General features: G+C 40.0%; 1 protein-coding gene across 5 annotated transcripts; it reads left to right on the top strand.

Annotated features, from left to right (window-relative positions):
• The first annotated feature begins 17,696 nt into the window (after window positions 1-17,696).
• On the top strand, window positions 17,697-44,532 carry CGA (glycoprotein hormones, alpha polypeptide). 5 transcript variants are annotated; one of them, XM_073893483.1, is made up of 4 exons: window positions 17,697-18,078; window positions 42,276-42,382; window positions 43,569-43,753; window positions 44,195-44,532. In XM_073893483.1, exons 1-4 carry the CDS (start codon window positions 18,008-18,010, stop codon window positions 44,270-44,272), a joined length of 441 nt encoding a protein of 146 aa, XP_073749584.1. In that variant the 5' UTR covers window positions 17,697-18,007; the 3' UTR covers window positions 44,273-44,532. The 5 variants fall into 5 exon arrangements, with proteins under 5 accessions (XP_073749584.1, XP_073749585.1, XP_025715833.1 ...); XM_073893484.1 differs by lacking the exon at window positions 17,697-18,078 and adding an exon at window positions 20,428-20,572; XM_025860048.2 differs by lacking the exon at window positions 17,697-18,078 and adding an exon at window positions 27,168-27,286.
• The last annotated feature ends 27,557 nt before the right edge of the window (window positions 44,533-72,089 follow it).

Raw genomic sequence — 72,089 nt, 5'->3', positions numbered from 1 at the left:
CTCAAACTAGAGAGTGCATAGTGGCTTATGTGAAGAACCAAGCACTATAGTTTGGGGGATTTTCTCAGATGCCACAAAGCTTAGCTTCTGCATAACTATTCCATGGTTCACTCAGAAGAGTTATTATGAAGTTGCTGTAGGCAGAATGGTGTCCCTCCCCCCACCCCCATGAGTGGTTAAGCCCTAACCCCCAATGTCATGGTGTTTGGAGATGGGGCTTTGGGGCGGTTATGGGGTTTAGACAAGGTCATCAGGGTGGGGCCCTTGTGATGGGTTTAGTGCCCCTTTAGGGAGAGATGCCAGAGCCTGCTCTTTCTCTCTGCCATGTGAGGACACCGTGCAAAGGCGCTTGTCTACAAGCCAGAAGGATTCTCACCAGAACTGACCAGGCTGGCACCCCGATCTCGGACTTCCAGCTTCCAGAACTGGGAGAAAATAAATTTCTGTTGTTTAAACCCAGTCAAGTATTTTGTTATGGCAGCCTGAACAGACTGAGGCCGAAGAATTGGGTTTGCCGGCCTGAGGACGCTTTCTGAATGTCAAGTGGTTCTTGACTTTTAGTCTCTAGGAATGCATTAGGATGCACATAAACCACTGCTTCTTACCACTTACATGTCATCACGTCCATCCGTGCCAGAGCTGGGTCTGGTCATAAAATGGCAGTGGCAAAGACACTTTGCCAGTGGCAAAGACATACCAATTGTTACTTATTTAAGAGAAGATCACTTAGAGAACAAAGTACGCAAAAGTGACAGAGAAGCCCTTCGTGTTGTCTCAGGGATTAGGAAGTCTCACATCTTCCTCTGTTCAGGCCATGCTGTTCCAGTTTGTACAGCTTACAGACTTTCTCTGGGAGTCTTATGGAGAAGTAATCCTGTGCTGCTAAATATTGTTGCATACACAGAGCTCAAGATTTTTTGCTTGATGTGTTCTTCTAGTTTAACAAGTAGAAACCTAAAAGCAAAGTTGACTACTGAAGATTGGAACCATCTACCAGAGAAAATGCCCGACTCTGTAGCAATGTCTTCTTGGAAAAGTGTGGTGTAGAGAATCTTCGGGATAATCAGACTGAATGATTAAACTAATCCCAGATTGGTAACGGCTTGCATTGCCTGTGAAGGCATGTGCAGGAAGAAACTGCTTGAGTTATTTAAGCCACTCATATGCCAGGAACAAGAATTATCAGTCTTGCCTTTGGGGGGAAGTCACATTATTCCATAAATTATTATGACTATGCTGCAAATACAGAATCAGGGCTGTCTGCGTGAAAGTGATGTCTAGAAATTATATCTGAAGTCTTGTAAGGTCAGCAACCCTTCCCTAGGTGCAAGTTCCTTCTATACAAAATTCTAGCGTACCTACTTTTATTTCTATGTGCATTTTGATAATCATGAAAATTTTATTTCCAAAATAGGTGCACAATTATTTTGGGAGCAATAAAGGAAAGAGAGAGTTGAAAACAGAAAAGAAGAAAATGACAAAAGTGTTGATGGCAGATGAGGAGAGCAGAATTTTAGAAATCTCGAGTAGATAAAGGTGGAAAAAAATAAGCCAAATGTTGGAACCAGCCTGCTACCTCTGTTAGAACAAAGGATACTGGGATGCCTCTGAAGGAGCGGGTGAATTGGGGCCTTCCTTCAGGCTATATTGGGATTCTGGGGACAACAGTACACGTCCTGGGTGATAAAAGCAGAAGAAAGGCCTTAGCATTTGGGTGAAGAAGGAGGAGCACAAAAAGGATAACTTTTAGGATGTGTACCATCTCCAGCGAAGCAGAGCCGGTTTCCCAGCATTGCCATGAGACTGCAAGTGAAGGGGATTTGGAAAACTTTCTAGTCAGCAGGAAATGGTAAATGAAAATTAATTGTATGGTGCCCATTAGTACTCATTTAAAATGTTTTTAGACCCAGCCTCAATCAACCCCAGTTCCTATCTAATAGGTCAAACACAGGGCAAAAGGAAGGTTGTACTTGGCAGGTGTTTTCATATCTGTTCAGGTTCATAATTCCATGTCTGCAACCCTTGGGGATAGATGTGTTTCAGAATTCACAGACGTTTTTAAAAAAGTGTTGATTTTAGAAAAAGTATATATATATATGTTTTACTATATATATATATGTTTTGCTAAGAAATATTGGGGTGCTTGATTACTTGATTACAAGTTACTTTCCCCAGCTCTACCAGAGGCTATAGACATCGATTTGGATATATAGAGAGAATATAACACTATATGGTATCTCTCTTTAGTACAGTTTGGGAAAGTAACTCAAAACAAGTGTACCAACATTTCTCAGCAAAACATAAATATTCCCACAAAGTAAAATAAAGATTATAAATGGTCTCCTCAGTTCAGGCCAGGATTTACTGCCAAATGAATCTAAGTTGGGTCAGGTTTTACTGCCAACAGAGTTATGAATAAAATTTCAGTTTTAAGAGATTTTTAGATTTCAGACATAGAGCTGTGGACTTATGAACTTACATGACTTTTTTTTTTTTTAAAGCCAAAACTCGGTTTTGGCTAAGAACTATGGAGTTATGTATGCCAAGTTATACTTTTTCCATGATAACTGAGGTCACTGAATCTGGGTTGGACAAAGTATAGAGCAGATGGGCTGATACGGAGTCCCCCATGGGAGAGGACTATGAAGGCATTTCCTCATAGAGACCAGGTGTACACAGAACCTCTGGAATAGTCTTGCTTTGTGATGCTGGTCAGAAGGACATGTTCAAATGTTCCACAACTTTATCAAATGTCTTTGATGAGGTTGGGGAGGGTAGGCAATCTTATTAGCACCTGTTTGGGCCTCACAGATGGTCAGGAGTCCAGGGTCTTTCAATTCTGGGCTGCTTCGCTTATTCATCCCAGAATGCCGACTCATGCCATCAAACTCCAGTTTGCCCCCAAACAGTGACGAACACATTCTGCTCAGCTTTTATGATAAAGTGTGTATTTTGTTGCTCACCAGTAGCATTCTTTCTTCATCAACAAGATCCCAATTATGCTGCTAAAAAAGATGCTGCATGGACTATTACTAGAAGCCAGATCTTTATGTCTTTATGGCTTCAAAAGCTGCAGCCTGACCTGTAATTGTTTTAGCCTGCGTCTTTAACAAAGCAAAAGAAACAAATACCAACACTAAACCCTGGTAAACCCAGTCGTGAAAATCAGGAACATTTTGGGAAAAGTGAATAGAGTGAACAAAGCTGAGAAGCAGAAGATAGGAAATACAAGGAATGTGAGGAAAGTAGATAAGAGCCTTGCAGGGCAACTCCATCTTGGATTGTAACTGAAAAGAAAGCGAGAAAAGCAGTGTGGGACTAGGCAGGGACTGATATGCATGTGCTAAAGTGTTTCCATTATTAATCTTTGTAACCCTTGTGCCAAGTGTAGGGGATAATAATAATAATAAATTTGTATAGAACTTCTTTTATGTGCCAGGCATTGTCTAAGTGCTTTATGTGTACTAGCCTTTTTTTTTTTTTTTTTTTTTTTTTTTTAGAGAGGGAGAGAGAGGGTCAGGGGAGGAGCAGAGAGAGAGGAAGAGAGAGAATCTTAAGCAGGCTCCATGCCCAGCACAGAGCCCAAGGTGGGCTCCATCTCACGACCCTGAGATCATGACCTGAGCCTAAATCAAGAGTCAGATGCTTCACTGACTGAGCCACCCAAGTACCCCTGAATTAGCTTATTTACTTCTCACAGCAACTGCATGAAAAAGATACTATATCCACATCTTATAGATGAAGAGACTAACAAAAAGAGCAGTGAAGAAAACTTGTGCAAATTTACGGAGCTAGGAAAGAGTAGAGGTGGTATTTAAGCCTGCACAGCCTTCACTCTGAGTGAATGAGTATAGGGATCAAAGAAGAGGAGAAGTCGAAAACAATCCCCCAAAAAGTGGTGATACTATTAGCAAGATGGAGAATGAGGTTGGAATGGAAGTGAGGTTGTAGGGTGAACAATGGAGTTGTGGCCTGGCATCTAAACTCCCTTGTAGTTACTCATAGCCCTCAAGTTTTGTTTTGGAATCTCTCCTCTCAGAGTCGCAGTCCGTGTAGCTCTCATGTATTGGACTCCATCAGGCCCTGAAACGTGGAGGCCGGTGATTCAGGTGATTCCATCCTGGAGAGGCCTTCAGTTCCCTTGGCCCTAGTCATCTAGGGGTGGCCAATCCCCAAGGAGCCCATAAGACAGTAGGAGTCTTTCTTGAGGAGAAAGGCAGATACTCTTGACTGCTGAGTAAGAACTCTAGAGCTGCTATAGCCAGCTGGGTCATGTGGCACCTGTGACTAATGCCCACACAGTGGAAGGGAGAATCAGTCTATGGAGGGATCCGGAGCTCCAAAGACAAGGTTTGAGCCCTGAAGCCAGTCCAACTATCCCTTTTAATGGAAGCTTCAGTTATATGAGCCAGTACATTCCCTTCTAAAATGAGCCCCATTTGTATTAGTTTTCTTGTAACTTAAAAATACACATACCAACAAAAATAGAATAAGAATTTGGAAGAGAAATAAGTTTGGTTTGAACAAGTTGTGCATGAGGTTGTTAGAACAGTAACTGGAGATGTTCCACAGACATTTGGAAGTATAAACTAAAATGCAAATGTGTGGAGATGTCTGCTCAGAGAATCTCCCTTTAACAGTTAAAGTTGATGATAAGGGCTCCTGGGTGGCTCAGTTGGTTAAGCGTCTGCCTTCAGCTCAGGTCATGATCCCAGGGTCCTGGGATCGAGCCCCGCATCGGGCTTCCTGATCTGGGGGAAGCCTGCTTCTCCCTCTCCCACTGCTCCTGCTTGTGTTCCCTCTCTCGCTGTGTCTCTCTCTCTGTCAAATAAATAAATAAAATCTTTAAAAAAAATAAGTGAAAATAAAGTTGATGATAGGGAGGCTAATTGAACAATGAGTGTGACTAAGCAGGTGATATAGAGTAAGTGGAAAATCAAAGACAGAGCTCCAGTCTTCATAATATTTTCATTATATATGTGCCCAGTCAATACATTTTTTAGGTTCTAAAAAATTTCCATTATAAGTTTAAGTAGTTGCAAAGTGTGTAATTTCCTGCATATTCTAAGCTTGACATTTTAAATTAAAATGGTTATATCACTCTTTTAAATGTATCACATGTAATGCAAATGTTATACCAATTTGATATCTATTATAAGCCATTTAAAAAATATACATGAACTCTTCTTTAGTAAAGGAGTTTTACATTGTCGCCTTTTCTTTTCAAACTCATTTCTACTGCATTTCCCACATAATTTTATCCCAATGAAATATATTTCAATATTCAAAAATCTTTAGTAGATAATCCTAACACCGTTCTGTGCCACAAAAAATATTTTTAGTGCCAATTTACCAAAGCAACATACATATATTATGATTTGATAAGTATTGACAAAAAACATTTGGGCAATGTGTGTAGAGATGGCTGTGATTCACAATTGTCCACTCTATGCCAAGCATAAGGGCGATGATGATCATGATGATCATGGTAATAGTCACAGCTCATGTGTCTTGTCATTCATTTTGTGCCACACATTGTCTAAGTCCTTTTCATTTTAGTTTATTTACTTTTTACACCAATTGTATGGTGTGGGATGCTTACCACTCACATTTTAGGTGCATCTATGGGTAACTGTTATCACTACAGGATGGGATTTTCAGCATCTATTTTCTATTTTTGTTTATTTTAATAAGGTAAGCTCTGAGAAATCTTTATTCCCATAAATAATGGAATGGAAGAAGTTTTATTGTGGCAATATTACTCAATTTTAAAAATGTCCTTCAAGTTATATGCTAAAAATAATACAAATGACAACTTGATTAGGAGCTCCTTCAATTTTGTTGAGAGCACAGAATTAGAAACCACCTAACTTACAAAATATTTGTTACTCAGTCATTAGAGATCTTTGATTTCTTGGAAGTCTCCCAAAGAGTCTTCACTAAGAATTATCAAATGAGTATTAGTTACTCTGACTCATGCACTTACAGGCATCTCAATATATTCAGAAAGGGTTGGGAAAATTGAGAAACTATTGATGTCAATTCATTTTTGCAAATATATTCTATCTCGTGGTTTCCTTTTTTTTTTTTTTTTTTGGAGAGGGGGTAAAATCCTTGGAGTTTCAGGTTATTTCATTCAATCTATGAAAAATGTCCAACATGTAAAATGGCCACACCAGCCCTTTTGTCTAACCAATGAGCCAAATCACACTTACTTTCCATCAGAAGAAATCTGATTTCTTTTTTGAATCAAATGTGTGAGTTAATATGCCTCCTATCAACTATCACTGTCCTTCCTAATTCTAATGCAAGGGGTAAGTGTTTAGATTAAGTCATAGGGCTTTGCTAGGAGTTTGTTACTGAAAGAAAGAAAAGACTGTTACTTTGCTTTACTAAGATTCTTTTGTTTTGCTCTCAGCAGAGTCTATCTTCAGGGGCAATGCACTTTGTAATACTATGTAGATGATCCAGGTAATAAGGTCTTTGAGCAAAAATTGCCATCACTTCTGCTGCCCCACTGTATTATTGATCCAAAATTGAAACATCTCAGGGTGCTTGACTGGCTCAGGCTGTATAGTATGGGACTCTTGATCTCGGGGTTGTGAGTTTGAGCCCCACCTTATGTATAGAGATTACTTAAAACAATAAAATTGAAACATCTCAACAAAGATTTCTAGCCCCTTCCTTCACGCTTAATGGAAATAGATTTAAGACAGATAAAGGTGCTAAGGTATACTGTGGGCTTACAGTATCTCGATTAAAGTTGGTTCCTCAATACAGATATTTTGAATTCTCCCTATTTTTCACTCTGTGGTTTTTACTCTCAGGGCAATACAATATGGCAAGTTCTGGGCTGCATGAGAGACATGATTTTATTCTGTAATGTGAGACATACAATTATGAAAAGAAAGGGAAATTGGGAAAGGAGAACCGGCATGTCTTGACTGTGATGTGTTCTCAGGCAGATCAAGTTTAGAAAAGAATGCCTATGGAATTTGAGGATTTGGCAATTGATGGTCCTAAAGCTATTCATGTCCCTTTACCCTTTGAAAAGTCTGAGAGTACTCCCAGGGTCATGCAGACCCCATTTAGAGACTGTGCTTTTCTTTTAGGGAGTTTGGGGAAGAGGAATCTTTTGAATTACATATCAAGGAAATCCTGCAGAGAATGGGTTCTAAAGCTGGGACTTGAGGATGGGCTTTAGTGTAGTGCATAAGCCCCCTAAAACTGTGCTAAATTTTTTTGTGTTTTTGTGAATTTTGGAGGGAGGGAGAATTTCCATAGCTTTCATCAATAAGTAACTGCTACTAAAAATGTTTAAAAATCATACTATGGAGAGGATGTACTAAGTCAAATTTCCTGTAATTCATGTATTCTTTGTTATTAGTGAAATTTGAAAGATTATTTTATACCTTGCCTGGTTCCAAAAAGTTTTCAAAAGCTTACAAAACTATATATAATAAAACAAAATAAAATATTACTTCAGATATGTGAGGGGACCAGAGTGGATAGGGTAAGAAGGTAGGGTAGGAAAGTAATGTAAAGTAAATAGTAAGAGTAGAGCACAAAATGCTTATTGAGAGGGTCTTTGTTCCCTTGTCAGGTCAGGTCATGGATGTGGTTATATACTTTCTACCAGCCAACACAGGAAGGACACAATCATCTAACTAACAATGTCTAGGAGATGGATCACCTACTCCTTTCACTGAGACCAAATAGAAATCCTTTCACAGTATTTTGTGAAGAGCTTTCTGAGGAGTATAGTGGACAATGTCCTCAATAATGCCTTTACATTTTCTATAACAGTGCTCTTTACAGGATTGCTCCTTATAGTAGCCTTCAGTGAAATGATTACACTTCCTGAGAACTACCATGTGAGAAACACTTGACTAAGGTATTTATTTACATCCGTTATGTCAACTAATCTTCACAAAAACATTATGATATGGAGTAGAACCAGGCCAAAGTGATGGCACGGGACTTGGAGATAGGTCATAAAAGGGGCAATGCACTTTGTAATACTATGTAGATGATCATATAGTGTGGCTTCCTCCCTCACTCTGTCTTTCTCTTGGCTCACTCACTCGGGGGGAAGCACTGCAAACCGCCCCCCCCCCCCGGTTGAGATGATCAGGCAGGTTATATAGAGACCCACTTAAGTGAGCAACTAAGGTCTCTAGCCAATAGCCAGTAAGGAACTGAGGCCTTCTGCCAACAGCTATGTGAGAGAGCTTGGAGGTAGATTTTCCAGCCACAGTTGACCTTCACAGGACTACAACCCTGGTCAGCAGCTTGACTGCACCCTCACAAGAGATCCTGAGTCAAAGTATCCAGCCAAGCCATTTTCAGATTCCTGACCCATAGAAACTGAGATAATAAATGTTATTTTAAACCACTGAATTTGGGAGTAATTTGTTATGCAGCAATAAATAACTAATAGAAGTGGTTAAGGTATAAACCTCTGATTCTTTAGTCAAGACCAAAGAATAATTTAGAAAATATTTTGAAAATCTACAGGTAGGGGCACCTGGGTGGCTCAGTCATTAAGCATCTGCCTTTGGCTCAGGTCATGATCCCAGGGTCCTGGGATCGAGCCCTGCATCGGGCTCCCTGCTTAGTGGGAAGCCTGCTTCTCCCTCTCCCACTCCCCCTGCTTGTGTTCCCTCTCTTGCTGTGTCTCTCTCTGTCAAATAAATAAATAAAATCTTAAAAAAAAAAGAAAATCTACAGATAGAGGCCTTAGCCTTAAGTGAATATGTTTGAAGCAAAACCTTTCAAAAATTTGATGATGGTCATGGAGTCTCTCCCCAGAAAATGTACAAATACACAACACGTAAGTATAATTTCAAGGGATTTAGAGTGGTTTAGAGTAGTGCTTCTTGAATGTTACTGGACATTCAAGACAACAAGACAATAAGACAACAAGACAAATCTTGTTAAAAATTCAGATTCTGATTTACTGAGTTAGGGCCCCAGTTTCTGCAAATCTAACAAACTCTCTGGTGATGCAAATGCATAGAGACACAGGCTTTCGTATTTAACAGTATAGTGGTTGCAAGTATAATGTAGGGGTCTGATAAGGCAGCCACCTCACCTCTGCACAAAGATAGCTATGGCAGCATCTTTAGGTAGGGCAAAATTCTTCTCCAAAAGTGGTATTTGGTGAGCTCTAAAACATAGACAAATGCAGTCTCAGAAGGTCAAAGTACTTCACCCTGATCATGTCCACAGTTATTTCATCCTAGAAAAACTTTAGAGCAGCTGTAACTAGACACTGGCCTTGGCCATAGAACTATCTTAGTGAAGGATCCAGAGGATGTATACTCTTAAGAAATATAATTTCCTGGTGAACCTATTAAGTTAAACTGATTGTGAAATATCGCTAAGTAGATTTATGGAGTTTTAAATTATGAACCCATTTAATGTTGGGTGATTTTGAACAAAAATAATGCCCTTAATTCTAGAATACTTGGTTTCTACCCTTTTTTGGGGAACTGATGGTTATTCTTTCCTGAAGCCAATCTTGGAACGTTTGACTAGAGCTATATCATCTAGATAAGAGAGTGTTTAACTTTCTTTTCTTCATAGTTGGGTCGTGTATCCAGATCATGGAAAAGTGTCAAATCACAAGGGCAAAAAAATATCAAAGGGGGAGGCCATTGCAGATTCCCATTTTGCCTCATTGGAAATTATTAGCTAACACATCAAGAAACCACTTATTCTCAATCAACTTCTAATATATACAGATTTTAAATGAGCATAAAACAGAATTTAAAACAGATTTCTATTTGAGTTCATGTAACCTGACCAATAATTTATTCTATTCTCAAAGGACCGAATGGATGAATGAAAGACAAGAAAGCTATTATTTGTGGCAGAGACAGTAATGCTCACTAAATGTTCCTTTTGAACTCCTGCATTTATCAGTCTCCTTATAGTTTGTAAGCCCATGTGACTAGTTTTGGCCAATGAAATGGGAACAAAAGTGATCTTCAGACTGAGGCAGTGAAAAGTCTATGTATGATTTTCCAGTCCCTCTTTTCTTCTGATCAACAATGTCATGTGTTCCATACAGAGCATCTTGCACAATGGTGGGGCCTTAGCTTGGGTCCCTGAGTGGCGTAGAAACTCCTGCTGGCCTGTGATGGGATGTGTAGTACGAGCAAGAAATAAATCTGCATTATGTTAAGCCATTGAGAAATCAGGATTAATTTGTAACCACAGTGTAATGCCATACATTTCAACTAATACTTTTTTAAAAAAATATGTAGGTGATAGAGTATATTAGAGGGTGGTGATGGCTGCTTGGGAAGAAACAAAAGAGGAGAGGAGGTAGGAGGTGCAAGGAGATGTGATGTTAAATGTAATGCTCAGGGAAGACTCACTGGGAAGTTGACACCTGAGCAGATGTGAAGTGGGGGAGAGGATGAGCTGTGTCTGAGGAAAGTGTGTTCGGGGCAGAAGGCATAGCCCTGAAGTGGAAAATTGCCTGCTATCTCTAGAATTAGCAAGAAGGACATGGCTGGAGCAGACAACAATGGAGAGAGTAGAAGCTCAGGTAACAAAGAAGGACAGAGTTAGGCCAGTGTGAGAAGGTTTGGATGGATGGTCTCACTCCATCCCTGAAAGGGAAGGATGGGTGGTGGGAATGACAAGCAAAATGCAAGCTAAGGTTTAGCAGGGTAGCGCATGCAAAGGGAAGAGAGACACTGGCATGTTCCAAGAACAGGTACACAAAGTGAAGGCTGAAGAGGTGAGCCTAAGTCAGGCAGACCCCTCAAGGCTCAGGGGACCATGGGAGGAGGCTGAGACATTACCCAGTTGGTGAGGACAGCGATGAAAGGATTGTAAGTTGGGGAGTGGATGGGGCTGTGCTTTAAAAGCATTGGCACTGCTGAAGAACAGACTGGTAGGGTTTTGTGGGGGTGAGGGTGGGGGGGGGAGAGACACACACAGGTGAACAAATTTGCCCAATCTGGAGGCTGAATCAATAGGAATTGCTGTTGGACCTAATGGGGGGGGGGTGGAAATGATACCTTACCTATTGGCTTTCAACTAATACATCTTTTCTTCCTCCCCTCCCCCACTAATACATTTTTGTAATAGATTTCTCCACAAGATAATTGGAGAGCTTAATAATGTTAATAGGGAAATAGCTTTCTCTAAAGAATGCCTGCTCTTCACAGCAAACATTGGTTTGGGAAAGCCAGCATTAGTTTAAAAAACACAGAATTGGCATACACATTGGATGGAAGATGTAGTAAGTTATCAGGTTAAAGAATTGCCCTTTGAAAAATGGGATTAAAGTACTATGTGTAGAGTTATTGAAGGTAAACAAAGCAGCATGCATTCCAAAACAATGCTTCAGGCTTGACAATTTACAAAATCTTGTGCTCCTACTCTTTTATTCATTTAGGTTGAGCTTTTAAAGTCAATATGCAACAGATGAAAACAATACTGAATCTTAATTGGAGAGATCCTAGGATGTGGGAAGCCAGGGTTTGAGTTCAAATGTTGGCTCTACTGCTTTCTAGTTTTCTAAGTGTCTTTTGCTCATTTGTAAAGGGGATAATATTTCCTATCTCTCAGGGTTGTTCCTTTCGTTCAGAATTGTTATGACCGTATTATGGTAATGTGATGTATATCAACTGCTTAGTGTGGGTTTTAACCCTCAGAAATCACTTTTAACTGTGATGATAATGATGAGGGTTTCACCAACCAAGATCTGAGTTTCCACAATTTAACTCACAAATTTATACCTTGAACAACTTGGCTCCAGAACTTTCCCTCATTATACGACCTGATCTGATAGTTAAACTCAGATCCTGTTGTAATCCAAGATGAGTTTGTATGTGTGTGTTATTTCTTTCCTCCTTAAAAAAAAAAAAAGAGAACTAAGGAAATTAATCATTTTTAGGGAATAATAAGCCAATAGCATCTTCCAATGTGTTTCAGATGTCTTGTTACTATTTATGGCTTTTTGACTCCTGCAATCTTTATCAAGCTGCTTGCTGGGAGAGTCCAGTTTGTTGGGGGAATATGGCCTGTATGCAAGTAGCAAACCATAGATAAGAACGCAGAGGAGCAAACTTGCTCTTAAAGCAGCAATGCTGAATTTTAGAAGACACTGTATAGCAAGAACCCACTGAGAAGAGTCTTGATCCTTTAACCTTTCCAGGGCCTTAAATTTTACCATCCAATCCCTAGAGTAAATAGCTTCTAGGTGAACTATGTAAAGGAATGGAAAAGGAGAAAAATAATCACTTCATCTTCAGCCAAATATTCAATTTGAAAGAAAGCAGGGGGAAATAAACATGATATCATCTGTAACTATATCCAAGGTGGAGATACAGCCAAAACTTTTTCTGTATTTATCTTAAATTTGCTACCTTTCAGCACACCCAAATTCTGTGCTTAAATACATTTAGAGAGAATTTTTCCTTTTGGATAAATACGTCTGAATCTTAGGGAGTGGCTCACTAGAAAGCTTAAGATAGGGCTCCCCAGGAAGTCACCACCAATCTTTCATGGGCTATTTAGAAAAAAAAAAAAAAAGGAGAGAGAACATAAAAGAGAAGCTATACATCCAAAATTCAGGGTCCAAAATTCCCTTTATTAGGGAAATATGAGTGTTAAATTATCTAAGGATGAATGAGGGAAATGTGGCTAATTCATCTTTCTTTCTGATGGATTTTTTTTTAATCTGAAGAGAAAAACTCTAAAAGTTCTCTGACCTGTTTCCCAGCTAAATTTTGTTTCCTTTAAATTTTGTTTCACATTTTGTCTCCTTTTTTCCTTCAGAACATTATTACAATTTGTAAGTATATACTTATTTGTGCTTATTTAGTATTTATTACCCCTATACAGCCATAAGCACTGGGAAGGCAGGGATCATACATATTTTGTTCATGTACAAATTTCCATCATCGGTGTCTGGATGAACAGTGTCTGGTACATGGGAGACATTCAATGAAAGTTACTGAATATAGAGTTACATCTTATAATGTTATATTTTTACATATGTGATAAAGTTAAGTTCTTTTTAGAATATACACATATATATTTTCTATCTATAGAATATATATATCCCAGAAAGCCAACATATTAGAATCCTTGCCTTTAATTTATCAACTGGTCATATTATGATAAAGAAATCTTAGCTGTTGAGGGTACTCAAGGGAGTTTAATAGCTTAATCAAGTCAAAACAACTTCACAGCTGTTCAGTCCCTAATGTTGTCTGGAACATAGACATGCTACATGGATGGTATGCTTCAGCCTGTGTCAGGCACTGTGCTACATAAAGAATGTGCAATAGAAGATTGTCTTTACCCCAAAGGAGTCAAAAGTTCAATGGGAAGCAGAGCAGTAAATCCTCACCATGTATGATGAGGACTATGGCAGGGGTTGGACAACACGGTAGGAGCACTCTTGGGGATGCTTCCCTCAGGAGAGGGCAGGCCGGGGATGATTACCAGAAGGGCGATGCTAGGGCTGAATCTTAGAGGATAATAGGAGTTTTTGGACAGTCAAGGAAAGGCTATTGCAGGCAAAGTCATGAGACTTGGAAGAGCATGGTAGGTTCAGTGCACCATGATCACTGTGATATTAAAAGGACAAAAAGTTGGAGCACATGGGTGGCTCAGTTGGTTGAGCATGGGACTCTTGGTTTCAGCTCAGGTCATGATTTCAGGGTCGTAAGATCGAGTGCTGCATGGGCTCCACTCTCAGTGGGGAGTCTGCTTGGGATTCTCTCCCTCTTCCTCTGTGCCCCTCCCCAGCTTGTGCATTCGCGCTCTCTCTCCCTCTCTCTCTCTCTCTCTCAAATCACTAAATAATTTTTTTTTTAAAGAACAAAAATAAAAGAACAAATAGTTGTTGTAGGAGAGTGATGACAGCAAAGTTAGGGAGCTTGACAAGGCAAAATTGGAAAGGTTTCAAGGGTCATGCTAGGTAGTTAAGATTCTGTTTCCAAAAGCAATTGCACAGTACCTGGCATAAAATATTGACCATCACATTGCTGATGTTTCTGATGTAGAGGCTGCTCACAATCAATCCAGAAATCAAAAGGCATGGTCGCAGAATTGATGTTTGGCATTGAGACTGTTACACTGACATATTTGCTTTGGGAGAGAAACATCAACGTTGAAACACTTAATTTTCTGCATTTTTAAAATCCAAAGATCACAGGCATGAACATGACAGAGCAGCTGTATATGAAGGAATGATGAATACAGTTGGAAAGCTTGGAATAATACACATTTGATACTTGTTCAGAGCCCCTCTACATTTCTAATACATTCATTACTAATAGCAGGGATCTGAGCTGGGAATCTATTGATGAGCTTCTTGAGGTTCTTAAGACGTTTTGAAACTTTAGGCAAAAATTTGAGCACATATGCATTTATTTTCCAAGGGAGAGGGTTTTGAATTTTTATCAGGTTCAAAAAAGTCCTTGACTCCAAAAAGGTTAGGATCCACAGGCTTCTATCATAGGCAACTAATACAAAAGGACATGAAACAACATTGTTTGGACATTGCATTGTGAATTATAGTGGTAGTGGGAATTTTTTTTCAAGGCAATGTAGATTTAGTAGGGAGGCCAACACCCAGTGGTCTAATAAACAATCTCCCAAAACCCAGGGACTTATCATAATTGCAATTTAATTCTGGCTCACTTCACAAATCAATGCAGTCAGTAATGGGAGGTGGGGAGGTATGGGGCTGTGCATCACATTGTGGGGGAGGGTCTCCTGTATACAGACCTTTAAAGATTAGGCTCCTTCCATGCTGTGGCTCTGCCAGCTTCAATGTGTTACTTCAAAGGCCCTGGCATCATCCAGGTGGTACAAAGGGGAAAAGAGAGAGCCCATGGGGAAGGCATGCCCCTCTTAACTTCCATGATGGGGCAGTAACACATCCCTTCTCACATTTCATTCCAAAGAGTGATCGTATGGTCCCACTTCTAGGTGCAAGGAAGTCGGGAAAATGTAGTTTATTTGGGTGCACAGGAAGGGGAAAGACATTTGGTGAATATCTAGCTAGTCTCTGCCATGGGGTGTTTTACAAAACTATTTGGGAGCGCCTGGCTGGCTCAGTTGGTAGAGCATGCGACTCTTGATCTTGGGGGTTGTAAGTCTGAGCCCCACGTTGGGCTTAGAGATTACTTAAAAATAAAATTTAACGGCTAGGTGATAGACATTGGGGAGGGTATGTGCTATGGTGAGCGCTGTGAATTGTGCAAGACTGTTGAATCACAGATCTGTACTTCTGAAACAAATAATGCAATATATGTTAAGAAAAAAAAAGAAGAAGAAGATAGCAGGAGGGGAAGAATGAAGGGGAGTAAGTCGGAGGGGGAGATGAACCATGAGAGACGATGGACTCTGAAAAACAAACTGAGGGTTCTAGAGGGGAGGGGGGTGGGGGATGGGTTAGCCTGGTGATGGGTATTAAAGAGGGCATGTACTGCATGGAGCACTGGGTGTTATACGGAAACAATGAATCATGGAACACTACATCAAAAACTAATGATGTAATGTATGGTGATTAACATAACAATAAAAATTTAAAAAAATTTAAAAAATAAATAAAAATAAATGACTACTTGGATTTTTATCTACTCCTTATGGTTTTGGTCTAGTTCTAAATGAAAAAGAGGGGTTGAACTACATATCCTTTCTCAAAGACCTTCTTATGGTTGTGTATAAGGGTTTTTTAAAAGTGTGTCCTTTATTTTTTTTAAAGACTTTATTTATTTATTGGACAGAGAGAGACAGCGAGAGAGGGAACACAAGCAGGGAGAGGGAGAAGCAGGTTTCCCGCGGAGCAGGGAGCCCGATGCGGGGCTCGATCCCAGGACCCTGGGATCATGATCTGAGCCGAAGGCAGATGCTTAACGACTGAGCCAACCAGGGGCCCCAAAGTGTGTCCTTTAAAACATGTTTTAGATCAGGGGCACAACCTGAAGAATTCTCTGATTCATTAATGCCCTCAAAGGTAGTCACCCACTCAGTGTCTCAGAGGAAATGTAGGCTAGGAGTCTAAGACTTGAATATGGAAAAAAGTTATCTCCCTATAATTCTTTATTTACTAGAGATATCTAACAGTTTTTGAAGGCCTAGTGTATTTTATTGTCAAATAAGATTCGCTTTCTGCTCTCATTCTGATAGGCTCCTTTTATTTATTTTTTAATTTTTAAAAAAGTTTTTATTTATTCATTTGAGAGAGAGAGAAACGGAGAGAGCGCAAGCAGGGGGAGAGGCAAAAGGAGAAACAGACTTCCCGCTGAGCTGGGAGCCCGATGTGGGGCTCGATCCCAGGACCTGGAGATCATGACCTGAGCTGAAGACAGATGCTTAACCATCCGAGCCACCCAGGCGCCCCTGAAAAGCTCCTTTTAGAATCATTAGTCCAGGAGCCCCTTAACTCAGACTGCAGAGCAAGTCAATTCCAGAGGAGAAACGAAGATCCAGTGATACAGGTCATCTAAGAACTAAAGCATATTAAAATGCTTTGCTTTGAAAGACATTTTCAAGGGACTACTTTAATCATATAGAATTTTGCTAATTAAACAGCCAATTTAAGTGCCAGCTCTACTAACTGGATTTTGAGTTACATTTAATCTTAATTGTTTCTGTTCTCTAAAAATATACATAAGAACTTTTAAATTTTAATTTCACTTTTTACACAGCAGTTAACTCTCCCACACAGTCAGCTCCAGCAGTCGCAAAAGCAGAAATAAGTGCTTGCTGAGTTTCCCAGTTTTAAGCTTTTAAAAAATTCATCTGTTGAAGTGTTTACTTATTTATTTATTTTTGAAAGATTTTATTTTTAAGTAATCTCTACACCCAACATGGGGTTTGAACTCATAACCCTGAGATCAAGAGGTGCATGCTCCACTGACTGAGCCAGCCAGGTGCCCCGTGTTGAAGTGTTAAGATTAAATTCTGCCCTTTATCTTACCAGTCTCACAAAAGCTGAGCAGACAGTATGGTCAGTTTGAATGTTATCATGGTCAAATTTTGACTTTACATGGTCTTTTTTGGATTTTAAATAGTTTCTTCTCCATTAAAAACAGTTCTGCCTCTTTGGATATATTGGGTTAAATAGAATATATTATTAAAAACTTAAAAAAACAAACAAACAAGTCTTGCTTCTTCCTCTTGATTGCCAAGTCAATATTCTGGCTCTGTCTTCATTTAAAAAAATATATTAAAAATTTTGGGGTCACCTGGGTGGCTCAATCGGTTAAGCGTCTGACTCTTGGTTTTGGCTCAGGTCGTCATCGCACGGTCATGGGATTGAGCCCCGAGTCTGGCTCTGAGCTCAGAGTGTAGTTTGCTTCAGATTATCTCCATTTCCCTCCTGCTCACTCTCTCAAATAAATAAACAAAATCTTAAATATATATATATAAATTTTTCTACTTAGCCATGTGACCATGGGCAATTCACTGTGCATTATGGAACTGTAGCTTCTTTATCTCTGAGACAGGAATTGTCCCATAGGTTTATTGAGAAGACCTCAAACAGGATGATGAATAGGAAGGGGTTTTGAAACCTTTCAAGGGCTGTAGACATACACACTACCATTATCAATCTAACCCGAAAACCCCAAATGGGTGGAGCAAGAAGCGCTGCAGTTCAGAGAAGGAGGAAAGTGTGACTTGAAGAATCTCTTTGAAAGTGAGCAGTGAGAGTGGGGAGGCAGGATTTGTGCTGGGTCATGGCGGACAGGGGGGAGTTAAATATGTGGAGAGGAGAGGAGTTGGCACCTGGGCAGAACTGGAAGATCTGAAAATGTACACTGGTGGGAATGAACGCTCAAGCTGGCTGGCTCTGAAGCAGGTTGTTGACTTAGGCGTATTGAGGAATCAACTTAAAAAGCAGATTGGGATCAATTGGAGAGGGTCTTTTCATTGACAAGGACCTTGCATTTTTGATTAGGACATAGTGGGATGAGGTTGGTATCTTTAGAAGCCTCATCTGGCAAGAAGGGAGAGTGACCAGATGCACCAAGACCAGTCAGAGGGCTGCCTGGTGAGAAGAAATAAAAGCCTGAACTGTATCACCGCGGTGAGGTAAGAAAGAATGGTATATGAGGGAAATGGAAAATCACTACTGAAGGGCAGGGGTTGGGGGGGGGATGGCGTAACCGGGTGATGGGCATGAAGGAGGCACGTGATGTGATGAGCACTGGGTGTTATACGCAACTGATGAATCATTGAACACTACATCAAAAACTAATGATGTACTGTATGTTGGGTAATTGAATTTAAATTTAAAAAAAAGAAAATCACTACTGTCATCATTGCACAACTGCTGCCCCCATAAATACCACAAAAACATGGCATTGCAAGAGAGTAGCATGGATTTGGTAAAACAGGTAAAGGAAGTAGTCAAGAATGATTCTGAGCTTTAGAGGTTCAGTGACTAGGAAGATGACATCATCAACAGGCAAGATGGTGCTCTTCTGGGGAGAGAGGGAAGCAGGCTGCAGTGCTGGATATATTGACTTTGAGGTGGAAGCTGGAGATGCATGTGAAAAGGTCAGGATTTCACGGCCTGCAACCCCTTGCTTTGAATGTTATGTCCTCGTGATGTTGAGTGTTGTAATATTGTCGCTTTCTTGCTCACACCATACTGTCATACTTCCATACCTTTTCTCTTGTGTTACCTCTGAAGAAATGTCCTTCCTACCTTTATGTTTATTATTTTTTAAAGTCAGGTTTAGTGATGTATAATCTACATACAATAAAATCCCATCTTTTCTAAGATGTCTGATTTGAGTATCTACAAAGATGTACAGTCATGTAAACACCACTAGACTCACGATATAGAAATTTTTGTGTGTCTTTGGAGTCAATCCCTTCACTCCATCCCCCAAATGCTAATCTGATGTCTGTCCCTATAGTTTTGCCTTTTCCAGAATGTCCTATAAATGGAATCATACTTTGTATAGCCTTTTGTGTCTGGCTTCTTTCCTTCGCAAAATGATTTTGAGTTTCACTCATGTGTTGCATGTATCAGTAGTTCATGTCTTCTTATTGCTTAATAGCTTCCCTATTTATGGGTGTGCCATACTTTATCTATACATTCACTACTTGAAGAACAACTGAATTATTTTTAGTTTTTGGCTATTATGCTTAAAGCGACTATAAATTTTCACATACAGGTCTTTGCATGGACATATGTTTTAATTTCTCTTAAATAAATACCTAGGAGAGAGATTGCTGGATCATATATAAATATATGTTATGTATTTAACTTCATAAGAAACTGTCGCTAAACTGTTTTCTAAAGTGATCATACCATTTGCATTCCCACTAACAATGTATGAGAGTTCCAATTACTCTGTATCCCCACAGGCTGTGACTGTTTTGGGTGTCTTCTTTTTTTCTCTCTCTCTTTCTCTGTCTCTCTCGGGAAAGCCAGCTACCCTTTGTCAGCAGCCCCAAGGAGACATCTACGTGGTAATGGTAACCACCCCGTCCCTGCCCAGCAGCCATTGAGGAATGGAGGCTTGCCAGCAGCCACATGAATGAGTTTACAAGTGGATTCTTTCCCCCTGTCTAAGCCTTGAGATGACTGAACCTTGCGATGATTGTAGCCCCATCTGATAGCTTGGCTGTAATCTCATGAAAGACCCTGATTCAAAACCATCCACCTAAGAGGCTCCCAGAATTCTGACCCCGAGAAACTACATAAGATAATATATGTTTTAAGCTGCTAAGTTTGGGGTGATTGGTTACACAGCAATATATAGTACACTGAAATAAGACACTGGCATGAAGCTCAACAATGAGGCCAAGTGTGGAATAGAGATTTCATGGCAAATCATGAGAGAAGACTAGTTCTGTATGGATTTTGCTTGAGGTCAGAGCTTCCAACCCTAGTTCTGGGACTATATCCAGACTATATCGCGAAGGATACAAGTAAATTTCAAAATAAAATTAATTTTATTTAATTTAAAAAAATTTATTTATTTATTTGAGAGAGAGAGAAAGTGAGAGAGAGCACGAGCGGGGTGGGGACGGGCACAGGGAGAGGGAGAGAGAAAGAAGCAGACTCCCCGCTGAGCCGGGAGCCCGATGCGGGGCTCGATCCCAGGACCCTGAGATCATGACCTGAGCCGAAGGCAGATGCTTAACGGGCTGAGCCACCCAGGTGCCCCCCAACAAAATTTATTAAAAAAAATACAGTATTTTGGGGGTTAAGGAGAGGGGGCCACGTAGTCAGATAAAGATTGTGTTGTCTCAGTTCTTTGAATTCTAGGTGTCAATCTCCACGCTGGTTTTTTCCATCCCTTTATCAACAGTTCTAATGCTCTATTTTATGGCATTCTATTCTTTTGACAATTTTCAGGTATATACAAATTCTTTACGTCCCACTCCCCCTTCTTCTCTTTATTCTTTTTCCCCTTGGAATCCAGCTCTAGTGTTTCAGAGAGTGACCCAAGTTAAAACAGCTCCCACGGAACCTGATCAGGTATAGAGAAGGATGAAGTGGGGGAAATCTTTACCTCTATTTCCCAACTGGTCCGCAAATCCCAGAGAGTACATTTATCCTGAAGATGTGAGTATGGGAAACATATGGGTGTGGAGAAGGGCTGGTGGGTTATGGCTGATGCATAATGTCTCAACAAGGCTGGCAAAATAGGGGGGCACCTTTGTGGGAGGCAGAATCCCCTAGTGAATGATGACTGGGACTCACATCAGCCCAAATGAGTGTGTGACAGCAATTAGAGGCTGAGAGTAGACAGAATCCTTCCATCCTCCAATTCAGTTTGAGCTCCAAGGTGGTTGAGTATGTGGGGAGAGGGATATCAAGGTAATGTTTGTGACAGGATCTCTTTTTTCCTTAAATGTATTTTTTTTTTTTTTTTTTGAACAGCAGCCAAGATTTTAGGCCAGGACAAGCAGCTCTGCTGGTTCCTCCTTGTTGTAGGAACAATGGGATTTCTGTTACCCACACAAAAACCTTGTCTAAAGGAAATCTCCTTTACTTAATAAAAGTGGCTCCGATTCCCTCCCACCAGGTTCTTCACTGGCTCTAAAGCTGCACAGGGCTGTTTATACAGCCACGGAAGGAATACAGACAGGTTTCTAAACGTAGCACCCTTATTTCTCATGGCAAAGTAGCTAAGCCCTTTAGGACAGGGATGCCTTAGGCAGACCCACATGACATCTAATTACCCAAGCTGTCCCCTGCAAAATTGGGGTAGGAAGTTCTGTTCTGTTGGGCTTCATTTGTCCCTCCCATGCTGCACTATAAATATAACTGAACTCTCTATCAGTACCATTGGTTTGGGGCAAAACTCACTTCTGTGAAGCTTTTCGCTGAGAGCCCATCCTTGAAAGCTTTCTGTGATGGGAGTGGGAGGAGATCTGTGCAAAGCGAAAGAAATGGGAAAATGTTAAACAAATTACTTTTCACCTGTGAGATTGTCCTCCCTTTTCTCCACAGCCTTATTTGCCTAGTCTATTGACATTTCAGACTAGAGGAAGATTACGCATAATTGTACCCGCCGTTTCTTTATCTTTCGGAGGGTTCAAGTGACAGAGGTTGTTAGCCTGAGAAACAGGATGTTTGCATTATTGATTAGGCTATGCTGTTTTGACTGAAATAGTAGAGAATATTCTTGGCTGCTTTGCATGTGTCAAGTCGGTCTGCTTCTTGTCCATCAATTCTGGGGAGATTTCGTGGCTGCCGCATGTGTTAGACATCACGTCTCACGTTATTCTTTCAGCCTGTCAGTCACCCTACCTGCTGTGCTGATTAAAAACCTTATCTCAACCCAAAAACTGTCTGGTGCTGTTTTTGTGTCTGTGACCATGGGGTAGTTGTTAGGCGCTTTGGGTGATCTTTCTCGTAGATTCCCACTGCTGCGTGTCTCAGCTGTTTGTATAGAGTGGAGGCTCACATATGACTTTACCATTTTCAAATGATTTTACCATTTTCATTTTAGTTGTACTATAGGGGCAGCTGAAGATGAAAACAAACCATTTTGTTCCTTGACTACATTTCTGGCTTATGAAACCAGGCTGTAAAGTCATGGTTTTCAAGCTTTGGTACACAAAATGCAAATTTCTCGGTTCAACTGACGGAGATTTGGATGCAGTAGGTCTCAGATGGGACCCAGGAATCAGATCTTAAACAGCCTGAAAATTCTGGTTATCAATGAAAAATGGGACATACGGCAAGAAATGTAGCCCCATAGCATCAAAGAGTCGAATGGAGGTTAGGAAATCAAGATTCTGTCTTAGTAGCTTCATGACAAGTCGATGAGGATGTTGAGGGAAAATCCCAATACCTCAATTTATAGCAAGCAGATTGTTAGCAACTTAAGGATATGACTTACATCTAGTTTCTCTTTGGTTGTTAATGTACTCTGTACACTTGGTAGATAGTCACTAAATAATGAGATCTACTACTCAATTACCTTAACAAATTTAAGACATCTATTATCATTTACAGAACAATTTTTATTGATATGAGTCACAATAGAGAACTCAAAACTAGACCCCAAATATTTGAGAATTCAGTAGCATTTCAAATTAGTCCAGAAAAATAAAGGATTGGTTATTTCCTACATGGTATTAGAACAACTGATTTGGCATTTAGATTTAAAAAGAAGCTGGATTTCTACTTCACTCTTTAGTCCCAAAAAAGTTATAGGTGAATTAAAGATCTAAACTGAAAATAAATAATGCAGTACACATTCTAGAGTAAAAAACGAAGGCTTCTTTTTAGTATCTTGGCATTACATAAAACCAACAAGTCTAAATGTTTAAGATAGATATCTTTGCCTACATAAACTATTGTATGATAAAAATATCATCGGGGCGCCTGGGTGGCTCAGTCGGTTAAGTGGCTGCCTTCGGCTCAGGTCATGATCCCGGGGTCTTGGGATCGAGCCCCGCATCGGGCTCCCTGAGCAGCCAGGAGCCTGCTTCTCCCTCTCCCTCTGCCTGCTGCTCCCCCTGCTTGTGCTCTCTCTCTCTCACTCTCTCTCTCTCTGTGTCAAATAAATAAATAAAATCTTTAAAAAATATCATAAAGGAGTCAAAACTCAAGCTTAAAATTAAAGATGGAATTAGCAACTTGAGAAAGATTTTTGAACAGGCAGTTTTCATAGAAAAATAACCCATAAATAAACTGTAATTTATGAAATGACGTTTAACCCTGCTCAAAATTACATAGATGCAAATGAAAATAAGATTATTTTTCATCTATTTCATAAAAACTAACATATTTTATAACATTGGCTTTGAGGAACGGTGAAGAGCACTTGAGCAACCTCTATACAAGTTTAAAACACTCATATTCTTTGATCCAATTGCACTTCTAAAAATGTATTCTAGAACTATAATTGTACATGCAACCAGAACAAGGATGATATTTATAGCATTGTTTGTAATAGTTAAAAACTGGAAATGATGCAAATGATCATTAACAGAGGGCTGGTTAAATAATTTATAGTCCATAATACTTTGTGCTATTTAAAAAGTATGGTTAGATCTGCATATCTGGATGTGGAAAAAAACCACCAAAATACATCATTAAGTTTAAAAAGAAGAAAGGGGTTCCTGGCTGGCTCTGTCCGAAGAGCATGTGACTCATGATCTTTAGGGTTATGAGTTTGAGCCCCACATTGGGTGTAGAGATTACTTAAAATAAATAAGTTAAGTAAAGAAACTTTAAAAAAATAGAAATAAGTCAGGGTACTAAACAATGTGTATATTTCTATATAGTTGAAGGGGTTCAAGTATAGGCCCCCTGTAGAATGTGCCACTTTGGCATGGGGATTATTTTGAGCTAAAGACACTTGAGACCCTGTGGGCTCAAGAGAAACTTTGTCCCTCCCTTAACCACATAGAAGAATCTAAATTGGGAGTCTTTCCCAGAATAAGGGTTATTCACAGAGACAAATTTTACCTGAGTGGCCCATCTATATGGTAGGGCAAACATCTAATTACTAAATATCTGCTCTTCTTATCACCCCGTAAAGTGCATTCCTCTCCTCTCAAGACCCAGGCCCCTCTCTCTGAAGTCCCAGACCACTATCGCCCAGACCCCTTTAATCTCCTTTTCCTTAGTTCAGAATGACATATATACTTCATTTTGCCTGTCTTTGGAGTTTCCATGTCTATGTGGATTCCCTGTATGTATGCCTATTTAATTTGATTTTCTCCCGTTAATCTGTCTCATGTTAATTTGGTTCTTAGTCCAGCTAAAAGAATCTTTGAAGGACAGGAATTCTTGTTCCCTGACACAGTAAAACCTCAGAAAATGTGTCTATATATGTAGAAAATGTCGGAAAACATTAAGAAATTGTTAAAAATGGATTAACTTTGGGAATGGGAGGGAAGATTTTGGGGTAGAAGGAAGACTTATTTTTCATTATACATACTCTTGGATTGCTTGAAAATTTAAAATCTTGTCATGTATTATTAAAATTACTGAAGAATAAACTACTCGAGAAAGCAAGCGTTTAACATGCCTCAGCTGTTCTGATTATAGCATAATGTTTGTGATAATCATACTCAATTAGAAAGATCAAATTATGTTTAATAAAACAAATCAATTAAGCATATGAAACATTTACAAAGGTGGTTATTTAAAAAATATTCAGTGTGTTGGGGTGCCTGGGTGGCTCAGTGGGTTAAGCGGCTGCCTTCGGCTCAGGTCATGATCCCAGAGTCCCGGGATCGAGTCCCGCATCGGGCTCCCTGCTTGGCAGGGAGTCTGCCTCTCCCTCTGACCTACCCCCGTCTTGTGCTCGCTCTCTCACTCTCAAATAAAAAAATAAAATAAAATCTAAAAAAAAATAAAAATAAAAAAAATTCAGTGTGTAGATGATGAAACTTCATTAGGAAAAATTCATTCATTTAACCTAGCATGTATGAAATTCACTGTGTCATACTGCTGGGCAAAGATGTTCCTGACACACTCTCCATAGCATGATATGCTCTCAGGACCTTGCCTAGGAAAAGTGACTAGTGGGCCTGTCATCCCAGGGTCTTCAGCCAGTCTACCTTCTTGGAAAGGGGCACTCCAAATTTTAGCATCTGAGGAGTAACTATACATGAATGAGGAGTGGTTTGACTCTCTCACCCACCAGCCCTACCAGTTATCCAAGAGGAGAATGGCCGGGTATGGGACAGAACTGTTAATAATACAGGAAAGCAACTACATAAAACAATGAGACTTAAAAACATATTTTCGCTACCGGTACTTTACCTGGTTGTAATTGAAGATTGTTATTTCTCCATTAACTAAAAATTCATTTCCCCAGTTATAATTAAAAGTAATATATGCTCCAAAAAAAGTAATATATGCTCATTTTTGAAAGTATGGAGAACCATAGTTTATACTGTATTAACAGGAAGAAATGCCTCTAAATGGTGAGCACAAATTCAGTTTCCTCCAACTTTTGCGTTCTGTTTATCATGTTAAAGAGAATTTGGATGGGGAATGGGAATTATGTATAATTTACTTATATATACATAGGATAAATTCAGAAACATAAAAACTAAAAATATCACTCCTTTCTTTTTTTTTTGTTTCAAGCTTTTATTTAATTCTAGTTAGTTAACATATAACGTAGTACTGGTTTCAGGTGCAGAATGTAGTGATTCAAATGTCACTCCTGAATAGGGAAATCGGGAGTCTGGGGAGAAGGAGAGGTCACAGGCAGAAGGGACTGTTTCGACAACTCCTCTGTCTAATTTATTTATTTTGCCACATCATGTTTAAAAAAAAAATACAAAAGCACTGTAAACTTTAAAAATACTATAAGAACTTTCATATGAATCCCTAATATTCCTCATTCTTATACAGAAACACGAAATAAAAATGAAATCTGTTACTAAATCATAAACCAAATGAAAATAATTTAATAAGAGAACACAAGAAGCATCATATCTACTTACTCACGCAGATAAAAAAGAAAGAAGAATCAAAAGAAGGCACAAAGGAAAAGGGAGAGAATAGAGCAAAATGTCTGAATGGAGGGAAAGGAGGCCATGCAGGAGGCTAGAGAGACTTCCTTCCCCTGAAGCTATAAAGGCTCAAGATTTCCACAGGAAGTCTGCTACTTTGAAAATGTACTGTGAATCCTTCGAGATGTAAATGATAGAAATTCATGAATAACGGTGACAACAATTGTCGCCAGAAAAAGGTGAATGGATAGAGTGGATCCTAAGAGAAACCACTGGAAGGAGATAATGGAAATCTGAAAGGTGTAAGAACTGAAACAAATCAACTTATCACAGATAATAAATCACAGAACAACTTTGTTTTCTTTGGTCTGTGTCTTTATGTGAAGCAAGAGTTGCTTTTTGTATCGTACAGATCTTCTAGGCCCTCCCCTGGGGAGGTCCTTGCTAGTGTATTTCATAACCAATTCCTACAGAAATGGCACTGAGCAGAGTAGATGGAGAGAGGAACCTTGGAAGGATCACAATCTCTCGATAAAAGCCAGAGCTGAATCCTGAGGAGCTGGGTAGTTTTAGAGAGAGACATGGATTGGGAATATTGGAGTTAAGTATCCAATAGCTGGCAAGTTGTAACATGTATTCTGTTGTTGTTGTTTAGGAGGAAACTGAGCTTTACCAATGTGAAATTAAAAAAAGGAAGAAAGGCACAATATTGAGAACTAATCAGTCCTCAGAACCATCTCATACTTTCTCTATGCATCCTTATCACAAATCCAAATACATAGTAATGGGTTAGAAAAATCTAAATAGGTATGTGTTTTATTTTTCTGTTTCCCACTAGAATAATGTAAGTCTGGTAATGTTCTGTATCTATTATCTGAAATTTACAGTTCCTCTCCTGTTTTAAGTAAACATCAGGTACTTAGCTAATTAAATGTAATGCTCATAGAGTCTTGTTTATAGGAAAGTGTCAACTTTCAGGATGTTGTGTGTAAGTCTTGATAAAATTAAAATGAGTGTACTCTCTTTCCATAGGCTGACCTTGCAGTCACCACCGCCTGAAAATGGCTCAAAACAAAAAATGATCTAAGGGTTGAAACAAGATAAGATCAAATTGATGTCATGGTAATTACATGAAGGACCATTCAATCATTGGGTGGAATTTACTGTTGATCCCTGGGCTTAGATGCAGGTGGGAACACGCAGTTTTTATTACTCTGCTGGTATAAAAGACAAGTGAGGACTTTATTAACTGTAGTTACTGAGAAAACACAAGGCAAAGCTAAAATCCCTCTTCAGATCCACAATCAACTGCCCTGACCACATCCTGCAAAAAGTCCGGAGGCAGGTAATATGAATGAAACAATTTCTGGGATTTTAATTGAGTGAGGAGTAAAATATTCTCTAGTAGAGGTCAGCTAGGCGTATGCCTTAATGAGGAGAGAGAACAGACATTTACACATTCTCTTTTCAGCACTCATGACTGAATTGGGTGGAAGTCTGCAAAACTGTGGTCTGTGATCACAGGCTAAGATGTTATCTAATGGAAACCAGAAACCAAATGTCTCCTGCTGAGATCTGCAAGTGCCTGTCAGTATCTAAAAATTTTCTTCAAGAAATACTGGGTGTCATTTGAAAGATATTAGTTTGAGTGGCTTACAGGGGTCAGGTGGAAGGAGGATAGACATTATATAAGTTGCTGCTATTATTTTACCATCAGTTTTTATTTATTTGTTTATTTATTTAAAGATTTTTAAATTTATTTTAGAGAGAGGGAGAGAGCATGACCTAGCGTGTGAGTGGGGGTAGGGCCAGGAGAAGGAGAGAAAGAATCTCAAGCAGACTCCCAGCTGAGTGGGGAGCCAGACTCTCCACCGCTGGATCCAAGGACCCTGAGATCATGACCTGAGCTGAAATCGAGAGTCGAACGCTTAACCGACTGAGCCACCCAGGGGCCCCAAATCAGTTTTTAAATGATGTATTGCTGTATCTTCAATCTGGCCAGTGATAAAGCAGCTCACTTGTTTAGCTGAATGACCATAGCTTCTGGTATCTTTTTTTTTTTTTTTTTAAGATTTTATTTATCCAACAGTGAGAGACACAGCGAGAGAGGGAACACAAGCAGGGGGAGTGGGAGAGGGAGAAGCAGGCTTCCGGCCAAGCAGGGAGCCCGATGCGGGGCTCGATCCCAGCACTCTGGGATCATGACCTGAGCTCAAGGCAGACGCTTAACAACTGGTCTTTTGAATAGATGTTCTCCTGTAGACTTGAATACAGTAACACTGACAATTTTCAGACAACCTTGTTTCCATTTTCTTGTTTCATAAAACACTACAAAAATAAGAGTCAGTGCTATTTTTCCAGTTATTACTGATGACTTTGTAATTTTGGACTCCCTTGACCAAATCTAGTTGAGTGTGTTCCAATGAGAGTTTCTGGAAACTTTTGCTAACCTTAGTTATATTTACATGAGCTCGAGTTGAAATGGCAGCTTACTGGGAAACTGAGACTGAAAATAAAAGTGCTCTCTTTTCCCTCTTTATCAGTGTTGAGGAACAGGATTTGGGCATATGGAAGAATTATGGGTCCCTTGGGAATACAGAAACTCCATTTAAACTTCACAGGAACTTTTATTTCCTAAGCACTTACAATCCTTTTCCCACTCAAAAATAAGATTTTTTTATGTTAGATCAGAGGAATCTTTTTAATTTTCTGACGATGTCTTTTAAATAATTACTTGACCTAACACCAAATCAATTATTTAAAATATTAGTCATCCAAATTACATTGTAATACTTTGCTACAGTCTTGAAATATTTAAAAAAAGATAAGAACAGTTACCATTTATGGAAAGCTCATGTGCTTTCCTTTCAATTTTAACTTTGGTTTTGGTTTAAGTTTCTTTTCTCTCTCTTTTTTTCTTTTTCTTCTTTTTGCAGTAATAGAGTTTATGAAATTTTGAGTCATATTTCTTACCATTTCCTGCTGAAAAGGGTAGCATGTGAACAATGCTACAAAAGCAATTGATTATGTTCCAGAACAGATTCTCGGTTTCATTGTACATTTCTTATAAATGTGGGACTCAAATTTACATGAAAACTCAAAGTAAGAGCTGAAAATAGAAATAGCAAAATTAGAAGGTAATGTGAATCTTGTTCAAAAAAAGATCAAGATAATCTGCTTTCACAAAGAGAAAATGTACAGGAATCAATTAATATTTCCATTGAGAACAGTACGACCCATAGCACCAAACTTTTATTTTTACAGATTGTGAATCCTAGAGTAGTTTGGTATCAATTTATGATCTTTGCAAATTCTGGTTTTGGTGTATAACATTTCAGCATTACCTATTGTAATGTTGCACAAAGTAATCTGGCAATTTCTTGGTTCATCAGACTCAGAGATAACATTATAAAAATGCTCTAGCATCCTTAATCTGCTGGGGTCTAAGACAAAGAGAGTGTTTAGAGGGGGCTTAGGCTGAACTGAGTGTGGAATCAGGGGCAATATTGGGAATCAAATTAGAAAAGACAATTTTTTTTTTTTAAAGATTTATTTATTTATTTGACAGAGAGAATGAGATAGAGAGAGAGAGAGCATGAGAGGGGGGAGGGTCAGAGGGAGAAGCAGACTCCCCGCTGAGCAGGAAGCCCGATGATGCGGGACTCGATCCCGGGACTCCAGGATCATGACCTGAGCCGAAGGCAGTCGCTTAACCAACTGAGCCACCCAGGCGCCCGAAAAGACCATTGTTAACAACATGATCTATATGTAAATCAATGTCCTAAAGGTAGTAATGGATTAACTAAGTACTTCTGGGCCATAGGGGTGGTACAGGTGGAAAAAGTATGATCTTAGGATCAGATTACTTTCCAAGTGCTCTTGGCAGATCCCTTTAATTTTCTGAAGTATAGTTTTCCAGTCTATGAAATAGGTGCCATAATAATGCTTTCCTCATGGAGGTGTAAAGAGAATCAAACAAAGGAATGTACGTGAAAACCAGTGTTTTCCCCCTTTCTCCCCCACTCAGACACTAGTCCTCATACTTGATCAGGTATAAAATGAACTTTTTATCCAAATGAAATAGCTTTCTTAAGGCTGTTGCGAAGAAGGTAAAGTCAGATAAATATGTAAAATAAAAAAATTACATGGACAAGTTATATTTAAGCTGACACAACATAATGTTGCTCTAAACAAAAAATGTCAGCATCTTATTTAGGGATATACCATCTGAAAAAATCATTTAAGAACTTCATTGTAAAATATAAAGATTTGAAGGCAGTATAGTGAAGTGTGGTTCAGAGCCTGGAGTTAGAATTGTAAAGAGATATTCTAAAATCTTGGCTCCATGAGCAACAAATTTTGTGACTTTGTCTGGGTTACTTTGCCTCAAGAATTTCTTTATCTGCCAAAATGAGAAGACTGCTTCACAAGACTGTCATGAGTATTGAATATATTTATGTGTTCAAGGTGCCCAAAAGAACATCTAGCACACGCAAGTGCTCCGTTAAATGTAGGAATTATTTTTAAAGCAGAGAGTTATTATTATTCCCGAAATCAGTGTTGCAGATACTGTGTAGAATGCTAACTCCAAATTTTTTTTTCACACGTTGCTACATTTCCCAAATAGAGTAACTGAATACGTGTTACATACATAACCTCCCACAGAGGAAAAGTAAGGAGAAAATAGAGAAAGGAGAGAAAGCAGAAAGGCAAGATTGGGGTCCTATATTTCAGACCCTGGAGGAAAAATTTTTGTTATGAGAGAGCAATAGATAATTGTTCCAGTGATCTATTGCTGTGCATCAAGCTACCCCAAAACTTAGTTGGTACAACAAGTTATTGTTCTGTCATGGTTCTGTAGGTGGCCCCGGGCTCACCTGGGCAGTTTTTAACTCGAGTTTCTCATGTATTTGCGATCAGATAGTGGCTGGGGTTGGAGTCCTCTGGAGGCTCGACTGGACTGGTCATCTAGGATGGCTTCTTCATTTCTTACTTCTTGGACTTCTTTTCTCTCTCCATGTGGCTTGGCTTCTTATCGTAGGGTGGTCTCAAAGTAGTAGCACTTTCTATATGGCAACTGTCTTCTAGGACACAGGAAGCAAGAACTGCCAGGAGAGGGCCGGGATACAGCCAACAACTGGCCCAATGTTGCTCCTGCCATATTCTATTGGTTTCAGTGGTCAGAGGGCCTACCTCACTCAAATGGGGTACAAAAATAGACACACTGTGGGGTTCTTTTTTTTTAAGATTTATTTATTTATTTGAGAGAGAGATAGAGAGCATGAGCGGGGAGCAGCAGGCAGAGGGAGAGGGAGAAGCAGATTCCCCGCTGAGCAGGGAGCCTGATGCGGGACTCGATCCCAGGATCCTGAGATCATGACCTGAGCCAAAGGCAGATGCTCAACTGACTGAGCCACCCAGGCGCCCCTAGATACACTGTGTTTTGACGTGGAAATGGCAAAGTCATAGTACAGAAGGAATGTAGGCTGAGAGATATTTTTGTTGCCATCTTTGGGAAGTACAACCTGCCATAGAAATGAAACCTTAGGGGAAATGAACAACAAAGGAGCTTCTCTTTGAAGCTCTTCTGCTGTTTTTATCACAGAAAAACAAATCCTTATAAAATAAGGTGCCAGGGAAGAGAAATCAATAATCCTGGCCTCTCTATTGTATTATTGAAAAACTTCAAGGCAAATGAAATATGTTTTTATGCTTTAATGCTTTTAAATGGGAATGATGCTTGGTGTGTCAAAAGATTGCATAAAAATAGCTCAGATAAACATAACAAAATACAATGCACAAATCTTAAAAGTTACAAGAAACATTCTTATATTACTATAATAATGCTCCATATAAAACTTTTCTAGCTTTTAGGTATTTTACTTTTCTGAGTGCTAAATTGATACTACCCAATGTTTTATTCCTGCCAGCATTTATTACTCCAGTAATGTTAATTTTAAAAATTGGGTATCTTAAAACAACAAACATTTGACATTCTCATTTAGAACAATATTTTATGGTGCATAGAGTCTGTCTTATCAAAATTTCTAATTGATTTAGTATGCAGACAATTTAAAAAATGCTGATGTGCTAGGAAAACCAGAGGGTAATGGAAAAACCAAGATTTTGATTCCATAATTAAGTTAACATTGTAAAGTGCTTTTAAGTAACAATTAAAGTAGAAAGTATGCATCTTATTATAAGCCCCCTTAAATTTATTCAATTAATAAAAGAAACTTCTTAAAATATAGTTAAAAGAATGGTCATAAAGGGATTAAAATCATTTTCATAAATCCATAAGCCCTTCAGTTTTCTTCTAATTACTGCTTGCTTTTTCCCTTTCTTTTTAAAATAAATATTTTTTAAGATAGCTATCTTAAGGTCATCTTTTGTTTGGTGCTTCTTTATGGAAACCTCTGTTTTTTGTAAAGCATAAATTGTACAAGTTGTGCTGTATATTTCTCTTGTCCATGGGACCCCTTTTTTCCATTTTCTTTCTCCCCATTTCATCTGGAAAACAAGTTGGCTCCCTTTAAAGATTTTGTGAAAGCACTGTTGTTGTTGTTTTTGTAAAGCACTTTTTGGCATTTAATAAACCTTCTCCCTCCACAAGGCTTCCAGCTACCAGGACACAACCCACTCCCCCCCACCGCCCATTTCTTCTCCTCAGCTCTTCTACTGAAGAATTTGGCCTTCACCATGACAGGCTGTTCTGGGAGCTTTCCCTTTCCCAAAACTTCACAGTAGCCAGATCGCACCACATCAATGATAGGAGCAGCTCCAGTCCTGTTTCTGGCTGCATGTCCCCCGAGTCTGCTGACGGACTTGGTTCCACAGTTTGTCAAGGTTGACAGCTGGGCAGAAGCTCTGGTTCCTCGTTAAGTGGTCAGGCCTCATACCAATTTTTCCAAAGTAACCCGGGTATTATTTGTCGAAATTGATCCTGTGCCGCTGATGGAAGCACCAGCATGACCCTGGACGCTGGGTGCTTCCAGTGCTTGTCCAGGCGGCCTTGGCCGTGGCTCACGTGCCCCCAAAGTTTCCGGGTCTTCCTCAGTCTGGATGGCAGGTGGGCAGCCTCAGCGAAAGAGGCACAAAATGCTCTTAAGTGGCTGATGGATGGAAATCCCATCCCAAATATTGCCACTGAGCTGTGTGACTCCACTTGGCTTATTTTCCTCTGGATCCTGGGGCGCTCTGAGGCACACTGTTTGCCCACCTGTAGCTGCTTCATAAATTGTGGGGACTACTGAATCCATGAAACTCCTGCACAAATATCAAAACACTAAAATATGTATTTACTGCTGGAGAGATTCTCTTTCGGTCAAGTAGATGTTCTTTATTCTCATTTGCTTGTTGTCTCTTCTTTTTCATGTCCTCCACCCAGCAAATGCCTCAGTGTCGACAAATACTTTCATGACAGCATTCTTCACTCTCATGGTTACTTGCTTTTGTATCTGGGTCAGATAGCAAGAATCTTATTCAAGTTTGTGTCATCCGTGCTTGGCACGGTGCCTGACATGTAGCAGGTGCTTATTCAAAGTCTTCAAACCTTTCAAGTGTTCAACTTGGACCTTAAATTTTGCACTTAACAGCACTGAGCTCCCGTCAAAGTATCCCCAACTCGTCTATTTATTTACGTATTTTTATTCTATTTTAAAATTATTTTTTAAAGATTTCATTTATTTATTTGTGAGAGATAGCACGAGAGAGAGAGCAAGCACGATTTGGGGGGGGGGCCCTGAGGGAGAGGGAGAAGGAGACTCCTACAGAGCAGGGAGCTCCACGGGAGGCGAAATCCCAGGACCCTGGGATCATGACCTGAGCCAAAGGCACTTAACTGACTGAGCCACTCAGGTGCCCCCCAACTCATCTTTTTATAAGACAGAGAAAATAGTAATTATCTATATCAAAGAGTGGATGAGATGATTGGGGACAGATTGTGGGAGCATTAACCAGTCTCTCCTTGTCCCCCCAATTGCTCAGCCATCCACAGCACCACCTTTGGAAAAACTATCCGTGAATGTGTTAATGGGTCTGAAGGTCTCTGTGGTGCCTGGAAGCAATGTTTGAATGTCTAGTTGGAAGAACTGGGAACCTGGAGGATTATTGAGGCTAAGGGCTGGAGCATGGGATCATGCACGACACTCATGCTGGACCTGCGGTGCAGAACACATTACGAGAACAAGGTTGAAACCCACTTACTGCAACTAGAGTGCAGTAGTTGCCAGGGTCACTCGAAGCCCAGTTTCCTTACTACTGGCCCCAAGCTCTTTAAATTCATCCACCTGGAAACAGAGGTGGTCACTCAGCTGGTGACTCAGAGGTGAGCCTACTCTGTGGAAGTTGTGGGATGATGGATTCCAAACATTCTATTTCCCTTGTGACTTTCTTCCTTCAGATCTTTCCTCAAGGTGAGCTATGGCTAGCTTCTCTCACCAGGCAAGACGCAAAACCAACAGGCCTATCCTCTGTTTAATAAACAGTTATTGAATACCTATCTCATGCCAGGCAACGTGCCGGGGATTAAAGACTTTACTCTAAAGGTTCCCTTTCCTTAGTTACTGTTCACTGAAGGCAGCTGACTTTTCCTCTCCTTGGTAGTTAGCTGGGTTAGATGGGCTAATGAGGTGAAACCTTAGGTTAACTAACTCTCTAGAAGTCAGTTAGATTTCTACCATTTTGTTAACAAAGAACAGTGCCTCTAGTCTTAGCCAGTCATCTCAAAAGTGCGCTATGAGTCAGATGGGCTTCTGGGTGTGGAGAGTATGGATGAGTCACCCCTGCCATCACCACCTTGAGAAAACCTGAAACCCTTACTCTCTGGCGGGGGGGGGGGGGCAGGGGAGCAACGGCAGCATCCTTGCAAGTGAAGGACGGGATGTCACATTGTACCAAACACTTGTAATCTTCTTGGAGCAACCTTTTGTGTATATGTACGTTTCCGCGTATGTGTGCATACATGTGTGTACAGATCTGTACAACACTCATCTACCCATATATAAGTGTATAAAAACATATTTAATTAGCCTTGAGGTCTTTCCATACTCTGGCAGGCAGGCCAGGATTGTCGATAGACAGGCACCTAACTTTATAAGGATTTTTTTTTTAGATTTTATTTATTTATTTGAGAGAGAGAGAGAGAGAGAGAGAGAGAGCATGAGAGGGGGGAGGGTCAGAGGGAGAAGCAGACTCCCTGCTGAGCAGGAAGCCTGACATAGGACTCGATCCCAGGACCCTGGGATCATGACCTGAGCCGAAGGCAGATGTCTAACCCACTGAGCCACCCAGGCGCCCCAGGGATTTTTTCCTGTGATAAAAACAGAGCAGAGGAGCTGCAAAGAGAAGCCCCCTGGTTATTCATTGCCCCTAACTTTTAATGTGATAGCGGGCTGTATTTCCAAAGAATGCCACAAAAGTATCTTAGACTAAATTCCCTCTGTAGCATGAGAGTATGTGTGCCACATCCACATCAAAAAGTGGGGTGTCCATTTTTGTACCCCATTTGACATACAGGGTGTGTGTGTGTGTATGTATAGGATACTTGGTCTATTTGGCTAGCTAGCTTGTGTGTACTGGGAGAGAGTTTACCTATTTCGTAAATCATTAAATATATTCATTATATATAATCACAATAGATAATATTATGAAAACATGAAATAATAATATTAAATTCTGGCAATAATATTCTTTTATACTTTCAAGAATGCTCTCTTTTCCTCAGTCTTATCAAGAATTTAAATTTGTGCCCACATATAGTTTGATGTAAACTCAGAGATGAGACACCCAATTTAAACCTTGAAGCTCTTACGTAAGCTTAATGCTTTCTTTTTTTTTTTTAACATTTTATTTATTTATTTTGATGGAGAGAAAGAGATAGAGAGAGACAGCGAGAGAGGGAACACAAGCAGGAGGAGTGGGAGAGGGAGAAGCAGGCTTCCTGCTGAGCAGGGAGCCTGATGCGGGGCTCGATCCCAGGAGCTGGGACCATGACCTGAGCCGAAGGCAGACGCTTAACCACTGAGCCACCCAGGCGCCCCGGATGCTTTCTTTTAATTCTTATGACTTTTATATCTTAGCATAGAATGGCTTCTATCTGTGGCATATTTAACACTTATAGTTTCACATATTAGCCAGCTACAAATTAGGGAATTCTGTGAGAACATATGGTCTCTAATGAATTTATTATTTGAAATTATCATTTATTCTAAGTCCCCATTCAAGAGTTATCTTGTTCCTTCATGACAGTTCTACATTAGCAACTTTGGGTCGATACTATTATTGCTGTTCTAAAGTCCCAGTGCAACATAATGGCATCTACTCTGTGTAAGACTCTAGGCCGGGGATGGTGGTGGATCAGAGGGGCAGTTTCTACCCGTAGGAGGTTTTTGCAGAAATGGAGAGACCAACATGTCCATAACTGGCTAGAGTTAGGGCGATTGCGGAACTTAATCTAAGAATTCTAAGCAAAGCAGTAGGTGGATGCAATGGAGAGAATTATGTATTCTGGCTTTGGGGTTGTTTGAAATCTTCACGGGGAAGCTGGCGGCTGGGCAGCTCCTTAAAGGACTGAGGTGGATGGACTGAGATGGAGGAGAGAGGCTTTCCCGGCCAAGTTGAGAAAACATACATTCCCTCAGACTCCCACCGTTCTGATGTGGCTGGTGGAGGGAGGTCAGAGCATGTTGAGGGCACCCTGGAGATGCACCGTGGGGTCAGATGTACAGAGTCTGTGATGTCTGCAAGGCACTCACTCGGAAGGCCAAGAGAGGCTGAGGTGAGGAACTCTGGTTTAGATTGAGCATATTGTGCAAAATAGCATAAATCCCAGCTGAATGTAATTATTTTTCCTGTCCTGATATTTTTCTCCCAAATTCCAAAACAGAAGGACCTAAAGGTGATCAGAATGATAAAAATATTTATTAAAATGTTTTCAAGATTTGAAGGTTAATCCTTTTCTGCTTGATTAATCCCATTTCTTTTAAAAATAAAGATAAATTCACTTCTGTTACTGAAAGCTACAGCAATGGTGACTTCGGTTCTGCTTTTTCAATCTTCTCTTCATTTTCTCATAAAGCAGATTCTGAAATGTGCGTTGACTTCATACTCTCACATTCTGCAATCTTGTTATAAATGTTTCTCTCTGAATTAATTCTGATATAATTGTTCGCTGCATAATGCTGAATTTTCATAATATATGAGCTGCAATATCAAAGCACAAAAATGATACTGGTTTAAAAAAGGAAACCAGTTTCAATTCTGAAAATTTCCTTATGGCTTTGTATATCACTTAAGCAGTGATTCTCGGACTTTTTGGTCTCAGAAACTGTTTATGTTCTTAAAAATTGTTGAAGAGTCCAAAGAATTTTTTATGGAGTTATATTTCTCAATATTTACTGATTTAGAAATGTTAGAAAAAGTTTTAACATATGTATTCATTTTAAAACAGTAAGAATTAACCCATCACATGTTAACACAAATATACATTTATAAAAAAACGACAACTTCCAAAACAAAAAAATTAGTAAGAAAGGTGGCATGGTTTTATCTTTCTATAATTTTTTTTTGAAAAACTGGCCTAATAGAACATAGCTAGATTCCCATGTGCATCTTTACTCCATCTGTTGCAATTGCACGTCACGTAGCCTCTAGAAAATTTCTCTGAAGACTCATGAGAGACTGAGAACGAAAAAGGTGAATGGTATCTTAGAATTACTATGAAAATCATTTTTACCTCACAAACTCGCTGAAAAGTGTTGAGAGTCCCCAGATCACACCTTGAGAACCACCAACTTAGAACAATGTTTGTTCGGTGCTAATTAGGTGTGGAGATAAATAAAACCTATAATTACTTATGTATAGGTATATACGTCAGGGAGAGATAATAACATACCTTTGTTTTAGCCTTACCTATATTTATATGGTTTGTTTTTCTATATTATAAACTGTTAGTTCTGCTGACAATTTATTTCTTAAAAGATGTATAGGTTGATATAAACCTTTGGCAAAAATATGGCCTCATTCTGTCAATCTGCATGAAAAATAACCACAAATTTTGACTCATGCAATTTTAAATCTTATTTTAGAATGCCTTTTTTTAAAATAAACTTTTTGTTTTGAAAAATTATCGATTTAGAAGTTGCAAAATTATGTACAGAGAAGTCCTGGGTATACTTTAGCTAGTTTCTCCCAAAGATAATACTGTGCCTGGCTGTAGTAGGATGTGAAAACCAGGAAATTGACTTTGGTACAACCCACAGAGCTTAGTCAGATTTCACTGGTATTGTGTGTGTGTGCGTGTACGTGTGTGTGAATGTATGTGTAGTTCCATGCAATTTTATCCCATGTGTACAATAGCGTGACAAATATCACAATCAAGATTCAGAACTGTTCCATCACCATGTGGCTCTCTTTATAGCCACACTTATTCCCGCCTCAACTCCCTCCCCAGCACTAACTCCTTAAAACTGCTGATTTATTTGGCATCTCTCTAATTTTATTTTATTATATGGAGTGTTATATAAGTGTGGGATCATGCAGCATGCAACCTTCACTCAACACAATATCCTTGAGATCCATCTGCCTTGCATATGTATCAATAATGTGTTCTTTTTGTTGCCACATAGTATTCGCTGGTGTGGATGTACTATTGCTTCTATAGCTATTTATCTATTGAAAGCAGTTTGGACTGTTTCCAGTTTTTGCCTATTATAAATAAAGCTGCTCTGAACCTTTGTATACAAGGTTTGTATGGACATAATTTTCATTTCTTTGAGATAAATGACTGAGTACAACTGTTGGGTTATATGGTAAGTTTTATAAGAAACCCCCAAATGGGGTGCCTGGGTGGTTCAGTCGTTAAGTGTCTGCCTTCTGCTCGGGTCATGATCCCAGGGTCCTGGGATCCGAGTCCCACATCGGGCTCCCTGCTCAGCGGGGAGCCTGCTTCTCTCCCTCTCCCTCTCCCTCTGCCTTCTGCTTCCACTGCTTGTGCGCTCTCTCCCTCTCTCTGACAAATAAATAAATAAAAATCTTAAAAAAAAAAAGAAAGAAACTCCCAAATGATTTTTCATTTTATCTTCCCCCAACAATGTTTGAATTATCCTGTTTCTCTGCATCCATACCAGCATTTGGTATTATTATTATGTTTTGTTTTAGTTATTCTGATGGATATATACTATTTCGCTGTAGTTTTAATTTGCATGTTACTAATGGCTGATGATGTTAAATGCTTTCCTTGTACATATTTGCCATCTAGGTATCCTTTCTGCTGCAAAATACATTTTCGTCTTCTCTCTCTTTCTCTTTTTTAAAGATTTTATTTATTTATTTGAGAGAGAGAGAGAGAGAGTAGGGGGAAGGGTAGATGAGATGGAGAGAGAAAATCTCAAGCAGATTCCCTGCTGAGTGCAAAGACTGATGCGGAGCTCAATGTCATGACCCTGAGGCCATGACCTGAGTGGAAACCAAGAGTCAGTCACCTAACAGACTGAGCCACCCAAGTGCCCCTGCAACACCCATTTTCTAATTGGATTTTTTTCTGTTGAGTTTTGAGAGCTTATTGTCTATTCTAGATACTAGCCCTTTGCTGGATATGCGGCTTGCAAATATTTTCTTCAAGCCTGTGCCTTGTATTTTTATCTTCTTAACAAAGGATTAACCCATAATTTGGATGAGGTCCAATTTATTAATTTTTCTTTTATGGGTCATATTTCTGTTGTTAACTCTAAAAACTCTTAACCTAGTCCTTGGTCCCCCAATTTTTTAATAAAATTTTATAGTTTCACATTTTACATTTGTCTATAATTCATTTTCAATGATTTTCATACAAGGTATGAGGTTTACGTTCAATTTTTGTTTGTTTGCCTGTGGGTGTCCTGTTGTACTGGCAGCCATCGTTGAAAAGGTTGAATTCCTGCTAAATTGTTTTGGCATCTTTGTCAAAAGCCAGCTGGCCATATTTGTGTGGGTCTATTTCTGGGTTCTCTGTTTTGTTCTACGGGTCTATGTATCTATCCCTCTGCCAATATCACTCAGGTTTGATTACTGTTGCTGTATACTAAGTCCTAACACTGGGAATAGTGAGTCCTCCCACTTTCTTTCTTAAATTGTTTTAGCTATTCTAGATCTTTTGCCTTTCAACAATAACCTTGTTTATGTCTACAAAAGCTGTTCAGGGGTTTGGATAGGCATTTCATTCAATAAAAAGATCACGTTGTAAATAATTGACATCTTTACCATGTTGAGTCTTCCAATTCATAAACCTGATATCTCTCTCCATTTATTTAGGTTTTCTTTAATTTATTTCATAATTTTCAGCATACAAGTCCTATATATATTTTGGTAGATTTAAACTTAAGTATTTTCTCTCCTTTTTTTTTTTTTTAAAGATTTTATTTATTTATTTGACAGAGAGAGAGAGACAGCGATAGAGGGAACACAAGCAGGGGGAGTGGGAGAGGGAGAAGCAGGCTCCCCGCCGAGCAGGGAGCCCGATGCGGGGCTCGATCCCAGGACCGTGGGATCATGACCTGAGCCAAAGGCAGATGCTTAACGACTGCACCACCCAGGTGCCCCAGTATTTTATTTTCTTTGGAGCAATTGTAAATGGTATTATGTTTTAAATTTGTTTTCACATTATTGTTTTTAGTATGAGGAAATGCAATTCATTTTTGTGTGTTGATCTTATGTCATGCAATCTTGTTGAACTCACTAATTAGTTCCAGGACCTTTTCTATAGGTTCCTTTTTTTTTTTTTTTAACATATACAGATAATTTTATTTCTTCCCTTTCAATTTGTGTGCCTTTAATTTCTTTTTCTTGCCATATTGCACTGGCTAGAACTTCCAGTAGTATACTGAATAACAGGTGAGAGTGGACATCCTTGCCATGTTGCTGATCTTGGGGGGAAAACATTCGTTTTTCACCATTAAGTATGATGTCAGCTGCAGGTTTTTTGTAAATGTTCTTTATCAAGTTGAGAAAACTCTTTTGACTCTTGTTTGTGGAAACTTTTTATTATGAAAGAGTATTGAATGCTGTCAAATACTTTTCTTTGTCAACTGATATATCATATGATTTTCTTCTTCTTTATCTTATTGATATGGTAGATTACATTAAATGATTTTCAAATATTGAACCAACCTTGCATATGTGAATTATTTGCAGTTGGTCATATATAAATCTTTTTATACATTTCTGGGTTCAATTTGCTATTATTTTGTTTAGGATTTTTAAAAAAAATTTTTGCATCTAATTTCATGAGGTATACTGGTCTTTCGTTTTCTTTCTTTCGTTCATTCATTCATTCTTTCTTTCATACTGAATTGGTCTGGTTTTTGTGTCAGGGTAATCGTGGCCTTGAAAAATGAGTTGGGAACTATTCCTTCCTCCTCTATTTTCTAAAAGAGATTCTGTAAAGTTTGTGCTAATTCTCCTTTAAATGTTCTGAACTGTCTTTTTATTGGTAATTGATGCTCTGTTCATCTTATCTCTCATGGTATGAACATGAGTAATCCATAACATTTTCACTTAAAAAGTAGGAATAAAAACTTGCCCATTTTATCTTATATGAAGTTTTTGTAGGATATGTAGGGATACAATCCAATTCCCTGTCACCCCATTCTCAGGTGCGGTGAGGTCAATGCTGGATACGGTCAATCACAGCTGACCTTGGCTAGCCTGCTCTTATGCACTCAAAATGTTTAGGTAAAGCTGTATCTACAGGTATAAATAAGTCAAGAAATGCATTTAGGAAAACTTTGATAAACATTCTCTGCTGTCTACTCTTGCCACATTGCTGAGCTAGCATTTGCTGTTGCACACTGATAATGAGACTTAGAGCTCACTACCACCGGTGAATAAAAAGCAGGAAAGACATTGTCCTTACCTTCTGTTCTCCCACCTGAGAATGTAGGAATGGGAAGGATGAACTCAAATGCTTATACATTTTATATATCATATATAAGCTTATCTATTTTGCATAAGCTTATCTCTCTCTCTGTCTTCTTAGACATTATCTAGTTTAAGTTTCATGTCTTACAAATAAGCACACTGAGGCTTAGCAGAATGATATATTTAAAAAGATAATTTTTTATTAGCATCAAGTCCAATTCTATTAGTTTACACGTGAAATGGAAAGATTTGATTCCCTAGCTCTTTCCTAAGGAAAAATTGCTTTCTTATTTACATGGCTCCAGAGTGTGTTTGGAGCTGTAAGCTAAGGGGTCAAGACACTGATGACTATTATTAGTAGTAATGTTAAACCTACTAGTTGTTTTTATGACCGGTAAGCCAATTTTAGAGTAACTTTGTTTTCCTTGTCTGTTTTGCAGGAGAGCCATGGATTATTACAGAAAATATGCAGCTGTCATTCTGGCCACATTGTCTGTGTTTCTGCATATTCTCCATTCCTTTCCTGATGGAGAGTTTGCAATGCAGGGTATGTGACCAAAAGGATTTGCAGTGATAGGAAAAACACACATTCCTAGATGTACATCAATAACTCCATTAATTACATTTCCACCTCCTTTTCAGATGATATAAATCTTTGCTGCTGGATATATATCCGGGCACTTTTAGATTGTAAACATAGAGTTAAATTAGGTTCAGAAAATGTATAGTGAAAATTTATCTAACATGTCCATTTAAATAGCAGCATGTACATTTTCATCTGAACTATATTCCTTATTATTCTTTATTTGAGTTTTATAAGCAGAAAATGCTCCTTATTCAGTTAGCTCAGTTTTTTTTTTTTACATTTCTCCTAGAAGATTTGAGAAGATTTTAACATTGCCTTTGTAGATGAATTTTCACATCAGTTAACAAGTGAGAAAAACAAAACCATTTTATGCAGTACATTTGTTTTGCTGTATTGTTTGAAAAATCTCATATAGTAGCTGATATAATTCCATATGCTATGAAACTGTGAGCTACTATTGGTTATGGTTTTTCTTAGACAACTGATAATATTTTAATCCCAGTTCTCAAGTGCGGATGCTCCATCTAATATCAGGCTCTCCACTCACCAAGCTTTCCTAATTCTGAAATATTTTTCTCTGTCAATATTTGGAGTTTCCATGGGGGAAAACAATAGCATGTTCTAAAGGGGAAAATATTTTGCCTCTGGGCAAAATTCTCCTTTCAGATGAGCATGGTGTTTTCATCTGTCAAGTTTTGTGCTCCCTATAAGCATGCTGTTGGCATTGGGATAGAGAAACCATGGTTGAAGAGACAGAAACTACTACTCTTTTTTTTTTTATGTTTAATTGAGAAGCTACTACTCTTGAGATCTCCCATGCATATCTGCAAAAATTATTTCCTGTGAAAATAAGTATAATCAGTACAAATAGATACTATGAATGAAAGTTAACAGCCAAAAAGCGTTTATTATTTTTCTTCTATTTCCAATGGAAAAAGAATATTTACCATCTCATAATCAGGGAAAATTCAGTTTCTTTTTTTTAAATTTATTTTTCAATTAAAAAAAATAAACTCTATGCCCAACGTGGCACTCGATTTTACGATCCCTAGATCAAGAGTCACATGCTCCACCACCTTAGCCAGGTCTCCTGTTTCTTTTTGAGTTATTTTTGGATTATGTTACTCTTTGCCTTTTTTGGTGATAGGCTGCCCAGAATGCAAGCTAAAGGAAAACAAATACTTCTCCAAGTTGGGTGCCCCAATTTATCAATGCATGGGTTGCTGCTTCTCCAGAGCATATCCCACTCCAGCAAGGTCCAAGAAGACAATGTTGGTCCCAAAGAACATCACCTCAGAAGCCACATGCTGTGTGGCCAAAGCATTTACCAAGGTGAGAACTTAGAGGGCCCCAGAAGTTTTCTAACAGTCCAACCTGAGAAATGTCCCCAGAACATATCCATGTGGTTTAATGTCAGAGGTGTCTAATGACCCATCCTTCGCTTGACATTGGTACAGGGATTTGTCCCCTTAAATCAAAAGTAACCTTGTGGGGACAGGCTAGATTTGTTCAGAATGACAGGAACAGCTGTGGAGGCGATGAGGGGTAGGTTGGAAGAGAGTATAACATACACACACAGTGCAAACCTAATCTTTTAGAGTGAAATATTAGCTGAAATGGAGAATGTGCAAATGGAACAAGCATCTATTTAGTCCAGCTGGCTACAGACAATTTTATTTAACATTTTTCAATTTTGTCCCTCCATCCATCCATCCATCCATCCATCCATCCATCCATCCATCCATCCATTTTTTTTCCTCCCTTTCCCTTTAGGCCACAGTGATGGGAAATGCCAAAGTGGAGAACCACACGGAGTGCCACTGCAGTACTTGTTATTATCACAAATCTTAATGTTTTGCAAAGAGCATGTTGATGACTGCTGATTTCCTGGAGTGAAAAATTAATTTTTTCAGTGTTTATGGCCTTGTGAGATAAAACCCTCTTTTTCCTTACCATACTCCTTTTGGCATGCTTCGAGGATACTGCAGCTTTATTGCCTTTCTCTTTATCCTACAGTATAATCAGAAGTTTAGTTCTTTTCATTTGGAGTGAAGTACAGCATTTAGCATGACCATAAAAAGTTAGTTCCTCTGCAAATAAAGCCTTTTAAATCATCATTCTATCATTGGATTCTAATTTTTTCTTAAAAGTTTAAAGCCAGTTACTTTTGATAAGATTAATTGAAGGGAGTGAGCCAATGGGTAAGCTGGGATTCCGTGTACTCAGTGACCCCAGAGAACATTGATTCCACCAAGACTTCTAGTTTTATAACTAATCAGTGGGCTAGTTGTGAAACACTCTGTTGGGGTGAGGAAAGAAAACATAAGAACTTCTACCACTATTCATTTTTATATCACCCCTTTGATGACTTTTTAAGAAAAGTACATATACATTAGTATGGTAATAAGTGTGTAACATTTATAAATAAATAATTATGCATACATTGAGGATGTTTGGTCAGACACTTTCTACTGGGAGAGGTGTGCAAAATTAGGAAAAAACATTAGAGAACACTGCTGTAAGTTTTGAGCAAGACAAAATCCTCCCCAGCCTGAAGTTTTTATCCACTTGGCTTATACCTAGCCAAAAAAAGAGTACATTTTATTAGTCCCTGGCAACTAGGTTATAATCGAAAGGTGGCTAAGGAAAGGGCATTGTTGTCCTCAACTAAAAATTGGGCATTGCTTTGATATTCCAGAGGCATTGGCTCTTACATTCCACATTCAAGCCTAGAAGAGAATGAATACATGATGAGCAAAGTACTCACTGAGCCCTCACTGTGTGCTAGGTGGGGTGCCAAGCTTTCTACTTTAGTAAAATTTTATGTAGTTATAGCCAAATGCTTAAAAGCAGTGCCACATTTATTGAATATTTACACTTAAAAAAAGAGATAGGCCTTCCTCTGAGGATCATGGTTTTATACATTAAACTATATTAGCTATGGAAGAGATCAAAGCCACTCAAAAATTCTACACCTAAAGGAGCCTGAAATTTAAAAAAAAAAAAAAAAACCACACTGGTCATAGATAAGGTTTTCAAAATAATTTCAATTATCATCAATTTGTCAAGATTCCATTTCTAAGTGAAAAGCTAGTTCTTAACAGGTTGGTAAACACACTGGGTGTCAGGATGAAAAATTAAAATGAGTGCATGTACTTTTTAAGAAAAGCATATGAAGATATTACTTCATTTGTCCATTCACTCGTTTATTATACATTTATTTAGTGTCCAGTAAGTGCTGGCACATTGTTACATTATGGGGATTCAGAGATATCAGGATTCCCTGAAAGATAAGATGGAGAAAATAAAATGTAGCTTAATTCAAGAGAACAGTGGTGCTAATCATTAGTTCATCCAGATATTTAATAGATATTCATCGAGAATCTACTATGCGTCAGGTCTGGAGACCTCGTGAGGGAATTTAGCAGGAGAGGAAAGCTACTGACCTGCCCTTGATCAGAGTGTCCTTGTCCATCTGGGATCATCTATTGACAGAGGGGAAGGGGACATTCCTATGGTCATTCAGATCAGTCAAATCAACCCTGGAGAGCAGTAGGATGAATTGTCTTGGCCATATTGACCTCCCGTCTGGGCATGTGCCAGGCATGGTGCTGGGCCTGGAAAAGTCAAGATGAAAAAGACACAGATCTTGCTCTGAAGCAATCCACAGTCCAGCGGGGAAGAGAGACATAGACAAAGAATTACAATCTAATGGGATACATGCTATGGGAGAGGTGTGGGACTTCGGTGGCACAAAACCAGGGATGGTTCACTCGGCCTGGTAGGGTTTGTCATGGATAGCTTTACAGGGAAGATGATACTTGAGTTGGGTCTAGAAGTTAGGTAGAAAGAAGGGGGAGGGGCTCAGTCTAGTTCGAGGAAAACAGCCTAAGTAAACATCCTGAGATGGGAACCGGTTTGATGATCACAGAAGTTCAGTGTGACTGGATGGCAGGGAGATGGGTGAAGGGCTGGAGCTGCTGAGACAAATGAACACTGTCAAGGTCCTTGTATAACATGCAAAGAAATGTGCATTCCAGCTAGGACAGTAGCTTCTCAAACTGGAGGCCCCGAGGGTTCCTGAAGCTACAGGATAAACACACCCCTTTCTGCAGGATCAGTTTTGCTTGAAGATTTAGAGATAGGTTATTTTGATTTTAAAACAAAGACTGATACATTATAGAATGGAATGCAAAATTGCAAAAATCAGATTAAAAAAAGAAAGTTTGTGTTGAAGGTGGGACCTTGCAGGTCCTGCTCTTTTGACCCTCCCAAACCTGTCAGGAGCTCCTTCGCTTTTCTTGCCTTAGGAGTACTTAAATGGACGAGCTCTTGTTAAAGAATTAATACGGTCAGATTTGCCCTTTGGAAAAATTTTGGCAGCAAGCCAAGGATGATTTGAGAAAGAGAGAGACTGGACACAGGATCACAAGTTGGGGTCTTTGCGATTGTCTTGGCACGAGATGGTGCTAGTCTCCTGGTAGTGAGGGCGAGAGTAAGAGAAAGAGAGAGATTTGAGAGTAAGAGAAAGGAATGAGAGAGTGTAAGAGAAAGAGAGGAATTAGGAGGAAGTGAAGAGCTAATTGTGGGTGTGGCTCCTGGCTTTTTGGGCGGCTGGTGAATGATGGTGCCAATAACTGGGAAAGGGAAAAGGTTTGCATGGCATCAGAGTGGGGAGATGACATTCAGTATGGGGCCTGCTGAGTTGAGGTGTCTAAGGAGTACCAGGTGAGCATGTCTGATAGGCAGCATGTACAGTGATACGGAGCTCAGGAAAGTACTCCAGCCCCCGAGGTACAGGCTTGAGGGTCATCTGTGGTGGGTGGGGCCGAAAGCACAGGGGTGGCTAGGGTTGCTCAGGAGGGTGTGGGGGTGTGATGAAGAGAAGATGCTGGCCCACCAGGGATAGAGTCTGGGCCAGCCTGGCTGAGAAAATGATTATGTCTTGTGGGACCGTCAATTCGAAAGCCCTGCTATGAGCCCTCTAGAGAACAGATTACAATCTCAAATATATAAGCAGTGAGGAGGAAGAGAGGCAGGCATGGAGGCTGGACATTTTGTTTCAAGCCTATCTGTGAAAAATTCCTAAAAGAAAGTGGTAGAAATAGCACACGTTTGAGGGATTATTCTATCAAAAAGTCCTCTACCGTTTATCTCAGCCAGAAAGCTGCCCGAAATTCTATTTGCGATTCCTTCCTTGGGACTAAGACACAGTCTCCCATGCATCTTCTTTTACATGATAACACATCTGACTGAGGCAACACAGTTGACCATTAACTCCGCAAGATAATATAAACAGACCACCAGGTCTTTCTACATGGGTCTGTGGACCCTGGTCACTAGGGAGAGAGGGGTGTCAGGCAGAATGATAAAAGGATAAAACAAACTACTACTACTACTACTACTACTACTACTACTTTGTAGTTGTGTCAAGAATTGACCCTGAGCAGAAACTCCTAAGTGATTACAGGGATGCCACCAATGACAAGGGCTCGACGAGGAGGCCAGGGAACAGGGATGGCTCCTGTGTATCAGTCTGTCTCCTGAGAGCTGGGGTGGGGAGAAGTGCAGCAGAAGACGAGAGGGAAAGAGACACAGGGAAGGGAAGAGGAAGAAGAACGGAGCGGGTAGAGAAAGTTGGGGCAGGAAAAATGTGTGCGAGGGATGGGGAAGAGACAAGAGGGGTGCTGGAAGAGTCAGCAGTCTCAGAGGTGCCTGACCTGGATTAAAGCAGAAAGAAAAATCCATGGCTCTACATGCTTCCCCCTCTTCCCCCACCCCTGCCGGAATCCAAGCAATCACCCAAAGTCAAGACCTCTAGCCTCTCTGAAGCCTTTGTGCAAATGGATGAAAGTGCCCTCTCTGGGCAGGCAGAGCACCTTAAGTAAATGACTTCATAACTAAATGGCACAGAAAGGTAGCTATCAGTCAGGCCTTAAACCCTTTTTGTAGTCCACACACTGTGCAACCTTACATGGCAGCCATGATCATGATCTCTTTATCTTAATATGACCGTGGGGAGATAATGTCTTAAAATGGTAAGAATCTTTGATTCCACATGTCTCAGACTCCAATCTGAGATTCCAAATGTTGATTCCTAATTATTCTTATAGTGTTGGGAGGCTTCTGGAGAAAATATTCCCCCAAATAGTTTGGTTACGCTTTGACTAGCTATGGGGAAACCAGAAGAGCTGCCCATAATCTGGTCCAACAGGAAGGTAAAACCAAAGAATCCACATGTAAATGACCAGGAAGCTGACGTGAAGAAGTTGGTTAGGACTGCAAACCTCAAGAGGTCCAGAGAGGTCCCCTTACTGGATAAAAAGTTAATCGATGTCAAACCACCTGACATCAGTACAGCACTTTTACTTTCTCAGTGCGTCTGACCCAGCCCCTTGCGGACTGCATGTCAGGGCAGGTGGGACTATCTCCATCTGACGATTGGATAAATGGAGGCACAAAGAACTTTGGTTGTATAGGGACTGAGAATGTGTGGAACGCTGGGTCTCCCCACGTCCAGTTTTGTGCTGCTTCTTTCAAATTCCAATTTCCTCTCAAGGTATGAAGTGTTTGCTTTAACTGCAAAGAACCTATTTTTCCCTGGGTCCTGAATAGGCGAACTCTCTTGGAGATTTGCCCAGGGTGAAAAGCCATCCTATTAAAATAAATGAAGTCTGAACTATGAATTGTCCACTGATGTTTTGTCTGGAAGCTAGAACTTCAATTTTACCTTTATGGCATTTTTTTTTTTGGTTTTTTGTTTTGTTTGATGGTTTCAGAGGGATGAAAGAAGAGGAAGAAAGGAAACCTGGGCTTGACCTAGAGATGCACCTGCCACTTTGTGAAGATGGAGGAAGTGGGATGGGCGTGTGGAGAAGGGGGTGCTAGCAGAGGCTTGGGTTGAAGTTGTGGTGGATAAATTAAAGCCTTAACTTTGAGTATTAGGGAGAGAATTTCTTTTTCTTTTTTTAAGATTTTATTTATTTATTTGAGAGAGAGGAGAGACAGAGACAGAGAGAGTGAGCACGAGCAGTGGGGAGGGGCAGAGGAAGTGGGATGAGCAGCCTCCCCATTGAGCAGGGAGCCCAACGCAGGGCTCAATCCCAGGACCCTGAGATCATGACCTGAGCCGAACCAACTGAACCACCCAGGCGCCACTAGGGAGATAATTTCTTAACTCTTTAAATTAAATTATGGTTAGTCTAATGACTGCGTGTCTCTGTTACCACTCTGTGTTGTGGAAGACATCTGCTTGGACAGAGTAAGCTCTGAAGGTGTGCCCTGTGGTTCCTGGAGCTGAAGACCAAAGTGCTCACCATGGCGTTGTGAAGCTGAGCCTGGCCAAGGGGAACCTCTCCCCTGTGCTCTCTCCTCTAGTCCATCAGTCAGAAGCAGAGACTCTGCACCTCATGGACAAGTGGCACAATGAGTATTTAGAGGAGTCAGTGGGTGAGGCCGGCAAGCCTGTGTGCTTTTCCAGGGATGCCTGGCAGGATGGGTCTAGCTGACGGGGTACATTTGTCTTCAACTTGATGCAATCCTTCTGTTCATTTGCCTCTTATGTGCCCTTTTAGTGGCATTCAGCTAGCTGCAGGATGACAGGTTTAATGCTTGGGCACCCAGCAAATTATAGCTTCAGCATTATTCAGAGATATTTGATGAGCTAAAGTTAAAGCTCAACATCTATTCACATTATTACGTGAATGTCAACATGACAATTGCCAATGAAAGAAAAGGAAAAGCCACTGCTTCCTTTACACGTAGTTTAAACTATTATAAAGTTTTGAATGCTTGTGAAATAGTGGCTTTAAAATTCTTTTACTCCTAAAGTGCACAACGTTTTCATCTGGTAAGGACTATCAAGAATTGGAAGAGATTGGCATTAAAAAGACTCGATGACGAATTTCATGTCTTTTTTTTTTTTTTAATCAAGGCCTATGTGGACATCTCCAAATACCCTCCAGTTTATCCCATTTGTTTTCCTGTGTGCCATGACGTGAAAGGTTAGGAAGCAATAGAATAGAAGACAAGATTTTTTTTTAAGATTTTATTTATATATTTGACAGAGAGAGCAAGAGACAGAACACAAGCAGGGGGGAGTGGTTGAGGGAGAAGCAGGCTTCCTGCTGAAACAATGTTTAGCAAGATAAGGAAGGGAAATAGAATTAATTATATAGTAACCCGTTAGATAATTTAAGATGTGTGAAATGTCATTAACATTATCTTCATTTCGTTCCCTGCCTTTATCATTTTACATTAGTGAACATAAAAATATTTCTAAGTGCCTTCATAGGTTCATTCTGCCAAGTTCATTTTCTCTCCTGTGGTTGGAAAAAGGGCCACTAAATATTCTTTTCATCTCTGTGGGCTCATTTACTCATGTGTCTCTTTACTTGAACTTGAGAGCTGAATTTAGGTAGGATGGTGAGAATGACTTACTGTTAAGATTTCAGAGAGTTCTGGGCCCAGCTTACTGTAGAGGTAAATAGCGACCGGTGATCCTGGCCTTTTTTTTTAAACATAAAACGGAATTTTAAATTAGTTTATTCTGGAGATATTGTTGAAAACCACTATGCTTTTAATGTATTTGTTTCCCCCCACTTTTACTGAGATATAATTGACATATAACATTGTATTCGTTCAAGGTATACAACATAATGATTTGATATGTTTATTGTGAAACCATTGCCACAAGTTAACAACCATCACCTCAAAGAGTTACAATTTTTTTCATGTGATGAGAACTTTTAAGATCCACTCTCTTAGCAATGTTCAAATATACAACACAGTATTGTTAACTATAGTCACCGTGCTATACGTCACATCCCCAAGTCTTATTTAGCCCCTGAGCTTGGAAGGATAGTTTCCCTCCACCTATCTATTGTTTTCTGGGGGAGAGGGGTTGTAGCTGGACCCCTTTGCTGCCCTAATTGGCCCTTCCTACCCTCTCAGGAGCAGGAAGGGAAGAGAAGGAAAAGGAGGTAGAGAAGTGGTAGAGAAAGACTGAAGTTGGGTAGGTTTATGGGCTCTCTCACTGGGCACCTCATGAACTTCCCTCTCAAAGAATTCTACCCCATGTCTTTGAAGAAATTCTGTTATCAATTCCACAGTTTTCCTAAGGGCACCTCCAGTGGCATCAACCTTTGAAGTTTTTAGGCTCCTTTATTCCAGATATCAGAACCTCAGTAAGTCTTTGATTATATTTTAGAATAGAAATAATATACTTTTACTTTTTAGCATCACCAGTTTCAATGTAAAAATGGGAAGCAGCAATTTGTGGTGAAAGTTGGGGGTAGAGGAGATATTCCTGAAGTCCGATGCTTACAACTGCACCAGGAATATTAAAATCTGAAATTCTCCTAGCTCCCCACACAGGCGCATTTGAGTCCCAGTTGGTCCCTTTGCCTTTCAGAACTGTGCCTTAGGAAGGTTGATGAGCCTGGGAATTCAAGAGAGTTGTAGATTAAAGTTATATTACAAAAGGACAATAAATTAACGGGCAAAGGCAGGTTAGAAGGGGGTTTGACAAACAGCTGTGTTCTCATTTCCAGAACTTCCTATATTTGTGTTTCTCTACCTTTATGTCTCCCCCCATCACAACTGATTCGAAGGACTGTGTGCATACACATTAGTAACAGGTGCTCACTGCTGCTTTGAAGGAGATGGTGGCTTGGGCCCCCCTCACAGGCGATTTTGACACCTGCTCTAGAAGAATGTGCCTCCTCTCACACCTGCTCTCATACCCCCCTGTAAGATGGTGGCACATAATTTAAAAATCTTACTGGCCACTTTATAGCAGCCTTTGACATTATCTAAGGCTCCTAATCAATCTGTTCCAAGGTTTGGGGAGGAAATGAGTGGAGAGTTTTTATCAGAGTAGGGTATTGTAGCGCCATCTTTCTACAAGGCTGATTTTACTTGAAAAGCTGAAATCAAATCTCTGAATGAGAAACTACAACAGATAGAGGCATGTTGCAAAGCACAGGAACCAATCTAAAAGAATTCCCAATGACCAAAGTTGGAACAATTTGAGCAACAAAATAAATAGCAATAATAATGGATGAAACCATAATATAAATATCCATGAATCCATGCTGATATAAATGCTTAACTGTATGGGTAAATGAGGACAAGATACAGCTTTTCCTTATGGCAGAATCCCAACTAATAGAAGGGGAAGGAATGAGAAAAATAGAAGTCATCACCACAGTAATAATTGTAGGCAGGTCCACTGTTGTATGCTAAAATTGGTGGGCAGAAGTTTGAGGAAAAACAGGATATTTACATGATCAAAAAGAATTTGCTAAAAGACACCTACTCATTACAGAGGGAAAAGTCATAACTTCACACAAATTTATAGTAATAAAGTGTTATTAATATCAAAGCCCCAAAATGACATCAAAAAGACAGGCCAGAAATACATAATCTCAATCTAATCGTAAGAAAGCATCAGACAAACCCAAATTGAGGGAAACCCTACAAAATAACTGACCAGTTCTTTTTAAAAAGGTCAAGGTCAAGGAAGACAAGGAGGGGCGCCTGGGTGGCTCAGTTGGTTAAGCGACTGCCTTCAGCTCAGGTCATGATCCTGGAGTCCCGGGATCGAGTCCCACATTGGGTTCCCTGCTCAGCAGGGAGTCTGCTTCTCCCTCTGACCCTCTTCCCTCTCGTGCTCTCTATCTCTCAGTCTCTCTCAAATAAATAAATAAAATCTTTAAAAAAAAAAAAGGAAGACAAGGAGAGATGAGAAACCGTCACAAATGGGAGAAGACTAAGGAGACACAACAGCTAACTGCAAAGTGGTGTTCTTGGGTTCGATCCCAGCACAGGAAAAGAACATTAGTGGAAAACTGGTGGAACCCAAATAAAATCTGTACGTTAGTCAATAGTATTGTGCCGATGTTAATTTCTTGGTTTTGATCATTGTACTCTGGTTATGCAAGATGTTAACATTAGCGGGAGGTGAGTGAAGGGTATATAGGAACTCTATTCTACTTTCCCACTTTTCTGCAAATCTAAAATGATTTCAAAATAAGAAGTTAACAGAAACTCTCCTTATAATCATATTCCTGTATCCCCTACTCTACTGTATTGAGTCTTTTTATGGTCATTACTGATTGGTTTATGTGCCAAATTCTATTGTTTTTGTCTCTTTGTGGCATCTGACCCTCTGAGCCTCTTCCTCCTTAAAACTCTTCCCTTGCCTCACACCACACTTTCTTCTCCTGGTTTTCCTTCTCTCCAACTGCCTTATTTGAACCCATTTCTCTTCTCTGTCTTTCAAGGTATTTCTCAGAGTTTTGTCCTTTGCCCTCCTTTTCTTTTACGCATGTGTTCTAAGGTCGACTTGTAAATTAAAGTCCCCACTACTTACTGTAATTATAGGCTCTTTACAGTGGGTTCCAACCTAACCCTCCCGCCTCATTTTTTCATATAATTCTGCCTACTTTCTGGCCACACCCAGCTTCTGTTTCACAAATATTTATATCCTTTCATGCTTCTATACCCTCGCTCTGGATATTCTCACTTCGCTGTCTGGAATCCTGTTCATTGTTCCAGACTCAGTTCATGTGTCTCCTTCTCTGTGATGTCTTCTTCAATCTTCTCTGACAGTATTCATTCTCTTCTTTTCTCCTCAAGGCGCGCTGGACCCCCTTCTATTATATCACATATTTGTTTGTCCACCCATCCATCAAGCAATAAAGATTTTGGAGCAGCTGCTTTGTGCCAGGCCCAGATCTAGGTTTTGTGTACACATTGGTGAGTGAAATAACACAGTCTTTCCCTTGAGGAGTTTATGGTCAAGAGGCAAAGACAGAAAATAAACAAATGAATGAATTAGTATGTAACTACAAATTGTGGTAAGAGCTATAAAGAAAACCAATATCATGAAGTGATAGAGAATAATGGGGTGGGGTTAGTAGACATTTTTAGATAAGATAGAGATCTCTTTTGAAATGACTATTAATTTTATAAAAATGTCCTTGTTAAAATAATTCTATCAATATGGAAAAATATAAAAATCAGTGCAAAAAATTACTCATAATCCCACCACTCGGAAACAATATCGTAAACAGATATTTTAATGCATACACACAAAGAAGGATAAAGATGCAGACTAACATGGCTACACTGTATATGCTGTTTTAATTTAGTTTCATTTGGATTCAACCTAAGTGAAGAGGAATTGTCGACTTTCAAATAAATGTGTAATAGATACTCGTTCTGAGATAATGATTCTCAACCTCGGCTGCCCCTGAGAATGCCTGGCGGTGTGCTGGCTTAGGGTGGAGAGAGGTGGGCTATTTAGCTCTGCCTGGGATAGAAGGTTTGGGCAAGGGACTACTTTCCATGGGTGGGAATATCTAAGCCAGGTGTTGACCCATAGACATCGCCTCACAAGGCAGGAAAGGAAATCCAAGGACAATTCCAGTCAGAGGTAATGGCTGTCCCCGTCCTCTGAGGACTGCTGTGACGTGGTATGAGTGAGGAAGTCACCCAGTACTCCGGCACGGTGGTTCAGTGCTGTGGGCTGAGAAATGAGGAGCCCTGGCTAAATCTGTGCGGGAGGCCCACAGGACCAAGGGGCTGCTCTAAGGAAATTATTTTTTTCTCAATCGAGTTTTGCTCTCCATCTACGCAAAGGGGTCAGTAAAAGAATTATTCATGTTTTCATTGAAAAAAACTAGTAAAGAAATTCAGTTAAGCTGCTTAATTGTTCTTTAATCACAGACCGTTGTGACAAAATCTTCCTGACTTTGAATCTTCTTGAACCTCTATCTAAGATACTTTTCTATGTTTATTAGAGTGCTAATTAAATGCCTCTCCAGACTCTGAAAGTCTAGTGGCTAGTGGCTCCCCAGGTTTCAATCACCTCTGAATTCTTGGTGACCACGTAGCCCCACACACTCCTTACTTTGTGGGGGATCTCCCTGGTGCTGACTGGCCACTCCTCAATAAAGCCAGACTGGACTGCTCCCAGGCCACAGCTGGGTCCCTGCCCCAGTTCCTGCCCCACCTAGGGGCCATCTAGTCCATGTTCCTGCCCCACCTAGAGTCCAGCTGACATGTTGAAATAGAAAAAGCTGGCTGGTATGGCTGGAATGGGTGAAGGTAGACAGGGGCCACATCACAAAGAATTTGGTCTTGTCCCAAGTACAGAGAGAAGATAAATGCCGGTTGTTCTCTTGTCATGTACTAACAACCTGCTCACAGCCAGAGGAAGACCATACATGGTTCAGAGAATAACTCTGATAAGCAGGATTTAATTATCATTTACGTGACTGCAAATAATGGGCAATGATTATTGACTAAGAAAATCCTAGGTGTAATTTCTGCTCTAATAATGACACTTTCCCTGGGTGGCCTGACTCAGTTTCCCTAGTTCAATAAATGGAGGATGCATTAGTGATTGCACTGAAGAATAAAAGGCAGAATGCCATGTTCCTTTAGGTAACAGATGTCTTGCCTTTAGAAGTGTTTCCTAATTTAAAAAAATCGTAATCTCATCTAAGACTTTAAAAATTACAGATCCTTGTGCCCAACCCCAGGCCCAATGAATCAGTATCTCTAGTTTTTGAGCCTAAGTATGTGTATACTTCAAAACTCAACAGGTGTTTCTTTCTTTTTCTTTTCTTTTCTTTCTTTCTTTCTTTTTTTTTTAAGTAGGCTCCATGCCCAAAGTGGAGCCCAACTCAGAGCTTAGAACTCATGACCCCAAGATCAAGACCTAAAGTGAGATCAAGAGTAGGACGCCTTAACCAGCTGAGCCACCCAAGCACCCCAACAGGTTTTTCTTAAAGATTTTATTTCTAAGTAATCTCTACATCCAACTCTGGGCTTGAACTCACAAACCCGAGATCAAGAGCTGCATGCTCTACCAACTGAGCCAGCCAGGTACCTCTCCACAAGTGTTCCTAATGTCCATCATTGATTGAAAAATGCTGTTCCAGATGATTCTAAAAGTCCTACTTGGTGTAAGAATGCAAATAAGAATGCAGACTGGTGTAATCTATTTTTGTTTTTGAAATTGCTTTCCTCAAGGACATTTGGTTTTAATTTTGAAGTATCGCTTGAAAATCCCTTATTTTGCATTCCTTCTCCCTTAACTCTCTCAAATAAACATCTTGGGCTAAGTTTTAGCAAGAGAAAGCAGCAATGATTATTGCCCTTAATCCTGTAGTTTGGGTTTTACTCAAATTAGAGGAATTTCCTGGTAGATTCATTTGTCACGTCACTTCACATTTTTATGTGACGGAAGTGGGTTAGGAGGTTCTTATTAATGTATAATCCTCCTCATAGGATGCAGGCAATAAAAAAATCACTGCTACCACAAACAACAACTCCATGAAGTCAGAGCACCAAGGAAAATGATAAGTCTTTAAACTTGTTCTTGATCAAATAAATTCAAGTGTTTATTGTCTGTCCATTCTCTACTCAGAGGGGAAAGAGAAAAATGTTCCACGTAGTCACATTCTGTGATTGTTCCATTAACCAAAATGTCAAAGAAGGTCTAGATGATTATTTTAACTCAAAGAAACAGATATTGGTAGGGTTCAGAAGTAATTTAATTTCCTGATCCAGGAATTAAACATACTGAAGTTATCTGCTTGGACTATCTGTTCTTTCCAACGTGTTCACTTGTTTAAGTAACATTATTGAGTTTTCTGTACCTTTTACAGAAACAACAGAAACTGATATCCGTTAGAGGAGAAATGTAGATCAGTGTGTCTTGGATGAATACAGGAATGCTCACCAAGTGGAGGTCCATGTATATTCCCTGCTTACAGGTGGGTAGAGCCATGTGACCACTTCTGACCACTGAGTTATGAGTGAAAGTGACTTTCATGTAAGTTCTCTTTGCCTCCCACGGGACTGTTTCGAGGTGAATTCCCAGATGATGGAGCCTCCATAAGCCTGGGTCCCTGAGTAACTATTATATGCAGCAGGGCTCCCCAGCTGCAATGGGCATGTGGCATGAGTGAAAAATTAAGCTTAGTTCTATCGAGCCACTGAGCATTGGGATTGGCCACTGTAGAACTACCTAGACTTGACCAATGTAAGCATTATGACCTGCCAAAAAATTCCCCAAGACGTGGGCCATGTTTTCTTCAGAGTGGCAAGTGTTTGGAACATCAAAATCAAACCTGTGCGGAGCGGTGCACATTAAAGTAATAAAATCTGTAGATAAACAAAACAAAACACATTTTATTTCACAAGCTTTGTGGCCAGAAGTCTCTGATACTTAATTAGGGAATAGCTTCAGGAAAAACTAATATGCCCAGCGCTTGGTGCCAGTGAGGTTGCTCTTCTCTCCCTTTGGCAATTCCAACAATACTCTGCTACCTCAGGAAATGCAGAGAGCCACACACCTCTTAGAAGCTTCCACTTAAGCTTTTAGGCTCTCAGGACCACAAATACTGACTCCTGTTAGTCTGGGGGAGGAATTCTGTCTAGCTTTGTTCTGGTAAATAATTCCTTCAGAGCTTCTCATATACCAGCTCAGGACCTTTTAGCTATAGAAATTAAGTATATACAATTTCAACAGTCTCCGCCCTCATTCTGCTTATAACCTACCCGAGGAAAAAGTCATAGAAGCAAGGGTGGAATAAAACAAGTGAATAACTGCAGATAAATAAATGAGAGGCCAAAAAAGAAAGCTGTGGGAATTCCTACTAGAAAACAGTTATGTCAGGCGGGCGGAAAGTCGAATTTCACCTATGTCTTAAGTGGTAAGTCAACTTTTGACAAACGGAGGTGGTTATACAGGCATGTGGAACATTGTGTACAAAGGCTTGGCATGAGGCATGACTGAAATAAAGCAAGAACTGGGGAGAGAACTTGGAAAGATAGGTTGGAAGCAGATTGTTGAAAGCATTGGATAGTGGAGGAATAGAAAACTTTATCTTCTAGATCATGCAGAAATATTATTATTATTATTTAATATGGAGAGTGTGAGCAACCTGGTGGCATTTTAGTGACACTAGTCTTGTCAGCCAGCTGCAAGATTCCTTGGAGAGGGTGGGACCTGGAGGTCCAGATGCTTCTGTGGCCGCCAGCAGTCATGTGTGCAGAGAGGTGGCAGGTAGAGAGGCTGTGGTGCGAAAAGAGGGTGCAAACCTAGAGCTGTAGGATCAACAATACTGATACTTGTTAGCTTGTAGAGTGGGCCACGTAGTGCTGGAAGCATTATACACATTCATTCAGTTCGCACAACACCCCGAGTGGTAGGTACCTTATTTGCGTTTCAAAGATTCAGAAACACAAGTGAGGTTACGTCACCCCGTGGCTCTTTAGATTTGGGTGATCTCCTGTGACTGCCATGGACAGAAATGGAGGTCAGCAGAATCAAGACTCCGCGGAGCAGAGGGGACGTGGAGCTTATTTTGGGTGAAATTCCCACTGGAAGGCCGGGTCTTCCTTCACCCTCAGATCGCAGTGTTGCTCTGTGGGACCAAGGAGCTGAAGGGGCGGGGCCAGCAAGGTAGCTCATAACCAGGACACCTTCCCTCAGGCGGAGTGCATTAAGTAGGACACCTGAGATCTCAGTGAAATGCACTTATGGAAAAGGAAGAGCATGTGCTTTGGTGCAGAGATGCATCTGAGCCAGCTACTGCCATTTCCTAGCTGTGTGTCCTTGCACAAGTTACTTAACCTTGCTGAGGTTTCATTTCTATACTTGCAATGTAGAGATGATAATAATTCCTTCCTCATAGGGTTGTTGTGAGTATTAAAGGGAATGAGGAAGCAAATTGCTCAGCACCTGGCATGTAATAAAAGCTCATTCAGTGTCAGCTGTTTTTTTTTTTAATTACCCAGCATTACCAGCTATTTTGTTATTACCCAATTATATTTTGTTAAACCTGTATTGGGCAAATCAGTACAATAAAAAGGAACTGAAAATGGTAACAAATGTTATTATAGCTACACAAGAAAATTCGAGAACCAATCAAGACACATCTGATTTCCATCTTCTCTTTGTCAAAGGACTTTTCAGCACCTGCTTTATAGGTAATGAAAAGCTCATTATTCTTCTCTTCTCTGGTTTGCAACCCTTCCTTTCTGGAATTTGACAAAGGGGGAAAGTGCAAGTTGCCGTATCTAAAACAGTGCAATAATTGGTTGTCCGAGTGGCATTTTGTATTTGATGTTCCCAAAGGGATAGATGCTGGAGTCAGACACAGCGTCTGGACCCCAAGGGCATCCCTGGCCTCCTTTGCAGGAATACATTTAACATATGCCCATAAGAGAAGCGCATGTCCACACAGCGTCCATACGCAAAACAACTTCTGAAGAGACAAATGCTTCTGCGCAAAAGAAAACGCTGAATAAAAAAATAAACAAATCTCTGCATAAGCACCTCAATTCTGTCATTATTGTAAACCACCAGTCACACCTTCAGGAGATTGCACATAATCGATCTCTGAAAACTGCTTCAGCAACCTCTTTTCATAGCTGCCTGGTTTTTTTGGTTTTTGTTTTTCTTCAGTGACAAGAGATGCGTTTTTTTTCTTTTTAAAGATGGACACTTCCTTCTACCTCCTTTCTTGCGGTGTTTGTACTTCTTTATGCATCGACACAAGAGAGAAAATATTTTAAATGTTTTGTGTGTGTGTCTGAAAACCAGCCAGTGGCTGCCTGCTTTTCATTTACTTGCTCGCTGCAACCCCAAGATACTTTTGTGGACTTGGAGCACCACCCAGTGGCAATGTGTGACCAAAAACATAAAAAAAAAAAATTTGGAGATGGAAGCAAGTACTAGAAACAATTGATTAGTTGCCTTTGAAATGAACTGAAGAAACTGGTGACTCCAAAGCAGGCATATGAAGAGGTCATTGCAATCACCATGACTGCAATTCTTACCTTTTCTTTCTCTTTGCTTTTGTTCCTTTGGTTATTTTATTTATTCTCATTATATTGTTGCTGCCATGTGTTCAAACCAAACCAAACCAAACCAAATGGAGGAAGCACACCCCACGCCCCAGCCCGTCGTCCCCAAATACAAACCCGAGTTTTTGTGATAGTTTGTAGTATTTATTCCCTGAGGCTGTTATTGAAATAGACCCTTTAGTAGTTGAAACACTGGATCACTATCAACGTAATCCAAGTCTGCGTGTTCCTACTGCCACTTTAGGAGGGCTTTTGAGAAGGGTAATAGACTGATGAGGAGAGAGCTTCCTTCCCTGCCTACTGCACTGGGGCCCATCACATCATGTGTCTCTGTTGCTTCCTCTGGACACCGCCTGTCTTGTCACATACAATAGTCCTCCCTTATTTGCAATTTCAGTAACACGCGATCAGCTGTGGTCCAGAAGTCGATGATCCTCCTGATGTACCGTCAAAAGGCCAGTGGCAGCCTGATGCTACGTCACTAAGCCTGCATCATTCACCTCCCTTCATCTCACGATGCAGGCATTTTATTGTCTCATATCATCACGTCAAGGGTGAGTACGGTACATTAAGATATTTTGAGGGGGAGAGAGAGACCACATTCACATAACTTTTATTACAGTATGCTGTTATAATTGTTCCATTTTATTATTATTGTTAATATCCTACTAGGCTTAACTTATAAATTGAACTTTATCAGAGGTATGTCAGTATAGGAAAAACATATAATATATATAGGGTCTTCCTGTCTGAGGTTTCAGGCATCCACTCAGGGTCTTGGAATGTACCCCTGTGGATAAGGGGGACTACTGTAGCCTACAATTGTATCTGTGAAAGGACCCTCATGTTCGCTCAGCTCAAACTCAAAACCACATAGGTCTGTCCGACATGACTGGGTGCTAGTGTGCGGTGAGGTGCCAATGTCAGAAAGAGCAAGCACGGGGCCTTTGTTCCACTCACATCAAATTTTACCTCGTTGGTTTTGGTCCCAGTGTTGTTGGGGTCCACTGAATTGTCTTATCCATCTGGTCGAGTTTTACATCATCTGGAAATGTAATGATCATTCCGTCTGTGTCTTATGCTATTGATAAACGTGTAGAAAAGGAGAGAGCCTGCAAGAACAGTGGCAGCACACCAGAATTCTGTCCAGGACTCTTCGGCAGCCTTCTGTGGGTTGGTTTCAGGAATTTAGCTGGCTGGTTCTTATGAAATTAAGAAAATAATCACAACGACACCCTTTTATTTATGTATTTTTTATTTTATTTTTTTTAACGATTTTATTTATTTATTTAAGAGCGAGAGCATGAGCACGAGTGGGGGAGTGGCATAGGGAAAAGCAGACTCCTGGCTGAGCAGGGAGCCAGATGCAGGCTAATCCAGGGGCTTCAGGATCAGAACCTGAGCTGAAGGCAGATGCCTAACCGACTGAGCCACCCAGGTGCCCCTTTATTTTATTTTTTAACGATTTTATTTCTTTAAGTAATCTCTATACCCTAGATGGGGCTCAAACTCACAACCCCGAGATCAAGAGTCACATGTTCCACTGACTGATCCAGTCAGGGACCCCTTAACTACATTGTTTTGAATCATCTTTTATATCTAGGCATGTATTGTTACCATGTATAATTTTGAAGGTTGATGACATTTCTGCAAAATAGACCTTGAAGCCCACATTATCATCCTTTATTTTTAAGATATCAAACCGAAGAATGGAGACATTAAGTGATACACCCGTGGTTGCACCCAGCTTGAAAGTGATTGAGCTGGATTGGCACATGTATCTGACTGACCTCAAGGTCTACACATTTCTGTTCTACCAAACTGCCTCATGGTTTCGTCTTCTGAAGACATGGCTCTCTAAAAGTAATCCATGGTCAAAGGAAGCAGAGAAATAGAATTATAAGCCCACAAAGTTCAGCTCAAAACAATTAGTACTAACAATGAATCATGGAACACTACATCAAAAACTAATGATGTATGGTGATTAACATAACATAATAAAATAAAAATAAATAAATAAATAAATATTAAAAAAATAAAACAATTAGTACTGTTGGGACAATTAATTCATTATTAAATGAGTTGGATGCATATTTGTAATTGTTCCTGGGAATATGACAAAGTCACATTGTGATGAGAACATCAACCTAGCTTTTGTCAATATGATAAATGGAATAAGTACCAGCTATTCATTAGTGAATTAAATGTTTTCAAATTCATAAAAAAATTACATGCTTCTTATCCAGAATGAAGACTAGCAGTGACAGTGTAGCCTTGCTCCTCTCCTGATCCTATTGCGGGTGCTTTTAATTTCCTGCTCTTACTTGTGATGCTTAATGCAGGTTTCTGTTTGATAGCTTTCATTAGAACGCAGATTTTCTTTTATTCCTATTTGTAGCTTGCTGGAAGTATTTTTAAAAAAGCAAATTTTTTTTATGTCTAATAAAATGGTCATATTAAATATTTTCATTGTAAAACATCATATATAGAAAAAAGTCTATACAATATATGTGCACAGTCCAAAGAACAATATTAAATTTAATACCCTTGCATGAACCCATTTTTCAGGTAAAGAAATGTCTCTTAGAAGCCCACCAAGAGGGGCGCCTGGGTGCTCAGTGGGTTAAGCATCTGCCTTCGGCTCAGGTCATGATCCCAGGGTCCTGGAATGGAGCCCCACGTTGTCTGGGCTCCCTGCTCAGCAGGGAGTCTGCTTCTCCCTCTCCCTCTGCTTGTGCTCTCTCTCTCTCTCTCTCTCAAATAAATAAATAAATAAATAATCTTAAAAATAAAAGCCAACTGAGATTTCCCACCTTTCTCCCCAGAGGTAATTTTTATCCTAACACTTGTGTTAATGGTTTGCTTTTCTTTATGGTTTCACTATCTATGTACATATCTTAAGAATATATAATTTAATTTTGCCTAGACTTGAATTTCATAAATGTAATTACTGTTTCCCATTATTCTTCTGTGACTTCCTTTCTGGGGGTCCAACCTTGTGAGATTCATCCCTGTTGTTCCCTGGTAGCTATAGTCCATTCATTGCTGAACAGCATTCCACTGTATGCCTGTGCCGCTGAGTGTTCATTCATCCTCCAGCTCCTGGTCATCTGGGCTGGTACCAGTTTGGGGCTATTATACACACTGTGCTACAAATATTTTGTATATACCCCTTAGAACACATATGCCATTTTCCCCTGTGGTGGCCATGGAAGTAGTCTTTCCATTGCACAAATCTGTTGGGTTGTTTTTCTTTGATCAGTGACTTTTACTTTTAGGTGAGTTTTTTTTTTTTTTTTTTTAAAGATTTTATCCATCCATTTGACAGAGAGACAGCGAGAGAGGGAACACAAGCAGGGGGAGTGGGAAAGGGAGAAGCAGGCTTCCTGCCTAGCAGGAAGCCTGATGCGGGGCTCGATCCCAGGGCCCTGGGACTGTGACCTGAGCCGAAGGCAGACGCTTAATGACTGAGCCACCCAGGTGCCCCTGAAATTGCACAATTTGTATTTTGTAGTTAATACACACATATGTATTTGGTTCTCTTCAGGACAGTGGAAACACTTCACAAAACTAACTCGACTGTTTTTCTTTGCCTTTTTGACACCCGTACATTCTACCAACACTTCCTGTCTTTATCTACTGATGAGTATGGAAAGACTGAAATTAAAAAGAGCGGTGAGTTACTCTTCATAGCCCTTTCTTTTGAAGTCATCATTTTCAGCTTAAGTGGTTTACTAATACAGAGAAGTAATGGTAAGAAAAGCTATCCTAAGTCATTGATGTTTCTTAGAACACCACTGTCTCCTTTCTTTGCTTGAGGCAAGTTCTGGTTGGAATAGAACACGTAGCCTCTGACAGCCCCCACTCACCCAATGAAAGATCAACATGCTTATTTTTTACTTGCTTTGAGTCTTGCTGAACTTCCACATATTGTGGACTTGCCAGAATTCTGTGCTCATCAAATGAATGCTGTAGGCAAATGGAGTGGCAAGAGGTGGTGGATACCCACTGTGTGAGTGTCTCCTCTGCTTAGGCACGTGACACATTATCCATTGGCCTTCACTCCTAAAACACAAGTTCAAAGATAAAATTATTCAGAATTTCAAGACTGTAGGAGCAGGATATTAAACCAAGGGGGTTTAGGCGGGGGGTTAGGCTTCTGAGTCTGGGACTTGAGAACAGGTTGCATGCCCATTAAGCTGACCCTGGGCTGCTATTTGCCTCTGGGCTTTTGCACATTCTGTTCTCGCTGCTTGTAATATCTTCTCTTCTGCTTCTGCTTCCCCTGCTAACTCCTATGTATCCCTCAAGCCCTGGTGTAGACCCTAATGTCTCTGGAAAGCCTTTTCTGAGTTTTCTCGATGAGGTTTTATGCTCGTCTTCTGTATTGTAATAGCATTCTTGGCTTTTCTCTTTTATTGTAATCCACTGTCAACAGTATTGCATTAAAATTATATGTATCCTCATTTGGGATCAAACCTTCCTTATGAACAGGAACTTTGTCTCATTTATGGTTGTGCCTCAAACAAATAGCCTAGATGTTAGGTGCTGAATAAATATTCTTGAATATATCAATGAATGAATAAATTGAGCAATTCTCTCATTATAATTTGTCTTAATTTTTTTAAAGATTTTATTTATTTATTTGTGAGAGAGAATGAGAGGGAGAGAGAGCATGGGGGGGGCGGCCAGAGGGAGAAGCCGACTCCCTGCTGAGCAGGGAGCCAGATGCGGGACTCGATTCTGGGACTCCAGGATCATGACCTGAGCCAAAGGCAGACACCTAACCAACTGAGCCACCCAGGTGCCCCTTAATTTGTTCTAATTTAATGATATCATGGGGCTACTGAGATGTGTAAGGTTTTGTTTTTGTTTTTTGCCTTTAGATGAAATGTCAGACTATGAGGCTTCTGATTTTATCTGTTTCTTCCCACAACATTGAACTCTTGTCTGCTCTTTCTTGTGGAAGTTGGTGTGTTGGCTTTTCTCCTGCTTCTAATATGTTGAGGGCTTGGAATGTAGATGTTACGCTTGATAGAGTTTTGCATAAAAGAAGACTAAGTGGATTCAGAACAGAGCATGAGTTGCTTCTCTGAGAAAGAGCATGAAGTGCAATAGACAAACTATACTGTCTGTTCAGTCACCTTTCGGCTTGTTTCCCAGTTCTTCCCTACGTTTGGAATATGCGATGTGTTACTGTGTTGTCAATTGTTGTTTTCAGCTCCACTCTCCATCCTTAGCCGCCCCCCACGTGTTGTTGCAGGCTGAGCCTTTCATTTCCTCTGCTGTGTGACAGGAAGGAGGCATCCGGGCATGTCCTGCACATTCTGGTTGGAGCCCTTTTGGGGCCAATCCATGGGAAAGGCAGCCCACTTACCTGTACTTCTCCTGCTCCTGGTTCCATTTCTTCCCCTGTGTCTCAAGCAGCAAAGTTTCTTGTGAATTTTGGAACTAGTTTGAGGCAGCAGAGGCCTCCTGTAGGATTGTGGGGTGATGCCGCCTGGAGCGCCCCTCCTCTCCCGGCCCCGTGCCTCCTGGCAGCCATTCCTTCCTTCCCGCTAGCCGTCCCCTCATTGAGCCATCCTGTCCAATAGCCAGCTCTCAGTGCTATACTCAGGAATGACCAGTCAGCTGAAAAACCATCCTTGTCAGTGAAGATTCGTCAAGTCCTGACCCTGTTTCTCCATTCCACCCTGATTTTTAGAAGAACTCCAAATCCTTTTATTTAAAATTCCCTTCCTGCTTAATCAGTCAGCAGCGGAAACTTGTAACTGATAGCCTAGACCATAGAGAAAGATCTTCTGGTCCCTCTTTGTCCTCTCTTTTCTTTCCTCTCCTTGCTCAGAGAGCATCTCATTTTCCTGTGAAGCCACAGTCTTTCAGAGAATTTTGAGGTGGGACCTGTTGACTCTGCTGCGTCTATTTCTGAGCCTCCTCATCCTTCTCAGGATCAGCCACCTGTTGCAGACCAAGCTTCCCAGTGTGAGCGAATTCACCTTTAACTCTCCGGTGAAGATCGAGGGTGTCTCTCACCTCTCCCTTTTATTCCACATACAGAATTCATGCTTGTCATCTGAACTTTTATTTTTTTTCCAGGAGAGTTTTGTTTGTTTGTTTGTTTGTTTTGAGAGAGAGAGAGAACATGGGAGGGGCTAGGGTCCGAGGGAGAAGCAGACCCCCTGCCGAGCAGGGAGCCCGATGCGGAACTCGATCCCGGGGCTCTGGGATCATGACCTGAGCCGAAGGCAGTCGCTTAACCAACTGAGCCACCCAGGCGCCCTCATCTGAACTTTTAGGTCAGAATTCTTGAGTTGTCACAAACCAATCTAGTTTCTTTAGTGCAATTTCTTTGTTCGGTAGAAAATATTTAGCATATATCTATTGACACCTGCTATGTATCAAGGATTGTCTAAGGACTGAGATTTCAGCAGAGAGTGAAGCATACAAATTCCTTGCTCTATTGCAGCTTATATCTTGGTAACATGTTTATTAGTTATATATTTAGTTATATGTATATATAATTAATACATGAACTGTATGTTTCATAATATACGATTTATTTATTATATTATTATGTATAATATATAATACATATACTGTAAACAAGTAAGTAAGTAGATAGTGTGGCAGATGGAGACAGAGCTATGGAGAGAAACAACGGGAGAGAGCAAATGAGGATGGCCAAGGGAGGATATGGGAGCAGACTCATTTTATACAGGGACTGGCAATGTACCATTTGAACAGAGACAGGAAGGAGGTGATGGTCGATATCGGGAAGAATATTTCAGGTAGAGGGAACAGCAAGAACAGAGGCCCAGAGACAAGAGTTGCTTGTTGCGATGATTAAGTTTGACCCATAAATTATTTAAAATATTTCTCAATCTGTAAATTTTTCTAAAACATTTTGTCACAGACTTTTTAACCAAAAATATCATCCTTCTTCCACATACGGCTTATCTAGAGGCAGAACTAATGTGTCCTACTTAGGGTTTTAGAAGGTGTTAGGCTTGGGCTTAGACCTCTTTGTTTTCTATGTCACCCGACATGAGACTTGAGGGCACTTTTCTGGGATTTCAACCTTATCAGGTCACTTGGAAGATAGTCTTAACTCGCTCCACCAGGTAGAAGAGGGGCTGGGCATTTATGTACTTCATGAGTCACATTTGACCCCCCTGGATTATTGGAAGGAGGACAGGGTTAGGATTTGAATATTTATTCCCTCCTATATGGCCATGAAGACTGAGGAGGGCAATATGGCACTTTGCCAAAAGCCAGGTCGCTCGATTCAGACTGTCTGGTTCTGCTACCTATGGACACCTTGTTGTATGTCCGATGCCCACAGACCACAGAGGTTTGGTGAATATGAGCACTCTGGCCTGTAAATCATGTACAAATCATGTTATCCTGAGTAAGCCTAAAAGACATTTGAAGCAAAGGACACCAGTGGACATGAGGCTGGGGGACATTCAGTCTTTTTAGTCAGCATTCATATAAATATATTTAGCAATAAAAAAGGCACAAGTTCCAGCCTCTCAGGGGTGCCTTTTAGATGGGCTGTTACAGATGTTAATTCTTCAATTGTTGGATTTTAAGGAGAGGAGAGGGTGACCAGAGGAAAGAGCTAAGGAAATGGCTATGTAACAAGTTCGTCAGCTCTGCTTTTAATGACTTTAGTGAGACAGCCACCAAATTCACAGTACTGAGGATTGTCCGGAGAATGTACAAGGGGTGGGGAAGAAGGGCGGGGCAACTTGAGGGCCACCCCAGAATTGTGCCTACCGTACTACTAGACTTGTTCTGGGGATTAAATGAGTAATGTATGTCACGTACTTAGCACAGTGCTTGTAGCGGATGTTATCTCCTATTGTTATTTTTATCATTAAGTTATTGATTTCTTTGAGCCTTGATTTTTTCATCTGTGAAATGGAGATGAAAATAACAGAGATATTATAAGAATTAAATGCAATAATGTAGGTGAATGCACTTTTTAAAATTGTGAAGAGTTATGCAAATGTTAATCGTATCAATCTTCAGTTAGGGAAGAAGGTGAGTGGAAGGAGAGAGACAAGGTCTTCAGGGACTTCTAAGGGAGCTGACATTTCTGGACAATATGAGTTTAGCTTGCACTGAGTGAGCCCAGTGGGGGAAGGGTGGATGGGGGAAAGGTTACCATGTAACTTGGTGTAAATTGAATTATTTATCTTCTACATCTGTATCAATGTTCTTTCCATTAGTTTGTGACAAGGAACACATTGTTCTGCTTTACTATATGATTTTTCAAATAATATTAAGTCAATTTCAATTTAATAAATAAAAATAAAGTCTTAATTTAAAGTCTTTAAACTGCAAAGGAAAAATATATTTTTTAAAGATTTTATTTATTTATTTGAGAGAGAGAGAATGAGCGATAGAGAGCACGAGAGGGAAGAGGGTCAGAGGGAGAAGCAGACTCCCCGCCGAGCAGGGAGCCCGATGCGGGACTCGATCCAGGGACTCCAGGATCATGACCCAAGCCGTAGGCAGTTGCTCAACCAACTGAGCCACCCAGGCGCCCAGGAAAAATATTTTTTTATTTACAACTGGTACACAAAAGTAAATGTGGGCCAACTGTCATCATTGTGATGTTAGGATATAACAACAGAATGGTGGCCATACTTACTGCTCAGCACATGCATAAGATAAATACCATGATTATAGGTGATCTTTGGGCACAAGAGGTTTGTAAATGCAAGCAGAAACACAAGTACTGAATTACATGGCAGTCTGGCTAATAAGGCAGTTAGTTATCCTGATGATTCAAAATATGCTTTTTGAAAAAGTTTGTGACTAAAATAAGAAGACAACATTAACTTTATAATAGAAAGTTACCCTTGTGTACTCTTGGCAATGTATCTGTGGACTCAAGTTTTGAGTTTTGATTCAGTCTAACCTATTTGCTGTACTGCTGGGAAAATGTGGAACCAGGAATATTAACCTTGGCTTAGTTTTTTTCTTGATCTAGAGGTTGGTTGGTTTGTTTATAGACACTGGAAAGTGGAATACTTCTTTTATTTTAAATGCATATACTTGATCAGGCAGCATACAGACATCTGATGACGCAGCCACACTCCCCTATACAGTGGAAACCCTCAGACAACCTCAGTTTTCAGAGCATGGCCATGAAGCATGAAGTTTGCTGTGCACTTAAAAGATGAATTGAGAGCGCCTGGGTGGCTCAGTGGGTTAAGCAACTGCCTTCAGCTCAGGTCATGATCCTGGAGTCCCGGGATCGAGTCCTGCATCGGGCTCCCTGCTCAGCGGGGAGTCTGCTTCTCCCTCCGACTCTACCCCCTCTTGTGCTTTCTCTCTCTCTCAAAAAAAAAAAAAAAAAAAAGACGACTTGAAATCCACATACTAAAGCTTGGAGACTCTCCTCAGGGGAACTGCTTAAGCAACTTCCATTCTCCTTCAGTACTATCACACTCTCCTTCAGTACTATCACACAGTCCCCTCTCTCCTCTGTGTCCTCTTTTCCCCTCTTCTTCTGGAGCCCAGCTATGATTTACTATGTAGAAATCAGAATTCAAGTTAACTCTTTGGACTTGATTATGTATAAACATCCTATAACACGGTAGTGTACATCTTAAGGGCACGTTTGGGAACATGGCTGAGTTCAACTCCTGGCTTTTCCACTTAAATTGCTTAGTCACTGTAGGCAAAGTTACCTAACTTCTCTGAGCTGCAGTGTCCATGTAAGACAGGGATAGTGATAGGATTAAGATGATAAACTGAATAAAATTTGCAGAACAGTGCCTGGCATATAGTAAGCATTCAGTAAGTATTACTCTTCTTATGCTTTGCAGAATCTGAGATGTGAATTTATCTAAAGGGTGCAAAGAAGAACTCACACCCTTAGCATAAGAGACAGATACATCATCCCTATTGCCAGGCTCTGTTTCAGAATGAGCTGGCTCACACATTTAATAGGCAAGTATATGTTTAGGAAAGGGAATTTATACAGAGATGCTTGTTAAAGTTTCTGTTGATTTTATTTTTGGTGTAATGATCTCCTGTTCCCATTATTTTTCTTAGATTCTTTGGAGGCAGCGTGGGGAACCTTGAACTTCTGGTCCACATAGCTCCAATTATAATCCAATTGGTTTGGGGTAGGCTCTGGTCAGGCATACTTTTATTATCCTTTAAATCAGCCAGAGTTGAGAATCACTGAGTTACCTGGTCTATACCTTCAGATCATTATTAGCAAAACTGACATGACCTTCCTCTACCTCAGTCTTTTCATCTGTAACATAGAAACATTGGATGAAATACTCTCTAATTTTTCAGTTCAAGCACCCTAAGTTTGGCTAACAACCATTATTCTTCCATGCATGAACATTTTAACAAACTTAACCCTTAAAAATTATATGAGTAATTCAGCTTCATTGTAGAAAAATTAGAAATAAAGATTGGCAGAATGGGGGGAAAAGCCACTTATTGACATTTTTATAAGTTTTCCATACTTTCAGAGTGGGTATATGTGTGTGTGTTAAACTTAACATTATTATTATTAGTTGTTTGAGAGACATTTTTTTAAAAGATTTATTTTTGGGGGGGGAGCAGAAAGAGAGGAGGAAAGAATCTCAAGCAGACTCCTTGCTGAGCACGAAGCCACATGTGGGGCTCCATCTTACCACCTATGAGATCATGACTGAAATCAGGAGTCGGATGCTTAAACGACTGAGCCACCCACTCACCCTGAGAGACATTTTTAACAATACCTATCCGATATATTAGCTGAAAAACTAACATAACATAATAAAAAAAAAGAAAAAATATTAGCTGAAAAACTGAGTAGAATAACATATAAATAGTTCACCTTGCACTGTTGGTGGGAATAGAAATTGGTGCAGCCACTATGGAAAACAGTATGAAGGGTCTTCAAAAAATTAAAAATATAATTACTAAGTCATCCAGCTATTCTAATTCTGGGACTATATCAAAAAGAAACAAAAACGTTAATTTGAAAAGATACCAGCACTCCCACGTTTACTGCAGCATTATTCACAATAGCCAAGACATGGAAACAACCTACGTGTCCATGGATGGATGGATGGATTAAAAATATGGGATATTCTATATAATCGTGTGTAATGTTATTTGGCTATAAAAAAGGATGAAATCCTGCCCTTTGCAACCATAAGGATGTACCTCGAGACCATTATGGTAAGTGAAATAAATCAGTCAGAGAAAGATAAATACCATATGATCTCATTTATATGTGGAATCATAAAAAACCAACCAACCAACCGAAAAAAATAAACTCATGGATACACAGAGAACAGATTGCTAGTTGCTGGAGGCAGTGGGGGTGGGGGTGGGTGGAATGGGTTAAGGTGGTCAAAAGGTACACATTTTCAGTTATAAAATAAATAAGTCCTGGGGATGTAGTGTATAGCATGGTGACTATAGTTAATACTACTGTGTTTGTATTTGAAAGTTGCTAAGAGAGTAGATCTTAAAAGTTTTCATCACAAGAAAAAAACATTTATATCTATGTGTGGTGGTGGATGTTAACTAGACTTGTTGTGATGATCAATTTTGCAGTGTATACAAATATTGAATCAGTATGTTGTACACCTGAAACTAAGATAATGTTGCATGTTAATATAGCCCAATTAACAAAAGTCCCTCTTCCGAATAGTTTATCTTGTTATTTTTAATGTCAAGTTTCTTCCAAAGATTCAAGGTCATCCATTGCCTGCATAATAGTAACTTGTGTTTGTAATTAGTTGGTTCACTG

The sequence above is a fragment of the Callorhinus ursinus genome, unplaced genomic scaffold (genome assembly GCF_003265705.2).
Source record: "Callorhinus ursinus isolate GAN/ISIS: 27379988/994484 unplaced genomic scaffold, GSC_fseal_2.0 scaffold6, whole genome shotgun sequence".
In the NCBI taxonomy this organism is placed as follows: Eukaryota; Metazoa; Chordata; class Mammalia; order Carnivora; family Otariidae; genus Callorhinus; species Callorhinus ursinus.
The sequence above is the reverse complement of the archived record's forward strand: the minus strand, read 5'-3'. Positions and strand labels throughout refer to the sequence as shown.

Excerpts from the sequence above, each read along its gene's own strand:
- CGA (XM_073893483.1), top strand. The coding sequence starts at position 18,008 with ATGCACCAAGACCAGTCAGAGGGCTGCCTGGTGAGAAGAAATAAAAGC. Across the intron at positions 18,079-42,275 it reads AACTGTATCACCGCGGTGAG|GAGAGCCATGGATTATTACA; the intron begins GTAAGAAAGAAT and ends TCTGTTTTGCAG. Across the intron at positions 43,754-44,194 it reads TGGCCAAAGCATTTACCAAG|GCCACAGTGATGGGAAATGC; the intron begins GTGAGAACTTAG and ends CTTTCCCTTTAG.